We start from the raw sequence: 69266 nt of genomic DNA, 5'->3' as shown, positions 1-69266 counted from the left end.
TTGCTCAAGGATACTTCGGCATGTAGCTCAGTCCCGCCCCGGGGAGCGAGGGATTCGAACCAGGTCACTAGTCCTCAGCTCTACCCACTGAGCTACAGCCGCCCCTAAGTAAGTAAGTAATGTATTTATTAATGTAAATTGTCTTACTTCCATTCACTCAACCTCCGCTGCAACAGTATGAAACCCCCTGGGGAGGTCCGCCTCCCTCTTTGAAAACCTCTGAACTGGTGTTTTCAAGAAGTAGCCAAGCTCTTTGTGTAGCATATTTTTGTCCCCACAACCCTGCCATCCAACGCTCACTCAACAAGCAGCCACACAATGGCTTCATGCAAGAACATTACTGTCTCTTTCTTCTAAACCACTTCTTTTTTTTAAACTGTGAGGTTTGCTTCAGTCAAAATGTTTTTGGTCATCTCTTACACTAGTGAAGAATTTGACCTGATCTGTGAATATTGAAGCTGAACAACTTTTCCTTTCTAAAAAATATCTTGGCATGTTGTCATTATGACTGAGTCCATCAAAGTGAGAAAGTAAATTAAATGATGAATGATTACATATGGGCTGTAAAAGGATATTTTAGTCCATGCCTATTTAAACTTTTAAATCTCAAACTATGCAACAGGTACTGGAATTGTTAAAGCATTTTAACCCTGTGTCCACTCTCTGCGGCTTCCATCCTCTCCCTGTTAACCTCTTCTCCTCCTCATCTGCTCTGAGGCTTTCAACATTATATATCATATCATCATACATTGCGAAATGTGTAAATAAAGTTCACTTCTTTTTTTTTTTTAACTCTTTATTTATAGCTCATTTTCATCTTTTAGTACAGGAAGGTAAAACAAAAGACAAATACAAAACATTGAACAATTACCCATATTCAAGGTCCGGGGGTGATCAGTAAATCCAAGAGACAAAGTATCGTACCCAGTAAGCGCATACTGTCTCACTCATTGGCTAAATAGGCTTGCCATTTCTGTCACCGTTTTTCACCTAGATCTTTTTGGAGTCTGACTGAGTAGGTCATCTGCTCTAGTACATGTAGTTGTTTTACAATATTAACAAAAGAATCTGTAGTGGGGGCATTTTTCTGGAGCCAACATTTTGTGATGGCCTTTTTACTTGCAGCCAGCAAGACCCTAAGTAGGTACATATCAGCTCTACTCAACCCATCTGGCATATTCCCAAGATAGAGAGTTGTGAATAATACATTCATATTAAAACATAGAACCTTTGAAACATAGGCGGCGCTATTAAGAGGCTAGGGGAAGCTTAGCTTCCCTAAAATTGTCACAGAAAAAAAAAATCCACAAATAAAATCATGATTTTTATTTTATATTTCAAATTTTATTTTAAGACGCGGTTAAAGAGACATAAAAACGCACACTTTCAAGGTATTATTTATTATTATTATTTTCAAATTATTATATGAAAGATTTATTTGATAGGCTCAGTCTACCTGCGTCATTCCGTAGGTAAGTAGCGTAGAAGTTAACGGTTTCGCCTCGCTAGCGGACGGCATAAAGAGAAAGCAACCCGGGTAAAGCCACATTAGATAAAATGACCGACTGCACCCTTCAAACGAGACCCCTCAAGAGCTACCTCCCCCGCGACACCGGCCTCGGTGCAGACACCCACCGCCTCTCTGTAGACTCCGGCCGCCCTCCAGACACCTGTTGCGCCGGGTCTGCAACTGGATGAGGAAAACGATGGCCCAGCAGAAACTGTCCTGTCTTTCGCTTCTCTACCATTACATCAAGAGTGACATTACTAAGAGGGTTAAACCTGAGGAAATTGTTGACAAATACGACACAAACGGTGACTGTTGCTTAAGGTAAGAAAATTAATTGATTAGGCTACTACCGTAAAATACCAAATAATAGCTGGGGCGTTTATTTGTTTCAATCACTTAACAGACCAGGTGTTCATTTGGGACCAGGATTTCCAGCAATTCGGGACAGGCGTTTAATTCCTTCCTCTCAAAAGTCCGGGATGAAAATGTTACAAACTTCTCCAGCTTCTCTCTGAATTCTCTGGCATCCTTCTGCAAGTGAAGTTGTTGCGGCGGAGGAAACGATTCAGCCAACCAGCACTCACAGATTACTCCTCATCTCTGCTGTCACTCACGGTGGCGGACATTTGTTTCACCATCGTCCTGATCATTTTGCGGGACACTCTCTCGTGGCGTGCCCGTTTGCTGATAACTCATCCCCGCATGTTTATCTCGGGCTCCTCGCTCGCCTTCTTCCTCCCTGCACCAGGCAGCCTGGTCCTGTTGCTGTCCTCCTCGGACAGACGCTGAAGCTCACTTTGATTTTTTCGCCAATCTCTCACTCTCCTGGGGTGGATAGAGAAATCTCTTGAGGCTGCTTCTCCCGAGTTTTCCTCTGCATATTTTACGACAGAAAGTTGAAATTTCAAGTTGTACTTTTTATTTTTTTGCTGCACCGGAGCCATGGTGATCATCAATGTGATACTGACAGAAAGCAGCACAATACGTGAAAAAGGCGAAGAAGAAAAACGTGCAGCGTCAGCGGTCACATCCTCTTCCTTGATTTAAAAAAAAATAATAATTATTACCTATTTTAAAAAAATAAGTAATAATAATTAATAATTACTTCTGGGCTACAACAGCAAAATGAATAGAGAGTTAATGGAATTATTCAGCCGCAACATCTCAGTTTGATGGCCTATGTATCTGCCTGACTGAGTTTAAAGGTTTTTTTCTTTTTTTTTGTAGCTTCCCCATATGTCCTGCCCTAGCGCCGCCTATGCTTTGAAATTATTTTTGCCACTTCTCTCCAGAAAAACTGAATGAAGGGGCAAGACCAAAAGATATGGGCATGATCAGCAAAGACCTCTCCACATTCTCTCCAGCAGGCCAGTTGTGTACCAGTCTGTTCGGACTTCTGCTTGGGAGTGGGAAAACAAATTAAGCTTTTCCAACAAAAGTTTCTCCAAGTCCAGGAGTTGGTGGAGGATGACTGTGTTTCCCAAGCGTTCAGCCACATGTCCTCTGTTATCACAATGTTCAACTCTTTTTCCCATCATTGTTTTACATAGTCTGTAGAATCCTTCTTCAATGAGGTGATGCTGTGGTATAACTTGCGTATAAGTCCTTTAATATTCCCAGAGTTGTATGCATCCATAAATATATGAATAATCACTGGTGTCTCTGCTGGGTTACAACCTTTCAGCTTTTTACAAAAATTATCACAGAACTGTAAGTACCTGTAAAAGTCTTGCCCACCTAGTCCATACATTTGACACAAATTGTTAAAGCTGTTAAGCTCCCATTTTTTAACAATTTCGCATACAGCAGTAACACCATAAAAGATCCATTGTTTAAATCCATGATCTAGTAATGCTGGTGTGAATTTGGGATCATACGCTGGCCATCTAAGTAGTTTTATCTGTTTCTGGAGTTCAAATTTTTTAACCACCTCGCCCCATACCTTCAATGAGCAGTTCACCCATTGGCTCTCCGTATGTAATATTGTTTTCTCCATTCCCACACAACCAAGCAGTGATTGTATTGGTGTATCTGTTTATGATAACTCCATGGTTTTCCATTTAGCTACATAAGAAGAATTACACCAATATACAAGAGGTCTCAGTTGGGCTGCTAAATAGTAGTCCCTTAAAGATGGGAGGGCCTTACCGCCCCTCTCCTCCAGAAGCCGAAGGGTGGGAAATTTTACCCTTGGTCTCTGTTTATTCCAGATGAATCGTGAAATATGTTTGTTCCACTCTCTAAATTGTTTTGGAGGGATTTCCACTGGCAATGATAAAAAGAGATATAATGACCTAGGGAGGATATTAATTTTTATTGATCTAATTCTGCTACCAAAGTCAAGAGGCAACAGGCTCCACCCATCAAGGTCATCATATATTATTTTGTTAATACAGTTATAGTTAATATTGAATAATTGTGACATGTCTTTAGGCAAACTCACTCCCAGATATTTAATAAAGGGTGCATTCCAATTGAAACTATAAATTACATTGAGTTCTTCTGTAGGTGTGTAATTAAATGTCATAACCTGTGTTTTATGTATATTTAGGGCATATCCTGAATATTCCCCATATGTTTCCAGCATTTTCATTAATAGAGGCAGGCCTGAACTAGGATTTTTTATTGTGATCAATACATCGTCCGCGTACAGACTTATTTTATATTCCTCTCCTCCCGTGGAGATACCCTCTAATTCTGTCTCCTGACGTATTGCTTGGGCTAAAGGTTGGATTAATAAGTTAAATAGGTTGGGGCTGAGGGGGCAGCCCTGCCTGCAGCCACGTTGTAAAGTTATAGAATCAGACAGACTGCCATTAACTTTCATTCTTGCAGTGGGGAGGGCGTAAAGTGCCTGGATACAGTGTATAAAATCCTTACTAAAGTTAAATCTCTTCATAACTAAATACAGAAATTCCCACCCGACTGAATCAAAAGCTTTTTCGGCGTCTAAGCTGAGAATAATGGCACTAATTTGGTCTTTGTTAATCTGTTCGATGGTATGTAAGGCTCTTCTTATGTTGTCCTGTGTCTGTCTATTCTTTATGAAACCTGTTTGGTCCTCGTCTATTAGCAAGGGCATTACAGGTTCCATTCTTTTTGCAAGGATGGTGGCATACAATTTATAGTCTGAATTTAGAACACTAATAGGTCTATACCCTTTACAATCCACTCTGTCCTTACCTTCTTTGGGGATCACAGATATGAAGGCCTCTCTCCAGGAGGGAGGGAGGGAGCCTCCTTTTAGAATATAATTAAAGCTGGACTCCAAATAAGGGAGCAGGTGATCTTTCATTGACTTATACCATTCTGGAGGAAAGCCATCCATGCCAGGTGATTTGTTAGAGTTCAAACTTGAGATAGCTTTACTTATTTCCTCTTTTGTTATTGGTGAGATAAGTTTGTCATTAGCTTCTTTACCTAGTGTGGGAAGGTCTAAGGAGTTCAGAAATTCAGCCGCTGAGTGGTTATTAACCTGTTCTGACTGAGAGTATAAAGATTTATAATATCTTTCAAATGCTTTTTGTATGCCATCCAAATTGTTAGTAATTTTATTTGTAGTAGGGTCTCATATATATACATATATATATATGGATACACATATACACATATATATATATGTATATATACATACATACATATACATATGTATATATATACATACATATACATATGTATATATATACATACATATACATATGTATATATATACATACATATACATATGTATTTATATATATATACATATACATATATACATATATATATATATACATATTCATATATACATATACATATACATATATATTAGGGCTGTGAAACGATTGATTTTGTCCATAGTTAACTCGCGATTAATCGCAAATTAATCACAAATTTTTTTTGGCACATTTTTTTCTCTTCGAAATGTACCTTTAAGTGTTGAATAAACATTTTCATAAAGCAAGCATATTTGCCTAACCCTAACCCTTTCTTATGTTCTTAAAAGTATTAAGAACATAAAAAAATACATTAAGATACATTTAGAACAGAAAAAAATGTGCCAAAAAAATTTCGATTAATTTGCGATTAATAGTGAGTTAAATATGGACAACATGTGATTAATCGCAATTAAAAAAATTAATCGTGTGACAGCCCTAATATATATATATATATATATATATATAAACTACTCACAATAAGTCAGGGATATTGTGAGAGACTCAGTGGATTTCATACATACAGTGTTTGTTTCACTTCAGAGAGTTTTGGGATAGGGAGGCAATTGTATTGGGGTGATAGACACACCTCATTTTGTGTTTTCCACGTAATGGTCTCACTATGTACAGTGTGCCTTACATATTGGGGCCAATACCAAAAAACTAAAAGACAACCCTGTAGCGGCGCATTATGTAATAACGCCGCATTATGTAATAATGTAATAAATTTTCACTTCATTATGTAATAACGCCGCATTTCGTAATAATCTGCCACATTATGTAATAAAATTCTTGAACGCAATACGTAATAAACTTTGCCGCATTATGTAATAAGTTATTACATATTGGGTCAGTTATTACAAAATGCAGGTGTTGCACTTTTTTTACCAAGAAAATGTAATAAGTTGGTGCATTATGTAATAAAACACCAAATTGGATGTCTTAATTACAAAAAAAACATTATACCATCAGAACGACACTGACTTTAAGCATACCAGCATGAATCATAACTATGAATTAATTTAAAAAACTAGTAGGATGTTTTGTTTGTCAAATCTAAATCAAATATAACTGAATTCACAGAGAATGTGTTTGAAATCTCATAGAGACAAAAACTGCACTAAATGAGTGTTACTGACAAGAACATATCAGTTCACTGAAATGACATACACACATGCAATCTGGATTATGATATGCAAATATTATAGGTGATAGAAAGCAGACAAAACACGAAAACAAATATCTAACAGAAAAAACTTTATTCCAGCGCCATTGCAGTTACTCCATACAACAAGAACCTTGTAGGTGGCTTGATTCATGCATTCTTTGCAAAGATGAATCTGCCCAGTTCCAGCCTTGCTGACGCACCCTCAGCATCACCCACCCCCCACCAAATTTTCACGGTGGGTGCGAGGCACTGTGGCTTGTAGGCCTCTCCAGGTGTCTGTCTAACCATTAGATGACCAGGTGTTGGGCCTTATGGACTTGAGCCCTGCCTTTAGGATCCTGTTTTGAACCATTCTCGCTGTGCATTTCACCCCTGCTGCCATTTGCCATTATTTTTGTAGGGCACTTGATGTCATCCTACGGTTGCTGAGTGACATTCAAATTAGTTGATGGTCATGACAGTCAGTGGAGAGTCGTTTTCACCCTCTGCTGGTCTGTAGCTTTGTTGTCGCCAATGTCTGCTGCTTGACCATGTTATTATGAACCACCGTCTTAGAAATTTTAAGGATGTAAGCAACCTGACGCTCACTGTATCCCTCTGCCAGTAAAGCCAGAATTGAACCCTTCTTTTCCTCACTCATTCAGACTTGTCTTTTCAACTCTTTTGGCATGGTCAGTTCTTATTCTTTTCATTCAAATTACCTTTGAGGTGCTACTAGCACTGTGTTTGCCATCTAGCTCTCTAGTCCTATTGCAAGAGGATAGTGATGATACATGTAGAGATGCTGATTTCAGAAAAATTTGCAGTGGTCTCTTAATTTTTTCCGTATAGGCCTATATATACATATATATATATATGTGTGTATATATATATATATATATGTGTGTATATATATATATATATATATATATATATATGTGTGTATATATATATATATATATATATATATGTGTGTATATATATATATATATATATATATATGTGTATATATATATATATATATATATATATATGTGTATATATATATATATATATATATATATGTGTGTATATATATATATATATATATATATGTGTATATATATATATATATATATATATGTGTGTATATATATATATATATATATATATGTGTGTATATATATATATATATATATATATATATGTGTGTATATATATATATATATATATATATATATATGTGTGTATATATATATATATATATATATATATGTGTGTATATATATATATATATATATATATATATGTGTGTATATATATATATATATATATATATATATGTGTATATATATATATATATATATATATATATATATATATATATATATATATATATATATATATATATACACAATGTGTGTGTGAAAAAAAATGTGTGTGTGTGAATGGGTGAATGCGGCATGTATTGTACAGCACTTTGAGCTGTCATTACACTGGAAAAGCGCTATAAAAATGCAGACCATTTACCATGTAAAAAAGCAGACCATGAATTCACAGAGAATTGGTGATGGGAATGGCAGTTCTTTTTACTGTACTGAATCTCTAGAATCCGTTCATTAAAATGATTCGTTCAAAAGATTCAGTGCTCTCCAACTCCCTGAAATGATGAACAGTCAAACGCTCCGTCATTCAGTTCACGATTCAGCCCTGAGGTTCACGTTCACTTACAGAGGGACGGAGGTTACTGAACGTGAACCAACTCCTCTGACCTGAGTGAGTGAGTGACACAGCATCACTTTCAGCACAGTACGTGAACGAGAATCACGTCCTCAGCGACGCGAATCATGAGTGAGTGACAGCGCAACGGCATTCACGTCCTGGCGTCCCTCGTTCGCGAACGACCTGCTGAGGACGAAAATCACGTTCGCGCTGTCACTGAATCAGCGTGCAATGAACGACCTGCTGAGAATCACATTGCGAACATGAGTGACTTTTACTGTGCAGTAAAATCACTTAACATGATGCTACACGGATTTTAGCAACACAGCGCTAATTTTAGCAGTACGGTTACTGAACGTAAATCAACTCCTCTGCCCTGAGTGAGTGAGTGACACAGCACCACTTTCAGCACAGTACTTGAACGAGAATCACGTCCTCAGCCACAGTTCTCTGTGTGCAGTAGGTTCGCGAATCATGAACATATCACAGCGATCGACACAACACTACAGAGAATGTGTTTAAAGCTCATAGAAACAAAAACTGCGAGCGACATTTTTGTTTGCAAGAAGGAGAAATGTGAACACAGGCATGTGATTTTTTACTTTAAGCAGACATTTTGAAAGAAAGCAGAAGAAATTTAAATGCAAAGAACAAAATGTGAGCATGAGGAGAAAAAATCTGAGCACGCGAAGGAGCTGTGTCACTGAAAAGGAATGAAATCATGCTCTCAAACTGAAAATCTATGCTCTTGATTAATGACTTGATTTAACTTCCATACCTTAAACTTATTCTGAGGCCTTTTTTAAAAGATTTACAATGTAAAAGATCTGCAGATACCCCCCTTCCCTCCCACATGGCCACTCGCATGCTTTCGGCACACGTCCAAAAAGGGAACATGAAAAAACACTTACAGATACAGATAGTTAGGGAAGTATGAGAGACTGGTTTGAGAGTGCATTTTTTGGGGTCTCTCAGGTACCCTGCTCTGAGTGAGAGTGGTGAACATTGCATATTTGTAAGGATGTACATTTTTTTTTTTTTATGATAATTTCTCTACAAAGTATCATTTTTGTGTACCACACTAATCGTTTCTCATGTCTTTAAAAAAAAAATGGGACCCTAAATAATTCCATACTTACATTTATCAACATCTCTCATCGACAAACCAAGATAAACTCATGTGGCCATATTGTTAGAAAACAGAATATATGAAGAAATGGTTTATTTGAAACAACAAAGATGAAGGGCTCGAGGGATATTCATTCTTTATTTCAAACAATATCAAAACTTGCATGAATTCTTTGTAAGCACTGAATAGCCAAAAAGCAGGTTAAGAACAATGAAGACATTTCACAAGACAAGGAGGTTGATGGAGAAAAGTAAACCTTCATATCTTGACATCAATTCGGCTGAGGCTTAGGCTGATCAAATACACTGACAGGGACTAAGGTCAAAAACCCTTTACTGTTGGGAACAGATACAAATCACTAGTAAACACAGTGGGACCAGTGAACCTGGACACACTCTGACAGATGGACACACACATTTTTAAATGTGACATTATCCTCATGCAAAGACATTCATGATGAGATCGCAACAAGAGATTAGGCATTTATGTGCATCCATGTGCTGTCGGGATAACTGGATATACTGTACACGTTCACCACCAGGCTACCATGACGGCTACTATCCAAGCTCAGATAGGTGTATTGAGCACCAACTGGATTAAACCACACCGACTGCTCAGAGATGTGGAGTCGAGTCATTGTGAATTGGACGTGGGTCACCGTTTTGAGGTGACTCGAATAACTTCTCTGTGTTCATGTTTTTAATTTCCTTTTTCTGTCAGTCTGTCTGGCAATATTTCAGTGATGTGGAGGGAATATTCTTTATTAAGAAATAAATGTGAAAAAAAAGCTTTCATAAATGTATTTCAGGTTTTGTTTGATTACATGTATTTACTGAATACCAATAGTTATACAAATTCAATTACTTGTCAATCTTTCGGAAAATGTGGGTCCATAATATTGTTATTACACTGGAACAAATATGTTTCTTTTCTCTTCATTTCCCTCACCAGATACTGCATGTAGGACTGCAGTGTCCTGACACAACCTGTGACGTGACTTGACTTGCTTGAGTCTTGGACCAAATGACTTGAGTATCATCTCTACCTCTGCCTAATATCAATAGTCTGATTTAGTCTGCTGAAAACAGCATATTGCTCAAAGTCATTATTCACCTGTCGGCTTTAATCTTGTATTGAGGACAGCAAACAAATGAATTAATTCACTAATTTTATTTTAGTATGAATGCTTTGGATCCAACAATGGCTGGTTGTAAAATACATTTAGCTTAATTTCAATTCCTCTTCATTTGAAGAGGGATCATGTTCAAAATATTAAACATAAATATTGCCATTTGATGCATTTTACTAGCAGACATAAAAAATAAATAAAAAAAAAACTGAGTGAACTTGAAGTAAAAAACTTAAAATTATGCATTTGTTATGTTGCATATCATATATGCGGCATAACATGGCACAAGGTGCCACTGTTAATAGTGTCCATGTACACTGTTAACATATATAACATACAAGCTATTCCTCCTTAGCCAGGCTACTGTACTGGTCTGTTTTTTAGCGGCAACTGTTGTTTTAATGGCTTCAGTTTCAATTTTCCACATGTTCCACAAAGCAGAGTAGACAACACATTCTAAACTGCGATGACCCATTTAGCTACTAGCTACTGCTACTAGCATTCAACTGAACATTCTTTAGGCCTAGTGCTGAGACAATCCGGAGCCTAGGTGACACCAGAACCTAACCTGTTAGCTACTGTCTTGTTCAAGATGGTACACAAAACAGTAGAGTTGGGGATCTTCTGTTTTAGTCGACAATGCACACAACACTTTGGGGTCTCTACTACAAGGTAGTAGCTCTGACCTCAGGTTTTTAAGGTTAGCACCTGCCAATCACAACCAAATGACACACAGGCCAATAAGCTTTAGCACCTCCATGTTTGGTTCAATTTCTTAAAAAATAAATACATACAAAAAATTCAGCGTCTGTACAAAACAGATGTCATGTCATGTCATTTCAAAACTGTTCAAAGAAGAAGTTTAAGCTGAAGAGAGGAACCAAAGTGAGGTGTACTTAAGAAGGAAAACAGGACTAAATTAAAAATGTAATCCAGTCCGTTCCCACCTAAACTGAAAAAGCATCCTATGCCACTTGATATATTATACCCAAATCATTTTGTGTCGGCACCAACAACTGAACTATTAACACATTGTGGGAAAAAGCCTCTGCTTCAGCTGGGGGGAAATTGCTCACCACGATTTCATCATTTAAAGGGTCAATATACATGGATTTTAAAAACATTCAAAAATCAATTCAACACATTAAAAGTTGAAATAAATTCAAATTTAAACATTGATGTCTGTGTTTTGTGGTGCAGAGGCATCTACTGAAGTAAGCATGCTAACCAGCTGGCCCTGTCCCATCCTGTTCTGGACCCGCTAGCTGCACAGCTAATTGAGCTAACTAGCTAATGGCGGCTACAGTATGCGGCAATTACTATGATGACATGCTTCTCGCCATTTGTTTTGATTATGAATTATGAGCGTTGCACTATTGCTGTTACTTTGTTAGAAAAACTCAATTCCAATATTCTTCTATCATTTGCGAAGAAACTGCCTAAATTTGTGACTATTTGGTTGATACTTTGCATTTATATTTAAAAGTCAAACTGAAATAAAAATACATTTTTGGAGAGAAATCACTTTATCATTTGTTTTAGGACTTGTGTATGTATTTAGTCAAAATTGTAACCCACAAATAAGGGGCCAATTGCTACCATTTGCTTTATATTAGGACAAAATGTCCCATCTAGTGGGGACCAGTACTGATAATGGAATACAGCACAGTTGGTTTACCCAAATACTCAATGTGATAAGAAATGGCACAGAAGGCCGAAATAACTGATCACTGATACAGTAGGTAATGCTATGTTGACATGTACAAAAAGGGGAAAACAAAGGCTTTGTATCAACATCCAAATCCTATACAATATGACACTATCTGGTCAGTGGTACACCATGGAAGTTGACAGTCACCTAGCAACACCATACTAAAATGTAAATCAACAGCTGGAAAACACCCTCCCAGAGACTTCATCCAAAAATCGTTGTCTTTAAAAAAAAAATTTAAAAAAAAATGTGCACAAAAGCTGTAGTATCATAATAGTTTATACTCTACTATGCTAAATATAAGAGAAATGAAAGTCAGACAGAGAAACCAACTTTGACCCACTATTTGTCAAAAAGAGAACTGAAACTACACACCTACGACTAGAGGACAAGGAAAGCACTACACTGACAGGATATGAGGCACCAATAGCCAATAATAGTGAGCGTGCAGAGGCATAGAAATACCAAAACAGCTTTAGTTTAGCACACGCACACACACGCACACACACACACACACACACACGCACGCCTAGGTGCAAATATATTAAAGGCTGAGGGTGCAGAGTGTGTGTCCATACCAGCTGGCAACAAATTTCAATGGGTAATGGGTGAGGAGAAGACATGGGGTCCATATCTTCATCCCAACACACTGGAGGATGACAGGGGACCTCAGAGCTGAAGGACTCACAATATTTAACAGTGTTTCTAAAATAAGCCCCACAGAATATGTCCATCTTCAGGAAGTGAAATATTCATCAGTATTCATAACATCGTCCTCTTCAGTTCACCTTGTCCTTTTTTTCCCACTGGATCAACATTCAACCATTTGGTAACATAATTTTCCCTTTAAATTGTTGATTTTTTTTTATTTCATAAGCCAAACCCTATGTTTACGCCAACAAACAATTAATTGCACTCTCTCTGCATAATTCCAGCCTGATCTTCATTTTCAGTTTAATTTTGTCCCTACTTTCTCATGACCAAAGTTAAAGCTCATAGATCCTTGTCCAGTGTTCAAGCACAGGCTCAGTTTAATTCCAAATGTTTTGTCTCCATCCCTCCTCATCATCCTCAGTCCCATTAATTGGCAGGTCAAAGTTCAAAGGCAGGGAAACAGGACGCTTCAGGGTTTGCAATCTCCGAAAGGTAGTAGATGGCCCCTGCCATACCTGAGAGAAGGAACAAATCCATTATCGTCAGCTGCAGATTTATCCATCAGTCAAGTTTAAACTTTTCTGATGCTTCACGGCTCTGATGATCTTATGCAAAAAAAAACAGTTCAAAAACAGGAACGTTTGTAAATCCATTCCCACACACTAGCCCCATTCACACAAGAGAAGCCGCATAAAAGCCACAGCCTGATTCGCGGTATAGCGTATTTCACTCCTCAGCCACATTTCGGCAATATATATCGTCGAAATGTTCTTTGATAATTTAATTTGACAGTCAGTTCTTGATTACATGCAGACGTTGATACAACTACTAGGCTACTTCAATACATATATCACTGATTCGAATGTGGAGACCGCAATAATTTAAGTTTCATTTTGTCAAATGTGAGGACAGTGCAAATGTGGAGGCTTTTTCTTGACACGGGAAATGATGGTTATTTATATTTATTTTTATTTAATTTATCATCATTTGTTGTAACAAGCAGAGTAGAAAAAAAAAACTGTCTTCCAATTCAGTGCATTAGAAATATCGATATCGGTACTCAGTATTGGCAATAACACAAATATACTCGTACTCGGTATAAAAAAAAAAAAAAATGGTATCGGTGCAACCCTAATAGTTCCAGTTACTACGTTACTTTCGTTTGGTCATGTAACATTGCTTTGTGGGACATTTCTCTGTATTAACTTGAATGAAGGACCTGTGTAGTTAACTACGAACGATCGACATGCCCTCGTTACGCGAAGCCGGCTCATCCGTTCACACTAGTTCTGTTCTCCAATAATACGACCCTGATACTACCTCCAGAGGCGGATCAGGGCTGGAGCGAAATTTCACCCCTCGCCGCCTCCGAGAACTTCACACTAAGACGGAGGCAGGGAATTGGCGTACTAAAGCTGCACCCAAAAGCCAGAGTGAATGGGGCTACTGACTCCAAAGAGGGCCTCTCTTGTTTTTAGTGTTTAGCAGCCACTGTAGTTTCTCCTGCATGCTTGGAAGGGAAGAGTATGATGAGGGGTATTCAATAGGTTGCAAACTGCAAACTCTATGCTATATGCCACTAAATCCTACTGGTCCTTTAAGTGTGTTCAGTCAGATTTATTTGACCATTGCTGACCAGTTTCTAGCTCTCGAGTTCTACAGTGCATTCTTTATAAGTAGAGATTTACATGTTAGTATGTTTAAACAGGATGTACTTCATAAGGCACTTCTTGGGAAGGAAAAAAAGAATAGTAGTCAATTAAAAGCCGGCCTCCAATAATGGCTTGGTCCATCATTGGTCTAGTCATTGTTTGCTTTTAAGTGACTGGGCAGGGTCCACACTCAATCCCTGTGAGTGTATGACATTCATTCCAGGTGCATGCTCTATCAGAGTGATGAAACAAGATAACAAAAGTAATGGCTGTTTCGTCCATCTCACAGCATAGGATATAGGCTACACATTCAGAAAAAAGGAATACTTTTAACTCAACCCTAACCCTAACCCAAATACTATTAGGATTTAATTTTAGCCAATTTTAATACTTTGTTTTACCAGCCATTAAGACCATAGAGACCAACATATATTGGACTTTAAACAGATTTTCTGTTGAACTGTTTTTTACCAGATCACAAAAACCCTGTTTCTAGTGTCAAATTATTGTACTCCACAAGAGATGTGTCTGCATTGGTGGGAATCTGAGACTTTCGACTGCATGCAGTCCACTTTAACTGCATGACATTGGTAGATGATGATATTCATGTCAAATTGCAGTTTGACAGATGTTGAAATTTATGCAAACACTGTGTGGATGTGATATTTTGTGTTTATGGAGAAAGTTGGGGTGGTAGAGGGAGCTGTGACAGCAAACGTGTTAGATGAGTGGCGAGACATGCCATGTCAAAACGACTGCCTGCATCAACGTAATTATAGCTTGTAGCCAAGCAGCTAGTGAAAATACAAAAAAATAAAAACATTAATTATTTTGAAGACCAACAAATAAGTAGTATTTTGTATCTCAATTAGCCTGCAGTTTAAAGGCCACAATTAGACCCTCTGTTTCTGGGCACTCAGTGGTTGATTTCTACTTCAATTCCTTACTGGTAGAATTAGGAAACTGTGTAATTGGCCGTTGATGAAAGTGGAGGTAGCAGCGGATTAATGTTGCTATGAAATGTTTTTACATTGATTCAATGTATGTGGTCCTTGTAAGGGAAGACAAATGTCATTGCAGTTTTAAGTCAATGCGGTGGAAAGCTGAACAATAAATATTTGATACCTTCAAAAAGAGAGTAGGGTCTGTCTGGAATGCGACAGCCGTGGGTTCCATAGGCCAGACACCACTCAGCAAACTGGACAAAGGTAATAATAATTTGTTTACAGACATCTACGCAGCATTCATTTGTACATGCTCGAGACGATGGAACAAAAAAAATAGGAATTTAGAAACATATACATCAAGTCATGACTTAATTATGTAATTGTAGACAATAATCACAATAAAATCTTCACCAAATTTGACTTCTTACTTTTTCAATGTAATATTTTCAAAATGTGTTGTCAAGTCGGTACGAATTAAAAAATGTTTTTGCTGTTTGTATTTTTGCAGAAGTAGCCTGACTCTTGTTCTTACCTTGCAGGCACGGTACAGATATTTCTTTTCTTGGGTAAGCTTGTAAAGGGACAGGAAAGCGTAGCCATTGCCAGCTGTGCCGTGGCAGATACCATAGCCTTTTCTGAGCAGGCCCCGATGCCAGATCACATCGGCACATTCTGCCGCATCCTTCAAGTACTTCTCCTCTTTAAAGACCTGGGAAGACATAAATGAAGCCAAATAACAGTCAAACCTGAAACAGCAGAGAAGCTAATGACAACCACTGTTAACAACTGAGGCAATCAATTATGTAGTCAGATAAATGGAATAATTGCACTTCAAATTCAGGACAGACATCAGTATCTGAAAATTCGTTGAAAAACTACTGCTTGTTTTCTTTTGTAATATTGGCCACTTTAGACTATGTACACCAATGCATAAAAAGTTTTATAATATACATTTTTGATGTGGCAAATGACTATTTTAGCTGGGAATGGCTGATTTGTAATGGGAAATCTAGATAAGCGGACCTTTTTCAACAACCATCACTTCTATGGTCCGGTGGCACATTAGGGCATTAGAAAACTCTTGTGCAATCATGTCAGCACAGCTGAAAACTGTTTTGTTGATTAAAGAAGCAATATTTTCTTGAGTATCTGAAGTATCATCATTTAGAGATACAATTATAGTCTCAAAATAGCCAGAAAAATTACTTTCTTCTGAAACTCATCAGTCTATTCTTGTTCTGAGAAATGAAGGTTTTCCATTAGAGAAAATGGCTAAGAAATTAAAAATGTCATACAACATTCTCTGGCTGGCTGGTTTAAAGCAAAATAGAAAGCTACATAGGAGGCCCTAATGCACAACTGAGCAAGAGGGCAAATACATTAGACCTCACAGGTTCTCAACTGGCAGCTTTATTAATTGGTACCAGCAAAACACCAAGGTCAACAGGGAAGAGGTGACTCTAGGATGCCGGCCTTCTAGGCAGAGTGGATAAAAAAAGATATAGGAGACTCGCCAATAAAAGGAAAAGATTAAAGTGGGCAGAGGAACACAGACATGGGACAGAGGATGACGAGAAAAAAGTGGACATGGACAGTCAAACTGAAGTTTGAGTTGTTTGGATCGCATAGAAGGTTCCAGGTTTCGTTGAAGGCTGATATACTGTTCTTGTATGTGGCTGTTTTCTATTGAGATGAATTCATTGAGAAGGTTTGTCCAGTGGTTGACATGAAGTGATTGCTTTGATTTCCAGTTTAGAAAGACTGTTTTCTTGGCGATAGTTAGAGATATGAGTAGCAGGTTTCTGTATTTGGTTGGGATGTCGGTATGTGCGGTGTCTCCTAGTAGGCAGAGGGATGGGGATGATGGGATTCTGCAACCCAATATGCTGGTAAGTGTTGTTGTGAGTGTCCAGAAGGAGTGAACTTGTTGGCATGTCCAGGTGGCGTGGAAGTAATCATCAGTGTGACCCAAGGTGCATTGTGAACAGAGGTCTGTGTCAGATAAGCTCATTTTTTGCATTTTCTGTTGGGTGATGTGAGCTCTATGGATGGTTTTATACTGTATAATTTGTAAATTTGTGTTATTTGTCATAGAGAAGACATTTTGCAGACTTGTGTCCAGAATTCCAGATTGGTAGTGATGGCCAGATCATTTCCCATTTTGAGGTCGGGCTTGTTATGGAGTCATCAGAGTTTGATAAAGGTTTGTAGAATTTAGAGATTAATTGTTTTGAGTCTGTGATTGTCACGCTTTCTTTGCCTATTTTTGAGTGGATTGTTGGTTACGTTGATTTTACTTTTAATGATGGATTTAAGTTGTTGGTACTGAAAGAGCTGGTGAGATACAATTGCATTGGAATTTTTCTAGATATATCCATGAGTTGTTGTGTTTGTGTTGTTAAGTCCATTTGACCATTTATTGTAATTGATTTGCTAAAAAAATAAATAGAGAAATTTGGTGCTTCTAGTCTGCCTTGAAATTTTTCTTCTGTAATGTTGAGAGTGAGATTTTGGCTTTTTATAGTTCCAATAGAAGTGGCTGGTTAAGGAGTTGAGAGATTTGAACCACTTGTCTGTTGGGGTGGTGGGAGGCATAGAGAAGATATAATTAATTTGGGGCAGGGTTTTCATTTTAACTGTAGCAATCCGTCCTATTAGTGAGAGAGAGAGAGGTGTCCATCCTTGTTGTGCTGCTCCTGCTTGCATGGCAACCACCAACCTCAATATATGAATGTGTGTATGAATACTGTAATTCGCTTTGGACAAAAAGTGTCTGCTAAATGCCCTTAATGTAGTAGTCTGGTCTGCAGAAAAGACTGCTACTTCATACTCCAATATGAAAAATTCCCACTGGGCAACAAATGACTGCTTTTATATTTCTGCATCAAAATATAAATTCCAAAGACACAAAATATCAGCACAAAATCTCAGCTAGAACAAAATCTGATTTAACTAAAAAAACAACAAGTGTGAGTCATAAACCTTTTTATAATTTCATTCATACAACTGTGACGATCCCTCCTCCCAGGCACTAGGTGTCCCCGTTCCTTGTGGGCTGTGCTTTGCAGGTGCTGAGTGGAGGGTCGTCAGCTGCATGAGCTACACCTGGGCCAGTGTGCGCTGCCTACAAAGACTGGCCTGATTCTGCGGACGTTTCTCTGGGGTAACTGATCCCCGATCACCAGCAGACCTGATGGCAGCATGTTTTCTGGGTTTCTTTTGATTTACATCTTGGTTGACACACGCTCATACATGCTCACACGACTGATACTGATCTTTATACATTTTGCCTTGGGTGATTTATGTTTCTGGTGCCAATAAATGCCCATTGCTAGTAGCCAGCTCGTGTTGTCTTGCTATTTTGGCGCAGCCTTGGAGCCGGGGTTGTGACACAACATACAAAAATCTCTGACATCTTTTCTCCAGGAACAAATAAAACAGCTAAGAGTTGGGCCCACATAAATGACAGGATGTTCCCACATGCCCAGAACTCATTAGTGGGTAATACATCTAATCCTGAGCTGACAGATGTCCAGTCAAGTATAAAACAGTTGAGACAAACTGAGACACAGTGTATTTCTTCTGATTATATGCGGTTATAAAAGCTATACTCCCACAGCAGTGTGAGGTCTTCACTGGCTTCAAACTAACATAAGCAACAAGACTAACAACAAATTATATCCCACAGTTCAAGACCATTCACCAACAGTGGTCTGGAGGAGAAACACAGCTGCCACCAATGTAACAGAGTATCGGGTTCACCCAACAGAGCTGGTTCAATAAGAAGATAATAAAGAGGAAACAGAGACGTAACATTGAGCAGCAACAAACTTCCTTTCATTTTTTCTTTCCCACAACTCTTGCCACACAGCAATTCAGGGGACACATTTTGTTTTCGTGCTCGGGTAGTGGGCTTTTTAAATCACGTTATGATAATACAGGGCTCAGAGGCAAGTGACTTTCAGCCATCAACGATGGACGATGGCATCGTCTATTGGCCCAGACCTCCTCAAAATGAACTACATGAACATAAACAACATAGTATGGTTAGTCTTTACATAATAACCTCAGGTTTGATCAAAATATACACTATATTGCCAAAAGTATTCACTCACCCATTCAAATAATTGAAATCAGGTGTTCCAATCACTTCCATGGCCAAAGGTGTATAAAAGCAAGCTCCTAGGCATGCAGACTGTTTCTACAAACATTTGTGAAAGAATGGGTCGCTCTCAGGAGCTCAGTGAATTCCAGCGTGGTACTGTGATAGGATGCCACATGAGCAACAAGTCCAGTTGTGAAATTTCCTCGCTCCTAAATATTCCACAGTCAACCGTCAGTGGTATTATAACAAAGTGGACGCAATTGGGAATGACAGCAACTCAGCCACAAAGTGGTAGGCCACGTAAAATGACGGAGCGGGGTCAGGGGATGCTGAGGCGCATAGTGTGCAGAGGTTGCCAACTTTCTGCAGAGTCAATCTACAGACCTCCAAACTTCGTGGCCTCCAGATTAGTTTAAGAACAGTGCGTAGAGAGCTTCATGGAATGGGTTTCCATGGCCGAGCTGCTGCATCCAAGCCATACATCAGCAAGGGCAGTGCAAAGAGTCGGATGCAGTGGTGTAAAGTGCTTCTCCATCTGGCAATCTGATGGAAAAGTCTGGGTTTAGCGGTTACCAGGAGAACGGTACTTGTCTGACTGCATTGTGCCAAGTGTAAAGTTTGGTGGAGGGGGATTATGGTGTGGGGTTGTTTTTCAGGAGCTGGGCTTGGCCTCTTAGTTCCCGAAGTGAAAGGAACACTGAATGCTTCAGCATACCAAGAGATGTTGGACAATTCCATACTCCCAACAATTTGGCAATGGCCACTTCCTGTTCCAACATGACTGTGCACCAGTGCACAAAGCAAGGTCCATATAGACATGGATGAGAGAGTTTGGTGTGGATGAACTTGACTGGCCTTCCTGAGTCTTGACCTCAAAATTCTCATAAACACACTCCTAAACCTTGTGGAAAACCTTCCCAGAAGAGTTGAAGCTGTTATAGCTGCAAAGGGTGGACTGACGTCATATTAACCCCTATGGATTAAGAATGGGATGTCACTTAAGTTCATATGCGAGTCAAGGCAGGTGAGCAAATACTTTTGGCAATATAGTGTATCCTCATTTTGCCTAATGAGATGTGAAAATATTCAGTTTTCTACACAGCATTTTAATCTGCTGCGGTTAGCGACTCTGTCACCCGTCTACCACTCAATCAGTACGTTTACATGACACTCGAGAAAACTGAATTACTGGGTTAGTCCGACTATGATCGGATTTTAAAGATGCATGTATACACCTCAGTCCAGTGGTTCTCAATTATTTTTTGTCATGCCCCCCAGAGGACAGAATTTTTTTCATGTCCCCCCCAAATTGAAATACTATTGAGAACCTGATAATATTTATTTATCTGTATTAACCACTGTATGAGTTGCAGCATTCTGCATACAATCACTTGATTATCAAAATGGTTTCATGCTGTGCTGCCAGAGTTTTTGGGCATAAAACACAAACAGGTCTTTCCTCATTTCCGAACGTGTTCACGGTAAACCCAAGGGCTATGTAGGCATCGTCATATTTCCTGCTCCATATTTCCCGACCGAAGACTTCCTGTTTGCTTGGTACAAAATTCAGCTGAATTGCTGCGTCGTGCTCCGGCATCTGCCAGATACAGAAGTCCTGCGTATCTGTTCCGGAGGGCTCCGGACTGCCGGAGCTGGACGGAGCACATACGCAGCGCAGCGGACCTGTTGGAAATTAACACATAGACTAAAGTGAAACCTATCAGCTCAACTGGCATGGCGGAGACGTAACGCAGCGGACACGTATCCAGTGTAAATAGACCTTCGCGTCCCACCCTGCCTCTCACGCCCCCCCCTGACACCTCAACGAGCCCCCCAGGGGGGCACGCCACACAATTTGAGAATTACTGCCTTAGTCTAACAAAAATCGGACCGGTTCGGAAATCTCATAGTCGGATTAAAACACCTACATCATTCGATTGATAGTCGGGCCGCCACTCCTAAATGAATGTAGAGGAAACACTGCATCATGCATGGTGAACCCTCCTGGCCTGTAACCTGTCTGCCTGAATGTATCTGCACTGCAGAATGCACTCAACATTTATCACACAGACTATGGACCTTTACGTCTGAGGGGAATAGTGCAGTAAGCTTTTAGTCCCATAAATACTATTCATTTATCGTAAAAGTGTTATGATTAAAAGTACATAACTGCGTCCTCTATCTTACATTGCTTATAGTTTTATTATCTTTTCTTTTTTTATTATCAAACGATGAAAACACAGAACAGTTACGAAAGATGTTTTATTGTAAGAAACATTTGTAAACATTGGTTGACATGAATGAAATAATAACAAGAAAATAAATATCTGAAGTAAAACAGTTTGACTTTATATCAACTTCAATATCAATATGAAAATAATAACGTAGAAAGTATCTAGTTGCCATGGGTGTAAACATTCAGTGCTGACTTTATATTGAATTGTGTTCAGCCAATATAGCCTACAGAAGCTTTGTAAGATGGTGCTGGGGCTCTCTGGGGTGGAGAGTGAGACTTGTGCAGCGTGTCTGTGTGGTCCGAGAGGTCTTCAGGGATTATTAGTTTCAGCACCTCGTTCACATATGGGGCAGGGTCCTGGAAAACCTTCTCGAAATCAGGTCCAACAGAGCATCACCACAGTCTGCAGTGCATAAACAAAAATGTATGTTTACAGGAAAATTGCAGTAGAACCAAAAAGCCTTGTGCTGCAGTGTTGTAAAGTGCCTCTCATTTCTCCTAATTACTTCTTATTCATACATTCATTATTTATTTTGAAAACCATCTTAAATTATTCAGATTTTAAGTGTTTGTGTTTGTTTTCATCCTTTTGTGTGACGTCTGTGTGTCCATGTTTATTTTAATTTGTGAGGTTCAAATAAAAGATTGTAAAACTTACAGAATGTTGCCTCTGTCTTCACTGGTTTGGTTCTGTACTTTTCCTTCCTGGACTTTGGAAAGCTCAGTTTGAAAAGAGGATCTCCTGATGATGTGGTGGCTTGTCCTCTATTAGCATTCTCATTGTAATGCAGTGTAGCCAGATAGATTCTTGAACAGTAAAAAGACAATAAAACATGAAAACAATTGCAAGAAATGGGCAAATGTTCTCAAGTAATCACAGTTTAAATTACCTGTACAGCATTCCCAGATATGGATAGGAGTAACACATGACAGCACTGTTACAGATAGTATAATTCAAGCACTAAAGGCTGCAACGCGTTGCGTTACTCTGATCTGACCACTTTTTTTCCAGTAACGAGTAATCTAACGCGTTAACATTTCCAAACCAGTAATCAGATTACAGTTATTTCTTCAAGTCACTGTGCGCTACAATTATTTTGGTCATTTTCCTTAGTAAAAATATATATTTTTCCTTTCTTCTTGCGTCTCGGGGAGTGATGTCACATACGTCTCAAGTCACGTTTTAGCCATGAGGATAACTCACGTGTAACACCACGCAGCAACACGAAAATGGAGGGAGGAGAGAGATGCACGTTTTCTAGCTGGAAATATGGTCATTATTCTGAGTTATTAAAAACAAAAAAGCACGAATACTTGGTCAAGGGCCCAGCCCGGCCGAGGATAATAGCGGGGTTGGGCTCAGGCTCGGCAGAGAATCTAAACTCTATGTAGCAGTCAACAGTACACTGGTCTTGCCCTGGCCTATGCCAACATATTCCAGTTTAGAAAACATTTTCAAATGCATTATTTCACAAAATCCTGACAACTTAGACCCGGTGGAGGGTGTGTGTATGTACTGCTTGACCAACCTGGTCTCTGGGTTTACATGTGGAGACCGTGTTGATCGCGAACTAGAGGCTTGTGGTTAGCATTAGCTTGGAAGCTTGCGATTAGCGTTAGCTTGTACTATGTGACACTGCTTGGTTAGTTCGTGTAAAATTGCTAAATAAACACAGGGAATATTTGTTCATGCAGACATTTCCCTAGGACATGTATTACATAGTGTGCAAGAGCAGACACGTACTACACACAATGAGTCTGCTGTAGCACTAACTTGTGTGGTCAGAGAAGCTAACGTTAGCGGTTAGCTGCTAACATTACCTTGTTCTCAATGGCAAAACACACTGTACATCACTCAAGAGTTCACCCTTATCTACAGACACACAGCTAATTATTTGTATACTTACATGTCCCTACTCTGCAGGTATTCCACGCAGAGTTGGAAGTTCCCCACCGTTTAGAAAAAGTCTCTGGACTACTCCTGCCTTGTACTGACCGAGGTTGGAGAAACAGTCAGTCTGGAGGTGGTTAGCACACACGAACAGTTTTTGCTAACTGTAGCTGGACGTTGCCTTCAAAAATGAATAAATCCATGCCAGTCTTCTGTCCTCTGCGGCTGGGACACGATGGAGTGTTGTGTGCTCCTCTTTACAGCCAACAACAGAGTACTTCGGGTTGGGCTCCGACATGGTGCTTTCATAACATAATGGCGGATCTCCGAGAAGGTAACGCTGTAGTTGGTGGGTGGAGCCACCTTAGGTATGCGGTGAAGGGAGGGGATAGTGTGTGGTAATATGCAAATGATCGGTCGACGACGTAGACAACCGAAGCCAAATTTGACTGGCTCATCTGGAAACTGCAGGAGGACACTGTCAGAAACCTGTATCTCACTCAAAAAAGCATGGATGGTCTTTTTTCAAAGTTTCTAGGCGTGTGGCAGCACCATAGACCCAAAATAACACACAAAATACCAGAAAAAGTCAGTTTTTCATAATATGGGACCTTTATGATAAAAAATATGTTTCTGTGTATTTAATCTTGGATGGAATCATAATGATTGGTAATTATCAGAACCTCAGTAACGAGATGAGAAAAATAAATAATAACCCTACAGTGACCCGTTTCAAATGGAATACGTCACCATTTCAAAGCGCATTTAAGGTGAGCTATTTAATCAAGTAGTTGGTATAATGACAAGCTCTGTGTTGCATAGCAACATGCAGCCATGAACACGTTCCAGTTTCTAGTGATGCTATCAGCATTGCTTGTGTAGCAACCAATAGCCAACAGTTTTTAACCTATCACTATGAAAAAAGATTTCAAATTATTGTTTATTGAAACAATGATTTCATTAACATGTTTTAGAACAAACCCATCATGCGCTGTAAATCATTGTTCGGTGGAGAACAAAAATTACAACAGCAATGCAGCCACTGAAATGCACCTCCTGTGAAAACAAATGAAGATCTGTTGTGTGTTCTGTTAGTAGTGAAACAGTGATAAGCAAGTGTGTCTCTCATTGTGCTTTGTTCTCTGTGTGGTGCCAAAAAGTCGCTGCATTAGTGAGAGAAATGCCAATGCCAGAAAAACAGCACATTAGCTGCCAAGTAGCTCCCTAATGGGCCAAGAAAAGAAGAAATTTGCCCACAATGCATTACTGCAGTATGTGTGTATGTGTGTATAAACAGCCAGGCATTGAATGAAAGCCAGCTGGTTTTTAGTCAGGAGGGAAGTATTCATATCCCTCTTTGTCATCATCTTCAGTTTAATTCAACAATGAGAGGATAAAGGGTGCATTTAATCAAATAATTAACCACTTTTAAAACTCTTCTCTTGAAAATGGCACCATATTGTATAACACAATATAATGTACATGCAGTGCTGAGCCATGCCACAAGGTGCCAGTGTTGTTCTGGTTTTTCAGATAGACAGGGCGGTTTCATAAAACTTTGTTCTGGTGAGTTCAGAAGGACACATACATTGTTGAACTGTTGTTACAAAAAATACACCACAACATAAAAAAGACTCACCTTATGAGCCATGATAAGCATATGGATGACACCGGGGGCTCCATGGCACCAGTGAACCAGCCGGTCACTCTCGTTACTCAGCGATGATGGGAAGTTCCCCGAACGAAACTTCTTGTGGCGGATGTAGTCGATGCTGGGACGGACCAACTCTGAAAGAATGTCTGAGTCGACCTTTGCCCCTGGCTTGAGAGACACAGAAATGGTTCAGTGTCAATTCTACTGGTTGACTGTGTGTCAGTTAAAGCTGTAGTCTGTAACAATTTTTTGGTTATATTTGCTAAAATTGTCAATATGATCTGACAGTAGAATAAGATACAGGTCAGCTGTTTAAAAATCCACAGTCTGTGGCTCCACCCAGTGGCCCTAATTTAATTTGCAAGAATCCACTGCTCCTGGTAATGTTATTGTTGAATGGCTTAAATGGGCAACCCAAGCTGCCAAACTTAAAGGTTTATCTGTGTGTCGGAAGATTTCATATATCTGGTCTATAGATAGCGAAGCAGGGATAAAAAGCCTTATATGAGCCATGAGTAAAAAACACAAGTTCACCTGACCAACCACAGCAAGCCGGGCCTGGAAAACAACTCAGTCATGTCTATTAGACATCGCTGGATCAAGCGCACATCAACTCGCAATTGTATTCAAGATTCAATACTTTATTCCCATATCAACATAACTGAATGATGAATCTCAGCTAGCTCACCCAAACCCAAACTTGTAAAATAAAATACACTGAATACATTAAAAGAGTGTGAACTGATAAGGGGGAAAAAAACAGATAAAATAAAATAAATATATAAATACAATAAAATGGTATGGACAGAAACACACACACTAGCACCCATTACAGGGACTACCCACCCCACCAAGAACCCACTAGATAAAGCGCATCAAGTGCATAGTAAAGTAAAAACATTTGCCACCTGCCCAATAACTAAACGGGTGGTTTACACCAGTGGTCCCCAACCACCGAGCCACGGACCGGTACCGGTCTGTGGGTCGTTTGGTATCGAGCCGCAGAGAAATAATAAATACGTTATTTTATTTCCGTTATATTGACGATCATACTCGGAAAGTTGTTTTATTTTGAAAAACGGATTCTCTTTTACCAACATCCGTCTCTTCCTCTTGGCGCGCTTGACACGTACCTGTTTCAGTCACGGACCGGTATACCCTAAAAAATCAAGCTAGCTGAAATTAGTGTAAAACAAACGTCTTCGGAGAGCTACTTTGCAAAGAAAAAAGGAAAAGGCCCAAAGATGAGACGGAAGGAGAGGGAGATGGACAACTGTATTGAAGTTGGCTGTTAAAGTGGCTGAACTGCAGCTGCGGGGACGGTGAATGGACAATGCTATAATTTTATTATCGCGGAATCACACATGCACCCCGGTCCGGTGATGAAAAAAAGGTTGGGGTCCACTGGTTTACACACAAAGGACGACAATTTAAATATGCATCTTTTAGTACTTAAGAGTAAAGCCTTTAAAGACAATAAAATACATCTACCAAATTATTTCCATCAGCAATTAGAGATTGATTAACCACATTGGCATGAAAACATTTGCAGAAGCTACAGAACTAAAAGGATTAATGTCTTTGAGAAAGGCAGACTGTCCCTTGTTGCCTTCACTGCATCGTTACTACAGGGAATTTAGAATTCATGTTAAACAAGTTGGGATTTGTTTAATAATGTAGGGAAGGGTGTGTGTAATCTTCTCATAAACACAAGAATGACACCAGAAGTCTTTATAAATTTGTGCATCTGTCAAATATTTCAAGATCTGCCTTACCCACAAACTGAAGATTTGACCAAGAGCTAAAGCGCAAATTAATCATAGGCCATATGACAGCACCGACAACCAACCAGTGGAACATTTCAACCTCTTCTGATTTCTTACCTGCATGAGCATGTAATAAATGCCAGCCATGCCGTGGGCAGCACCAATGTATTGCTTCTTGTGCCATTCATAGAGCAGAGGGCAGCGATCTGTCTTTTTCTGCTCTGCTGACATATTCTTTCCTGATTCCACGATGGCCATCACCACCTGACAAGTGGAAACAGAAAAAGATTTGGAGGAAGTCAATGACAGGTCTTACTGTGTCCAGAGAGGCAGAATGTTAGTTCATCTTCTGGGGACTGAACTTCTTCAACTTACCAGCCTTAAGAGGCCAATGGACTCTTCAGAATGAGTCTTGTGCATTGTGTGAAGACACCAGCTTACAGAGCACACATTAAATCAGACAACACCCAAAAGGTTTAGAGTACAGGTGGGAATGATAATTATTTTTGCTCGATAAAAGCCGTAGCTGTTTAAAAAAAACAAGGAGATTAGTGAAAGGTTTGTTAGCGCAAGATAATCAACTTGTTTGTATTGGATATTAATATGAAAATTTGAACCCTTTATTGACACTGTTTTAGCTTTTTTTTTTACTGTGTTAAATTGTATCTCTACAATAGCATACACCTCTCTGACAGTCAGACGATACTGCACATATTTAAGAATACAATGCAGTAGTTACTGTAGAATGAGTGCATTGTTTTCATTAGAATCTAAATGTCTTCACCTGTACATACTATATTTGTTTCTTATTCCTGTTAAGAGTAAAACACTCAATCAACTTAATTTATTCAACCGTCTTCTCAAAATAACAATTCTGTGGTTTTCCATTTGAGATCCTCATCCAAAAAGGACAGGACCCTCCATTTTGCCAGTATAGTGATGTGATATCAGAATGTACTAGCTGTAGTTTTCAATTGTTTTTATAGAATAGATTTAAGCTGAGAAAACACTGTTAAGGAAAAGGATCAGACACACAGGGCCTCACCTTTCAGTTGTACAAGAGTTATACAGCATGACAACCACATACTGTGGACATCACTTCAAATGCAATAGTGTCCCTGCTAGTGTCAGTGGCTCTCTCTACCTAACCTCACATACCAGTAGATGTTGTCTTCCACCAATCTGGGTGTGTATGACATGGCACATTCATTGCACATACAACCTTTTGAGAGAAAAATACAAGCAAAACACAGACTCGACCGTGATCAACTCGTACTTCTACAAACCTCATTACAGACAAGACTAGGTCAAAAAGTAGTATCTGGCTGGATGGTGTCTGGTCAATTGATATCGTAGAGTTTACGATATGAATTCCTGGTTATAAAAGGTGCAGAAAACCGGCAGAATATTCCCTTGTCTGCGTGCTTCAACTTGTGGACGTAATAATAACTCTGCTCATTCCAGAGTTACATTCATAGGTTCTACGGCCTGCCTGCAGTCCAGACTTTTCTACCTTTGAAAAAATGTAGTGCATTGATAAGCAAAAAATAACACAGCTGAGGCCCTGGAGAGTTGAGCCACTTTACTCATATCAAGCAAGAATGGGAAACTCTAAAAACAATTAGTGTCCCAGTCCCAACTTTTTTGGAACATTCTTTTGAACATTAACTATTTTGCACAAAGGAACTGTATTCAATGAAATATAGGGTTTATATAAAATAAATATAAAAGCAGGGCTTTATGTAGTCCCACCAAATGCAGTAAATAAACTGTATCATTATTTCCTCTTTCCCCCTTGATATTTTCTACTTTTGTGGGTAAAATTATTTTATAGCTTCTTTGCTGCTGATAAGACGGATACCCTTTCCAAAGATGTTTACATATTTGAATGACTATGTCAATATTGTTCAAAAGAAAATTTAAACAGATATTAACTTAAGTTATGTAGATATTCAAAACTGTATACATTTTCTTTGTGATGTGTCTATGCTAAAATATTTACAACACTGCTTTGTCGAACACAGAAACATGATCAGCCAGGATTATTTTATGACTAGGCAATTTGCAGCATCATACCTTCAATGTATGTGCATAAATGGTTCTGTTAAGAGATTTCCTTCTTCACAGGTTTTATGGTCATGTACAGTGCAGAAATATCTCTTCCTAAAGTCCCAAATAATCTGTTTTTGACTCAGACTCTGGCATGTCTCTACAAGTACTTTAGATTCTCTTGATCTGAGCTCAGCTTTTAATACTGTTCCAGCTAATGCTCTTTCTTTTGCCTGTACTTTTACCACTTTATATTGTTTCTAAGTGTCCTTAGAGCCAGTACCTCATAGGTTTGCATTCATTTCTCTACAGAAATTCAAACAGAGGACATGTTATCCAGTCTACACAAAGATGCTGAAGTCTAGATCCTTATATTTCCAAGCATTGCAAGGTGAACTGTGTGAAATGTGTCACTCGAACTCAAGGTTTTTTTAAAATAAAAATGTTTTGTAGGGCTGAGCAATATGGCCTTAAGATAATATCAAAATTACAAGACTGTATCATACAAGATATATTGTACATCTTGATACTCTCTTCTCCTCTTGGGAGATCATCTCTTCAAAGCAATCCATAAATGCTAAGACTGGGCAAAAAAATCTACTATATATTGGGTCTTGCACAAAATATTAACACAACTAGTGCAGTGCCCGTAACAAAAGTGTATTCCTTTAAAAAAGTGGGAGGTTAAGCAGCTTTTTCATGGATGGCCAAATGAGGCTGTTTGAAGGTGGGACGTCAGGGATATTTAGGTTTGTTGTGAAATCCGATATTCCAGGGTATAATTGGCTGTTTTTGACTATTTTTGATTTTGCCATTATATTTCACCTTAAAAACTATTTACTTGGTGTCATTATTTTTAGCACAACCTCACGTGTGACTGTCCAGTTATTTTTTTTATTTTGACAAACTGTATTAACACAATGGACCTAAAATCACAAAAACCCCATAAAATCCGAGTAGAAAAAGTTAGATTTTTTTACTGTGAAAACCACAAATGAACATATTTACAACAAACCATTTTTTTTTTTTTTACTTATAATGCAAATATAAATTGTTTGCTAAATTTGTGCATACATTAAAAAAATTTACAAAGTTATATGTAACTATTTACATTTAAATGCAGGCAATGCTCAGGTCTGCCTGAGCTCCTTGAGAGCTGCACTGCCTGCTCCACATTCAGCATCTTCTCATTGTTCTATCATTAAACGAAAAACCGACTCCACTACACACTAAACACACCACACCAAACACTACATAACACACTAACTACACACTCCAAACACGCTAAATGTAACAAATCTCTCAACTCTCAATATCGCTGTCTGACCGTCGTTGCCTGTCAATCATCCACCTAGGTCCCTCCCACAACTTCCTGTTCCTCAACAACCAAACTTGCTGCTTGGACACTTTCGTGACGAAAGCCCGTTTTTACTGTTTCTTCCTGCACCAGACACAGAGCAAACCTGACGGCAATGTTCGCGAAAAAGCGTGGCGGACATTATTTACCCTAGGTCCGGTTTTGGACGTGCCGATGCGGCCGGTCCGTCGCCTCGGGAGGTGGGCTAGCGGCTAGCAGCTAGCTAGCGGCTAGCTACACATGAACATCCACAGATTCCGATTCCACTTTGTTGTCCGCGCGTCCCCGGATCTCCTCAGACCCGAACAGACTCGGTCCGGACTCGTTTAATCTCATTAATCCACAACAAGGCAGTTTAGATGCACAGAACAGAACGGACCGAACCGCCGGCAAAATCCCGGTCCAGCTCGCGCCGCTGCAGGTATAAATCCGCTTGTTTCTTCAGGTACGTCGTGGGCTTGAGCTCTGCAGTGATTGGCTCTGGTGCACACGTGGCCACGGTGTGCAGTGATTGGCTCTGGTGCGCACGTGACTGTGGTGGCTCTGGTGGACTATGCTCGGCGGAATTTGTAAAGCATTTATGAAATAATTTATTCACGGTATCATTGCAGTCCAAACAAATGCTTAGATGCACACCACTGAACCACGCAGCAGCCATGTTGAAAGTCTCGGGTCAGTGTGATCCTTATCCGCAGAGATATTTGACCAACAGACACATACACACACACACACACACAGACAGACAGAGATTCCGTGCATTTATAGATAGAGTAATTTTAAAAAGTTTAAGTAGTCTGGTATATTCAGAAAATGATATCACTTGACTGTATGCAGCCATTCGAACCACGAGAAGACAACATTTATGACATATGGCCATGTTACTTTGTCCAAAATCTAAGATCTAGCCCCATATCACGATAACAATATAATATCAATATAATGCCCAGACACCATAAATACACCACAAATATAGCCTGGTGTACAGTAAGGGTTAGGGTCAAATGACATGGACAATAGCCAAGTATCTGCACTCCTCGGATCATCAGAGCTTGTTTTTGGAATTTTGGAGTTACATTAAGTTTATTCTCCACATGGATGATTCATGTGTAGACATGTTTGTGCAGAGTTCATGTTGAGCAGTAACTGTAAGGTGCAAGAAATACTATGAATAAGTTAATATATGAACGGTAAAATAAAGGCACATAGCCAACTCCGAGCATGGTAGACCCCACTTACATTGAAATCTAATTAGCACTAACTGAGCCCTGCACACATGCGTCACTGCCTCCCATAATGAAGAGGCAATATGGAAAAGTAACAGGAGGCCAAGCAAGCCCCGAGAAGAACAAATTAGCTGAGCAGGTCAACTACAGAATTCTATAATGGGGAAGCCAGAGATCAAATCTTTTCCTCTATAGCCAACAATATAAACATGCTCTGTAGATATGCTCATTTCTTTAATAAAACCTGCTAACATCATGTTTCTGTTCAGGTTTGAGCCTTTTTTGGTGCACTAAGCTTTGGGTTTGTTTGGGTTCGGGCAGATCTTACTGTGAAACATTTTAAATTGTATATTGCAGCCTGTATTATGCTATTAAACATAAACACTACGGCACTCTACCTTCTAAAAACTATATTCATATGCTTCTGAATGATTTTGCCTTCTATGTTTTGGAGGTGTTATGTTCTTGGAGTTGTAAAAAAGGTTATCAGAGTTAAAAGTCGGTGTACACAGCTGTGGCCTATAATCATGAAGACTTGGGTTCAAATCCTGGATGTGTTATGGTTTAAGGTATAGGAATGATAATGGTCCCGTTTTTTGTGTTACTGCTGACTTTTTCAATAATATATCAGAATACTATCTGTCCATACTCCAAATCAGTGTTTTAAATTCAGATGGTTATCATGAAAATAGTTAAGGGAATAAACGCAGTAGATTGTAAAAGACTGGGAGGAAAGAGGAAATACATGGTCTGATATCCCTGTCCACTATGTCCAGTCCGGACAGACAACTCCATAACAGGCAACCCTGTTGGCTGCTATGTCTAGCGATTACTGTTGCGTGTTCATGTGGTGATGTACAGAGAAAGGTAGTGGGTCCAATCCCGAAGATCAGAACTATTTTTTTCGTGGAGTTCTTATGATGAAGTGAGCAGTCTGGAAGGCTGCTCTGTAGTATGGTGGTATGGAAGCAGATAATTCTATAACAGATGCAGCAGAACAACTGGCAACATTTTATGTTGGCCTTGCTACCAAGATATATCTTGAGACATAACATTACTATGGAATGTTGCTAACTTCAGCTTTAGTTTAAGATCTTACACCTCAGTTACATTTAACTCTGTAAATTTGTTGGAGTCTACAATTCTTCAGAGAATTAGCAACCCTTGACCTCAACAAGGATAATTTCCTTTGAATGAATAGTGCTTTAACAAAGTTGACTTTGTTTCACCATTATCATATAGCTATTAATTTTACACAGCCACAATAGAAACAATACCTCTTCACCATGCATCACCCAAGCAGCTTTGTTAAAACTTTTAGAAACAAATGTGTCAAGATGTTTAAAACAGGAGGCAGTGTTGCTAATGCCTTTATCCATAGGAGACCAAAAAATTCCTTGTGGATGCATGTATTGAAATTCCTAATTAATGGTTAAGGGCCTGGTAGTGGGCTTATGTTTGGCTTGTGGCTGGCCCTTCTAGTCATATGACAGGGTTGTCTTGAAGTAGGGTTTTACAAACAATACTATGAGTTTCTGGCAAACTGCTGTGAAGCAGAATTGATTAGATTAAAGGGTGTGCAGTGTATACATGTGGGTGTGTGTGGGCGGTGTGTACGGGTGTATGTCTAGGGGCTGGGGAATCTGAGACAGCAGTTTATGCAGTCCCCATGCAAGACAGTGTGAGTGAAAAAGGAAAGGAAAACTGTTCTGCTGCAGCAGCAGCAGCAGGACAGCCTCCATCATGACAGAGCAGATTTACCGTCAGCTTGTTGAGTGTGACTTCCCTTCACTCCTATACATCTATTCATCTATATTCCCATTTCTTTTCAAAGAAGGCACCATCCACCAATCCTCCACATCTCTCCTTCTCTCACACACACATATTCAATAAGCAATCAGCTGTCTCTCTTAAGGCCCCCACACACCGCCCAGACGTCCAACTGCCTTATCCGACCACTCTCCGACCACTCCGTTGCCTCTTGTCTGACCCGTTCGGCAGAAAAGTTGCATTGAACACACCGCTTCGACGTGCTGCCTCCGCCACAGTAGCGTTTACATTCTGCGCTTGCACGAGATGCAATAAGCGGGTGGCGCTTGTGTTGTGAGTTGTAAACGAGAACCTTATGCACGCAACTCTCTTTACTTTCGATCAAAACGAAACTTAACTATTTCCGATAAAAAACAGCTGCATACTAAACATGCAGCAAGGCATTACCAAACTTACACAAATTAATTCGTCCTGAACGGACGTAACAACTAGTCTGGTGCCACTACTGCAAAACATGAAAACGGGGAATGACGGAACGGAGTGCATAGAAAAACAAAGCGCACACAGTATTCCGCCCCTCCCACACACCGCGCTGATTCGCCAGCACACCGCCAATCAGAACGGCCATTCAGCTGGCACACAACCAATCAGAGAATCCAATGGCTCAGACGTCCGACGGCCCTCCTCCTCAGACTTCGCATGCTCAGTCGGATCCGACAACGTCCGCGCAGCTCCGAAAGCTTCCAACAGAGCCGAACACACCAAACATATTTGTTCCCGACCTCGTCTGAGTCTCTCCAAATGCTTCAGACGTCCAACGGTTGGGCTGGTGTGTTCCTGCCTTTATAGGGAGAAAATGTAATTAAGTGGAGATTAATCTGTTTGCAGTATAAATTGGTCTCTGCAAACAAACTTAAGCCTGTGGGATTTAACACTAAGACGATTGAGCAGGCCAAATCTGATTTATGAGCTGTGGATATGACGGCCCTGAATTAACTTCGGTGTTAAACTTATTCATTTGTATGTGGAATGTGATGCAGTGTCAAAACAAACTCTAAGACTGAGTACAAGAACAACAGGGACATACATCCTCAGAGTTACTTGAAGGTTTGTTTGTCAGCACTGTCAATATATGCTGACATAAGCAGTCACTGGAGCCCAAAAAACAGAATGCTATGATGTGACCATATACTGTATAGCTTTAGAGTCCACCATATTGGACCAACATCAGCAACTCTGATGCAATTCAACCAATATTGATCAAATCAAAACATTTTACTATTGAACGTGATTCAAAATGTCACAGTTTTGTAACAGTGAAGTCTCAGTGACACAGTGTGTCTGTTCTCACTCTTAAAAAGTGTAATTATGGTCAATTCTTTTTCTAGGTAGTGGTAAGTTAAAAGTCGGCCTTTCAGTCCAATTTAAATCAATGCCAACCAAGCAGGAAAAGTAGTATTGCACTAGAAGGGCATGTACTGTAAACCCCTCAAGGGCATAATACCTGCATATGAAATGTTCTCGATTTATTTATTTCATTCTATATAACATATTCCATATAACATAATATAGGATTACCTTCATATTGACCACCCCTACCAACATTAGATCCGCATATGGCCGTGGTACACAATAAGAGTTTAATGTAATCAGCAGTTTAACATTTTGGACACTACATGACCATTTTGTTAGTCCACTACTCATACTTTTAATCTCATTTTAGCATTGGAGTGTCTCAGTAAAGCAAATGCAGAGGCAAAAACACAGCAGGTCCAAGGCAGTTTAACACAGTATACTGCCTGAGGAATGTAGGCTGACAGATTGCCATCTGCTCAAACACACACACGCACGCACGCGCAAACTATCAGTCGGAGAAGATTAATGCTCTGTACCAACCCCAGCAGAGAATGGAGTAATAGGCTGAACAGACATACACACTAAAATACCCCAGTGAGAAGAAGAATGAAACAACCTAGATAGAAAATCCTGTTATGAAGAAGCCTCACAATACTTCAGAGTAGGGCTGCACAAAATAGTTTAAAAAAATCGCGATCTCGATTCACACATACACGTGATCTCATTTCCACACACAGCGATCCTGAAGCATTTTATATCTCGAGCTGGATCACAAACAAATGCTCCTATTTTCCTCCCGGATTTTTTGAAGCGCCCCCAAACGCAGCACTTGATTCAGTGGAGGAAGCCCGCCTGCAGTTGAGTGTTTGGAAGGAGTGAGTGAGAAGCCATTTTTAGACAGAGCACCAAGCCGCCAATCTGCCTGTCCTTTTGGCGGCTAGGTCCGCGGTTTTAGACAGAGGGCGGCAAATTGAGGGTCTGTTTTGGTCCGCCGATTTGCCGCCTCGGAGGGTACACTTATTTCCACCTCACCTGTTAGATGAGCGACTGGACAGCTGCTGAGATCCGGGAAATGCTAGCGTCTCCTTGATCTCTAGCTTGTTGTTGTAGCGCAAGCTAGGAACGGTCGCTACTTTCAAATTAAAAGCCCCCCGCTAAGAACCCAGTTCTAAACTCCAATGGGGTGCAATGTAAAGCTCTTATTTTGAAGACAAATTCGTTGTCATTGTTCACAGCCCAACTTCGGGCTTCACGTCATGTCACATGTTTACGCCGACCCCAGAGGCGGCTTTTGGAAAAGGAGGAATATTACGCCTCCGTTTTAGAAAGCCGATCACAGCAGCTATCACATATCACCTAGCCAAAGATACGGCCCCAATAAACACTGTACAACATGAGGGATAAAAAAAATTTTTTTTTCTACTTTTGTAAAATTTCATTTCAATTTCATTTCTCATCAATGATAGAACTTCAACAAAACAAAAAAAAAAATTGTGGTATGGCAGAGGCATAGTAGTATGCCTCTGCCATACTACAATGTTTTTTTTTTTTTTTTGTTCAAGTTCATCAGTGCAATAAACATTTTGTGAAAAAAATCGTGCCAGAGAATCGTGATCTCAATTCTAAGCAAAAAAATCATGACTCACATTTTTTCCAGAATCGTGCAGCCCTACTTCAGAGTGAACAACACCAAGGTAAGTGTCCAAAGACAAAGAGCACCTGGAGCACAGCCACTGTTTTGCATAGCGCTGCTGTGCTGTGTGTGCTGCTGACAGCTATATGAGTACAAATGATGAGGACATGAACAGCAGTTCAGTGCTGCAGGAAACTAGAGCTTTAATGCTTCACACTTTTATTCCTTCATTAGTTAAAATCACACCTCTATCCAACACATCTGCGTCTGTGTAGCTAGTCACTAATGTCTTCTTCCTTCTGTTTGTGTGTGTGTGTGTGTGTGTGTGTGTGTGTGCGTGCGTGTGTATATATACAAAATATGTGTTTTGACCTGGCACTTAACCAAAGGGGACAGCTGGTCGTACAGCTTCTGCAGTGAGTGTGTGCAAGAAGAAATAAATAATAGAGTGGTGGGATTATTATCCACTGTGTGTGTACGTATCTGTGTATGTTTGCATGTGTGCTCCTGCAGCTGAGTGGCGGTGATTATGTGACGTGATTCTGAGCAAAAAACTTTAACTGTGTGTTTTTTCCTTCCACTATTGTGTGGTTGTAGTTACTGTCTCTGGGAACTTGTATTGAAGTGACAGAGTCAGACAGCGTCCTGTTTTCTAATGGTGATTATGTAATAATGTAAATTATGAGTGAAAATTGTAACATTTTGCAGGATGCATGGTGGGTCAGGATCTCAACCACAACACATTTTAACAGCATCCATATGATTATAAACATTTGGCAGACATGCTTATTAACAGGTGGAAACTGGGGGAATCATGTTAAAAAACACACTGATGTCAACATCATGATGTGTATCAACATGCCTCTTTTGCTTTAAGCCAGCACTGCTTGAAAAAAAAAGGCAGCATAAAGGTGAGCTTTCATTTGCGACAATAATGTGGAATCTGTGTGAAAAGGGGTAATAAAAGTCCATTCTAAAATGTGCAGTTTTATCACACAACACAATGTCACAGTGGTTCCCCATGAATTAAATGTTCCTTTCGATACTGTAAGCCGTCTTCAATATTATTTCCAAGAATTTGGCAGTACTTTCAGCCGGCTCACTGACACAGACTACGTATAATCTGCTAGGCGGCCTGTAAATTTTCCCTTGAGGATCAAGTTTTATTCTAAGCTGTAATATTCCATCATACTTAATACTCTTACAATTTCTATTCAACTAAATATGCAAGGTAACTTGTAACTAAGTTGTTAATTTAATTCAGTGAGGTAAAACGTACAATATAGTTACTTTCCACCACTATAGTACAGCAATTCAAAAGACAAACAGTGACAACTGTAGCCTTAATGAAAATGCTGTCTTTAGTCTTTGGTCACTAAAACTAGACCAAAACTATCAATGATAAAGCATCTAAAATGTGGATATTACCAACAAACGTTCTCAATAAAGACTAAACCTGAATCACAATCAGGTGAAATAATGAACCCTTTGGTTGTACATGGTGGCTGATATCTGGTCAATGTAGTTAATAATACCCACAGTTGGCTATCAATATGTGGTTAGGTGACCTCCAACATTGATTGTGAGTGATAGCTTGTGGTTTCAATGCAGTAGCTTTACACGTCAGGCTGAAAGAAATGTTATGGATGTGTGTTCAGAGAGCTCTCTGTGATGTCATTTACATATGACAAATATGAGATTAAGAAAATTTAAATTCAGGAAAGAAAATATGCATGCAGGTGTTTGTATGTCTCACCTTTGTAATGGTGCCCTCATCCACCGTGTTAACTCCGATCTCTTTGTTAATGTAGAGTAGAGCATAAAGGTAGCCGGCCCGGCCGTAAAGCAGCTCATCTGGCATATCAGAGTCTGGACTCAGCACTGAGCGCTGCAGCTGTAGAAGCCTGACACACACACAAAGGCTCTGGTGTTAGTGTTAGTGCTGACAGGGTTATGGTTCCCATTTAGAACTGACAAATACAACTCAAAAGATCAGAACTCTGTTTCCCACACATAGACTATACTTGAGAAGCCCTCCACAAATATATTCTAGGATTTGTCTATAGATAGTCCACAATTTTTTTAAGAGGAAATATCCCATAAAAATGACCACAACCAACAATTAAGATATTCTGCGTGTGTACTCAAAGCCTGACTGATTCAAGTTATTCCTCTGTGCCGTAGAGATCCACTATGAGGCTTGGCCTTATCATGTTTAGCTCAAAAATGACTGCTAAATGATGGTTCATTAAAAACACCTGTGCAATAAGCTTGATGCGATAGTCATTGTTACTGGTGTTATATGGTGTTCATCCAAGTCAATCAGCTCCTCAACTATCAAGACCAGGAGAAATTGCTGAGAGCAGCCAGAAACCTGAAAGAAGTGCGGTATTAAAATCCTCGAGTCTGCGTCTATCCTGATTAATCAGCAGAGACCCGCCAAGGGCAGCGTCCGTTTGATGGCGTAAAGGCCCGGTTCCGAGTCTTAAACGTCCGCTATGGGATGATGTACCCGGCGCACCTGGTGATGACGTGATGACATATGACAGACAGCATACGGTCTTCAGATCTGTCTCAGAGACAGAGAAGTATCTTCACAGTATCCGGCCCGCTCCATGAGAGTCACCGATACACGACCCCGAAGTTGTCTACAGCACACCACATTTACTCTGCCCTCTTTGTTTTTTTTTTCTTGGTAATTCTTACTAAATACTAAAAAGGTATGTTGAACTACATACAGGTGATTAATAACGGGGCGTAATTGGAGACAGTGCAAACACTTTTCTCTTGCTCTCTCTGTCTCTCTTTATCTTCGCACACTCCACCGGTGGATCACCAAATGGAAATTCTATGTGAAAATTTAGTTTTCCACACATCAAGGGCCAAGTGAAGGCACTTTCAAAATAAGGAACAAGCGTTAGGATTTAAATAGGAGTGAACTCCTTATTGCTCTTTTACTTAGTGTATTATTTTTCTAAATTATTTTTTTCTATCTTCTTTCAAATTTCGTTGAGTTCACGGCCTTTTTGTTATTTCTTAGCAAGCCTATAAAGGATGTGTCGTGTACATTGCTCCTCTTAATATGGATCAAGCATTTTACATAGCAGGAGTCTGTTATTTTAGTCTATTATGGGTTTATTATGGGTTGGTTTTTTTTAGGAAGTGCATAAGGGGGTTCTTACGGGAATTGGGATCTCAGCATGTGATCTTTTACAAAAATGGCTAAGACAAGGAACCTAACGCAGGAAACACGCCTGAAGATTCAGATTCTCAGCCAGGAAGGGTACAGCTGCTGCCAGATAGCCAGGAAGCGCAGATGCAGTCCTTCAGCAGTTGGATACACTCTGCAGAAATACAGACAAACCAACAGCTTGGAAGACAGACCAAGATCTGGGCGTCCAAGGGTTTCTTCAGCAAGAAATGACCGCATCCTGAATCGCATGTGCAGGGAAAACCGCCAAATGACATCACAGGAGCTTCAGCAGCAGTGGTCGAACCAAACCGGTGTCCAGTGTTCCACCCGCAAGGTTCTACAAGGTTGTCAAGAAACCCCTGATCAATGAGAGACAAAGGTTAGCCCAGCGTCGTTGGGCCCAAGCACACAAGAACTGGACAGCCAGGAATTGGAAGAAGATTCTGTGGTCAGATTAGTCCAGTTTCCAGCTTTATCTTCCTCCTGCTAATGTGAGGGTACGCAGAAGGCCAGGCGAAGCATTATCTCAAGCAGGTACAGTACCTACTGTCAAGCATGGTGGGGGCAGTATCATGGTTTGGGGATGCATGAGTGCTGCTGGAGTTGGTCATCTCACTGTCTGTTGTGGCACACTGAACTCTGCCAAGTATTGTGCAATTCTCGAAACCCACATGCTCCCATCTGCACGTGCAATGTTCCGTCAAGGTCAAAACTGGATATTTCAACAAGATAATGGACCTTGCCACGCATCCAGGACCAGTAGAACTTGGCTGCAGGAGCACAGTAGCCAGGTCTTAGACTGGCCAGCTCAATCCCCGGACATGAGCCCCATTGAAAATCTGTGGTGGATTATCCAAAAGGTCTGTTTCAAAGCATAAACCGAAGAGTTTAGATGAATTAAAAGCACTAATTCAAGAAGAATGGGACAAGATTACCCCTCAACAGTGTGAAAGGCTTGTGGGGAACATGCCAGCCAGGATTAGAGCTCTACTGCGTGCTAATGGCAGGGCTACTAAATATTAATTTGATAATGTAATGAACACATTCTCTGTTATTTGTTAACTTTGATACCGACAATGTTGAGGAACTGACATATTAAAACTGTCAAGAATTTAGTTTTGTTAGTTTTTCTTGTAAATAATAAACAGTAAAAATATCATTTGTATTTGTTTGTGTCTGTCTAATGCAGCTGCACCTTTTGAAACACAAAAAAGATTTTTCCACAAATATTTCTTGATAATATTTGAGATTGTGTAAAATTTTAAGGGTGTCCGAAAACTTTTTTCCACCATTGTATACTGAACCAAGGAAATTATAACAAACCAATTTCACAACCCTTTAAACTATGTAGATCCACCCACCAGGGTGCATTTTCTGGCAATAAAACTACTGACAGTAAAAGTTCTTTATTACTACTAAACAAAGACAAAAGAGAGCATCCGACAGTTCATACACAGTTTGCTTTAACAGATGGATTCACTCATTTAGGAATTAAAATAACCCCTGACATTGAAAATATTATATCAGCTAATTACGATCCCTTGGTAAAAGGAGTAATAGAAATGTTAGATAAATGCAGCATTTTGCCCATTTCTATGGTAGAGCGCACCAATATTATCAAAATGACGATTTTACCCTTACTAGTGCAGTGCCCGTAGGAAATATGTATTCCTATAGAAAAGTGGGAGGTTAAGTAGCTTTTTCATGGATGGCCAAATGAGGCTGTGTTTGAAGGTGGGACGTCAGGGATATTTAGGTTTGTTGTGAAATCCGATATTCCAGGGTATAATTGGCCGTTTTTGACTATTTTTGATTTTGCCATTATATTTACTTGGTGTCATTACTTTCAGCACAACCTCACATGTGTGACTGTACAGTTATTTTTTTATTTTGACATACTGTATTAACACAATGGACCTAAAATCACACAAAAAACATAAAATCAGAGTAGAAAAGTTAGATTTTTTTACTGTGAAAACCACAAATATGTTTAACAAACCATTTTTTATTACTTATAATGCAAATATAAATTGTTGTTTGCTAAATATGTGCATACATTTTAAGAATTTACAAAGTTATATGTAACTATTTACATTTAAATGCAGGCAGTGCTCAGGTCTGCCTGAGCTCCTTCCAGCTGAATGAAGAGCTGCACTGCCTGCTCCACATTCAGCTTCTCCTCATTATTCTGACTCATTAAACAAAAAACCGACTCCACTACACACTAACACACTACACCAAACACTACATAACACACTAACTACACACTCCAAACACGCTAAATGTCACAAATCTCTCAACTCTCAATATCGCTGTCTACACACCGACCGTCGTTGCATGTCAATCATCCGCCTTCGGTCCCTCCCACAACTTCCTGTTCCTCAACAACCAAACTTGCTGCTTGGACACTTTCGTGACAAAAGCCCGTTTTTACCGTTTCTTCCCGCACCAGACACAAAGCAAACGTGACGGCAATGTTCGCGAAAAAGCGCGGTGGACATTTTGTTTTTGTTTTGTTTTTTAAAGTTTATTTATCCAGGAAAATCCCATTGAGATTAAAAACCTCTTTTTCAAGGGAGTCCTGACCAAGAAGCAGCAAAAATTACACAGTCACACTCAACATACAGACGCCAATTACTGTTGTAAAAACGGTTACAAATAAATTAAAATTATAAAAAACAGTTAAAGGTAAAGGAGGTCGTTTCAAATGCTCTCAGCTTGGATTTAAAAGCATTCAAGGAAATCAGTTCAGTTATTTTCCAGTCTTTTTGCAGCATGTTCCATGTCGAAGGAGCAGAGTAGACGAAAGCCCTTTTTCCCAGTTCTGTCCGAAAAACATGGAACAGACAGCAATAACTGATCGTTTGAACGTAAACCGTAAGAATCAACACTTCTCCGTGTTAATAGGTTACAGATGTAGGAGGGCAGTAGCCCAAGCATGACCTTGTAAATAAAAGTGCACCAGTGTCTCTGTCTCCTGGTGGACAAAGAAGGCCATCCCACTCGGGAGTACAGTTCACAATGATGGGTCCGTGCTCCACAGTTAGCAATGAACCTCAGAGAAGCATGATAAACAGCGTCAATCTTACTTAGACATTTAGCTGAGGCATTCATATACACCAAGTCTCCGTAATCTAGAATAGATAAAAAAAAGTTGCAGTGACAAGCTGGTTTTTCACCTCAAAAGAAAAACAAAATTTGCTTCAGAAGAAAAAACCCAATTTAAGTTTCAGTTTCTTCACCAGATTGTCAATATGGGGCTTGAAGGTGAGAGAGTCATCAAGCAAGACACCAAGGTATTTGTACATACGAACCACCTCTATGACATTTCCCTCAAGAGTGGACACTGTGGGGATAGTTTGAAGTACTTTCTTAGTGTTAGAAAATAACATTAGTTTAGTCTTGTCAGTATTGAGGACTAGTTTTAGCTGCAGAAGTGTGCGCTGGATCACATCAAAAGCTTTCTGCAGAGATTCAACAGCTTTAGCAGGGGTTGATCCAAAACAGTAAATAACTGTGTCATCTGCATAAAAATGCATGTTAGCATCTGAAATATTTTTTCCAAAATCATTAATGTACATAATGAACCGGAGGGGTCCCAACATTGAACCCTGTGGCACCCCCTTGTGGACACTCACAAATTCAGAGCACAGACCATCATATTTAATACACTGAGTCCTGTCACTCAAATAATTTGTGAACCAGGAAACTACATGAGCTGACAGACCCAAACAAAGAAGCCTATGCTTTAAAATAGCATGGTCCACAGTGTCAAAAGCTTTAGACAGATCAATAAAAGTGAGGCACAGTACTGGCTTTTTATCAAAAGCAACAAGTATATCATTGATCACTTTTGTAGCCGCAGTAATGGTACTGTGCTTTCTCTTGAAACCTGATTGCAGTTTTGAGAGAAGATCATTTGAGGTTAGAAACTCTTTTAATTGATCACACACAAGAGATTCGAGAATTTTTGACAAGACACACAAATTTGATGATGGCCTGTAGTTAGTTAAAGCTGCTGAATTACCTCCTTTTAGTATGGGAGTAACAAAAGCTGACTTCAAAACGGATGGGATTTCTTTGTTTTTGATTGATAGATTAAAAAGGATTGTTAGAGGCTGTGCTAAAAAGTCAGCTGCAATTTTTAAAAAGTAGGGCTCTATCAAGTCAGGTCCAGGGTGTTTTCTGTGATCTAACATTTTGAGGGCTTTATGTACTTGCTGCACAGTAAAAGGTACAAAATTAAAAGGTTCTCCTGAAAACCCTGGGGAATCTGTGTAGGGAGGCACATTATTTACCCTAAGTCCGGTTTTGGACGTGCCAGTGCATCCGGTCCGTGTAAGTGGGACCGGACTCGTTTAGTCTTATTAATCCACAACAGACAGTTTAGATGCACAGAACAGTACGGGACCGAACCGCCGGCAAAATCCCGGTCCAGCTGGCACCGCTGCAGGTATAAATCTGCTTGTTTCTTCAGGTATGTTGTAGGTTTGAGCTCTGCAGTGATTGGCTCTGGTGTGCACATGGGTACGGTGTGCAGTGATTGGCTCTGGTGCGCACGTGACTGTGGTGGCTCCGGTGGACAATGCTCGTGGAATTTGTAAAGCATTTGTGAAATAATTTATTAAGGGTATCACTGCAGTCCAAACAAATGCGACGTCGCACACCGTTGAACCACTGCAGCAGCCATGTTGAAACTCTCAGGTCAGTCTGATCCTGATCCGTAGAGATATTTGAGGCACGCACACACACACACACACACACACACACACACACACACACACACACACACACACACACACAGACACAGACAGACAGACAGACAGAGATTCCTTGCTTTTACTGAGTGATTTCTATATTTGTTTTAGTCAATCCCCCTTCCCCTGGCAACATCCTTTTTCTCCACACTTAGAAAAAGCTTTACATACTTTACATAAAACCAAAAATGCCTTAGGCTTTGTCTCAGCTTACCCTATTTGCGGTATAATTGGGGAGGGCTTAAACTACCCAATAAAAAACTTTTTACAGGGCAGCTCAACAGGTTGAAATAGAGACATATAAAACAACACTTCCACTACATATCTCTCCCGTCACGAGCAAAGGAACCTAAGAAAAACACACACAACCCTTTTCTTAGAGATACAATAACTATCTGCTATGAGGCACATGCCCTGATGAATCAAACTATTACTTTTTCATATTTTACTCTAATTTGGGGCAATGCTGATTTCAAACCAGGGTGGCAGGATATGGGTTTCAAACCCTGGATGGATATTGGGCTCAAAAAAGGAGATTTGTTCAGTGAAGGCATCCTGATGTCATTCCAACAACTAGTGCAAAAAAATATAATCTCCCAGAAAACGTTTTTTTTTAATACCTAAAAGTATATAAATATATTGACAAATTAAAACTACTGCACACATTTCTGACATTAAAAAGTATACAGTAAAATCATCTATATGGCAGGGGACAATTGTCCGCATTTTATAACATGCTCTTAACAGGTTTAAAAGAAAACTCATGGTTGAGGAGTAGGAGGAGGCGTGCCTTTTGGCTCAAACTCAAACCATAAACACTTGATGCAGATATGAATGGTTGTTTAGGACATACATTACACTAGTCAAACTGCACCATTTCAACCCCCAATATCCCCAACAGTTCTATTAAAATGTAGCAATGAAACGGCACCTTATTTCACTGTATGTGGGAGTGTCAAGAGCTCCAAATATACTGGAGAGAAGTCCTTGACCTGATTTCTAAAGTGACAGAAGTTGCTGTGCCTATGAAGGCTGAACTGTGTCTTCTACCCTGAAGATTGACACATAAATGCAAAAAACCGGAAACTAATCAATTTTTGTCTTTCACAAGCCAAACGAGTAATAGCATTAAGATGGAAGGGTTGTGAGAGACCAAACTCCAAACAAAGCTGTGCCTATGTTTGTGATAATTCCTGGTTGTGATGGTCAGTGCTCGGATTCTGACTATTTTGGTCTGGTTATTGGTCCCTGTTTCCGGGGTGTTGCCCTATTTTAATGATTTAATCATAATTTGTGTGAATTTCCACTGATTTAATTTGAATAATTATTATGAACAACTATTCATTTCTAATAACCACACCTGCTCTACCATCAATTCCCAACATGGTTAACCTGACTCTGCTCTGGTCGCCAGGACACCTGCATGCCCCAAGCAGAGGTACACATTGTCTTCCCCCGTAATGAATGAGCTTGGGACTAACACAGACAGAGCAGGTGGGTCAGATAGTTTTGAGAGATCAGATGGTAGACTAAAACAATGGTCACTGAGGTAAAAACAGCCTAAAGGGATATAATAAAACAGCAGCATTATACATCAAAACCAATTGTATATTACACAAGGGGAATAAATATAAAATGGTCCATATCGAAAAAGCCAGTACAAGAGTCAGAGAAATTACTACATCGATTAACATCTGCAAAATAAACCCCAACTCTCATAAAAACAATTATCAAAACAATATTACTGCTAGAAAAACACATTCCATGTTACACTCTGTCTGTCTGTATGTGTCTGTGTGTGTTAGAGGAACCCAGCCCTTGCTTGTTCTCAATCACACTTGTTTCGAAAGAGAAAGTCCTATAGTGACAGAAATGTCAAACTCTATTTGTGTCTACCACTGCCTCTTATCGAAACATCACATATGCAGTTTGCTAAACATGCAACCGTATCATAAAATATGTTTGCAGCATAAAAAAAAAAAATTATTTGCTACTTATTTCAGAAGGTGATATGTAGCCAACTTCAGATGCAACATGCTAAACAATCACATCCATGCAAACACTCACAGTCCCAGACGCTCACCTGGACAGACAGTCTTTGCTGTCAGCAGTGTTGTTCAGCTTGTGGTGGACCACTGCACCCACTGCAAGCGGCCCTGCGTCACCACAAAGGAATGTCACTTTACGACCATTCAGGATCCTCATGGTCCTCTTCACATAGTCCAGTGCCCTCTGCAGGTGAGAGTCCTCATGGGACACCCGGTGCAGCTGGAGGTACAGCAAGGCAATACCTATAGTGCAGACAGTAGACCTGGGATTAGTCATAGGGTGGATCTGACACATGTTATTGGTATGTCATCATGGTTTCAATGTCCTGGAGACAGACCTGCCCAGCCAGTGTAGGTAGAAAAATCATGGGGGTCAGCCGTTTTCAGGCCCTCCTCTATCTGCTGGAGGAGATCTTTAATCTTATTCTGGACCTTCTTCTGGAAAGCTGCACTCACCTGTAGTGCAGGGATATAGAGCTAATTTGTAAACCCCAAACAGTGTCTCAAATAGGCATGGAACAATATGACAATTTTATGTCATATTCATGTTGTTCAAAATAATTCAGATTCCAACATTTTCCAATATCATAAAACTTAAAATGTTTAAGACTGCACTAAACCTCACTGGGATAACTTTAACCTGACATTCTGATAGGAAACAAATATTCTTATTGCTCACAGATGACACATTTATATTTCATTTTTTATAAACATCAAAAAATATTTAAAAAAAGGGAAAGTGAATCATAAAAGATATTCCTTCACAAATAAAGGAAAAAAACATGGCGGTAACTTCATTTCCATGTTGTTTTTTTCAGTGATGAATCCACATTATTTACACACATCTGATCTAACTTGTTTTTGTGGCAGATGCAATGTGCTAGACAAGCCTTCAGCCATGGTGACAAGCTTAGATTTAAGAATTAAAGGTCCCATATTATACTGTTTTTCATCAATTTCACACAGCTGTCAGAGGTCCAACAAATCTGTATTCGATATGTATTGCCCCAAACACATCCATGGTCCTGAACTCCAGCTGTCTAAAAGTCGCTCTGCTGAGGTCTGTTCACAGCACTCTGTTTCTGTGCCTGCACCTTTAAATGCTAATGAGCAGCGTCTGTCAACGCCTACTTGGGGAGCCTTGCCTGCTACGTCACTCTCAGGGAGAGGAAGCCCCTTATGCTAACGGTAGTATGCGCTAATGTTTACGGTGGATGTAACACTATGGCTCGCGGAGATTTTTTCGTTCAACCGAACCAGTTTGACCCAGAATCGGACCCAGAAGGAGAGGCTCCTGAAGACGTACAGACTCTGCGGCTGCGGTTTCAGAATGGTTAGTTTGGCTGAATAATATTAGTTTGTTTGTATGTGTTGTTACAGCTACTGCCATGTAGCTAATGGCTAACAGCTAGCGAAAGCTGTGTTTGTCTCCAACACAGTCTCCAAACTGTTATACACTGTTTGCATCGTCTCTGTCTCCAGTCTGCACGTTTCCAGACTTTTTACTGTGACAACAAAGCTCCCTCGTTATATTATTAACATCAAACTCGCCTCAAACGCCATTGCATAGCAGACCGCAGTGGAGCTAACTAGTTAGCCAATTTCCAGCTGACTTCATCATATTCATCGGCAACTAACGTTACTATCAAACCGCGGCGACACTTATCGCTGGCTCCGGTGCAGTTGCTGGGTCCGGTATGGTTGAGACTGATCCTTTTAGGAGGGTCAGTGTCGAGGCAAGCTTTGTACTGACACTCATTACTGAAGCAGTCCAATGTAAAGTGGTTAGCACACACATACAGGCTAACACGAACCGCAGCCGGCACCTTGTCATTAAAAATGAAACACAACCACGGTCTCCTCTGTTCTTCTGTAGCTGGGACAGAATATAGGCACTTACGTTCATTTATACACCAACAACAGAGCAATTGCGTGTCTAGCTCTGAGCAACAACGTTGTGAAACACTGCTGTCTCTCCGCTGGACACACCGAACTTCACCTCGGGGATGAACGCCCCCCTCTCTGATATCTCCTATCACCGCGCAGAGGAGGTCTGCCTATGATAATGACTCCTTTTGTTATGTAACGAAAGGAGCAGAATCTGAACAGCCTGTAGGAGCGCCGTGTTACCAGTGGGTGGGGCTGCAGAGACCATGCAGGAATCACTTGTTTTCCTCATTCTGGGAGTTGGCAGGCTCAGAGAGGACCAGCTTATATGTAGAGAGCAGAGAAAACGTGTTTTTCATGATATGGGACCTTTAAAGTTGGAATTAAAGCCAAAAATTCAGGAAACCAACACTTCTACTTTACTGCCACCGTATGTCAGTGAGCTAGACAGCTCTCTCGAGTCACTCATGTGAGGATATTCACTTTTACTCGATTCACAACTATTCTAATGAAAATTCACCATCAACTAACTGCAAGTGTTTTTTTAAATTGCAATCTGAAACAAAACCTTTTATTATCCCATCTCTAGCCTCAACTGATTTCTTAGTGCTCAAAATCTCTTTATAATCACCAATTTTGACCAATGATACAGAAGCCAGTGTGACAAATTAGGCTCTGGAAATTTGTGATTTGTGAAATGTAATTTTAAATAGAATTAAAAGAGGAATCAAAATCCGACTGCTCAAACCAGCTCCAATGGAGTTGAAAGATGCATTTAAGCCAGACACCGAAAAGATGGAAATGTATCCATCTCGCCAGGGGACCTTTAGTAATTTGTAATAATTGCAGAGGACATCTGGGATCTTAATCTTGTGCAAATCCGCAATCTCCGTAATTTGTAAAGTAAAAAATCTACTGCATATTACCTACCATATGTCACCAACCACAGATGACCTGTGATAATGGGACAAATAATAATTAGCACTGCTAGTGCAGTGTTTCCCCTAGGATGGAGTTGTAGCAGTGGAGGTGAGTGTTCTCCCACGTGCAAAGGCAAAGTGCACCCTGCCGGGAGGTTTCCTTGTGTCTGCCGGCACCAGAGAGGCTCTTTAGGCTTGAGTACATAACAGTACATTTGTGCACAGTAATGAGCAGGGGAAATGTCTGTCTAGATTTACATACGAGTTTCTCAAGCTTTAGGAAAATATACTTTTATTGAACACAATAAAGTGTAATCTTTAAAACAATTTCACAAAAAAATATTAACCAACCATATACAGTAAAATCACATAACACAAACACTAGAACAATCCAAAAGGTCTGTGCCTCTGAAGTAATCTGTCAGTAACTTGAGATTGACAGCTTTCGTGTGTCACAGTGGCCCTCGCGCATAGTAATGCTGCGTTTGAGACAGTAGGAATTTTCCAACCTCCTACTAGAAAAAGTACACTGGACCACCACTCAAAGTCGAAGTCCTTACTTGTGAACTCAGCAAACTCTAAGTTTCTGGTTGCACCTTCTCCAAACCTGACGCTAACGTTACCTCCGTTGTGCTGTATGCTGAGAGACAGCGCATGTCGGAAATACAAGTAAAAACCAGACTTTGCTTAAGTTATCCTGTGTGAATATGCTACATAAAACACAAACATCCAATGGTAATTTCGAAAAGCCCATGAGGTCCCCTGATAATACTAGTCCTGTGTATAGAAATCACTGAGCTGTCTTTTCTGTCTTTCCTCACTGTCTGATTTTCTTAGTACATGATCTGCCTCCTCTGTCCTTGTGTCCACTGTCCTTGTCCCGGAATTTCCCAGCTTGGGATCAATAAAGTCTATCTATCTGTCTGTCTGTCTGTCTATCTATCAAAAAGAAGCTGAAGTTACATTAAAACCATTATCCACTGTTTCCTGTTTGATTTAAGCAACAAGGAAAGACAGCTCAGTGATTTCTATACTATCAAATACAAGGCACACTCAGCTGCTATAACATTTATCTGACCCTCCATCAGTTTGACCACTGAATTATCTGTGGGGCTGAGAGAGCATTGATCTGTACAGGTGAGGGAGTGGTGAGTATCCGTCATCATGACAATGAAACTAACTCTGTCTGAAATGGCTTTTCAAACAAATGCCTGTGAGGAGCATCAGGAGCCAGACAAATTCCCAAACACAGATACCAGACTTTTAACGGACTGCTATTTCACCTGCTGCCCTCTACAGCTGGCACCATACTGCTACTAATGACTTCATCTGACGAGCAACAAAGCATGTTTAATCTGAAGAAGTGGGTGAACCCATAAACTGCAGGCTGACATCTGCCATGCTAATTCCAGAGGTTATTAAAAGCCAGAAAGTAGTGGTGGAAAGTCTAATAATCAGTCAGTAGGTTGTGACCCAGACTCTTCATTATTAGGATTCATTAAGGAAACAGGCTATGTTAATCAGGTTATTTTGCACAAAGCTCAAGGCTCTATTTACCCTTTACAGATTTCTCAGTGTAGGTCAGACCATGCTTCAATGCCTGGTTTGATCCTGGATACAGATTTAATCAATTCTCTACAGGCTCCTTCCATATTCACTCTACAGTGAAAACTGTATGGAACGAGGAGGTGGGGAGCACGCTGAATAAAAGCAGCAAGAGAGATTGTCTCTCTGAGTGTCTTTCAATAGCCACCTCTTCAAACCCACACAGGAGTCTGCGACTGCACGAAATACACAAGAGCTATTTGTTGGTAGTCAAGGCCCATTTACTCCTCTCCACTGGCCTGAGAAATTAACAGGATCGGTTTAAAGAACAGGTTTCTCATTTCAAGTCAATCTCTGCTGCTGCGAGAGAAAACCATTCATGTACAGACTTGGTTTTCCCAAGCTAGTACCACTCGGCATTTGCAGTCACCATTTTACTCAAGGCATGATGGGGTATAAGGCAAACTGAGACCTGCAGCTAACAATTATTGACATCAGTAATGAATAAATTGGTGTGTCTGATAAATGTTTGGTGTTTACACAAATTATATCAACAAAGAATTACCATTAATTAATTTGCTGTCAGTAACCTATCCAATCATATCCATCCACTAAACCATTCCCCAAAACATTGCTTGTACAATCATAGCTTAGCAATCACAACAAGGCACAGCAGGACTGTGAAGTTTTGGATTTCTGCAGCTGAAGTGAAAAACAAGCAAAAGTGTAAGGAATGGATCAATCAGTGATTTTGTCTGCTCTATCATAAACTGCAAACACTCCAAAAACCCCAGCATTGTTACCCAAGAGTGTGTTACACTGGAAAGCCCTCATCTAAAAAAGCCTTTTAAATAAATTGAAATATCAAGCTGTTATTTCCGGGCCACATCGCCCATCCCTACAACACTGATTCTTTATTTCACACATTTTACAAGGAAGTCTGGGGAATTTTTCTTGCTCTGGCTGCTCTAACCTATAGCCTATAGCATGTTGGTGTTCAAATTTACCATATGCTGTAGTGCAAAACTACAAAATTGTTGTAAATAGTTCATGAGTATTTGTTTTATGTTATCCTGGCAATTCCAGTTTATATAAAAAAGATTCATGTGGCACACCATTTACTTTGATGCTGTTATACTGGGCTTCCAGCATCCCCAACTGTGACTGAATTCCAGCATACCTGGCTGTCATATCAAGATTCTTTCAAGAATTTCTAGCAATAGCAATTAGGTCAATGATCAATAATTGGACTAAAATACTCTATATCCTACAAGAAACACTACCATCTATCTACTACCATGTTTTATGCATTCTGTTTTAAATCAGTGTCTTTTCAGTCAGAAAATCCTTTTATTTCATAGTCCAGTCATAACAGAACAGACAGCTGTATCTAGGCAAAAACCCAAACAGCCAACCAGTGTCCACCCTCTCTCCTCAAACAGGGAGGATTATGACCAAGCCTGTCTGTTCTCTCCACTGAGACACTGCTCAAGTCATCCATGGAAGAAGGGATCAATGGTAGAGGAAAAGAACAAAGCAGCAGTGACAGACAGGATTGTTTCAAAAGAATAAATGTACTGTTTTGCATAACAATGATATGTTTACAAACAGCAAGGAGGAGAATAAGAGAACAACTATAGATGAAACACAAAGCTGAAAGCATAAAGCCCCACCTGCAGTCCTTTTGTGTCGATATTTTGAAGACAAAAAAAATCATGTTTTAAAACAGGTTGTGAACTACAACCTCCGCTCCTGTAGGTGTCGCAGTGCGACTGGTTGCCTCGAATTGGCGGGTGCCGTTTCTGGCAGAGTGAGAAATGGAAGCAGCATGTCTACTGACGATATTAGAATGGCACCCTAAAAATACAAAGCCAATGTATGGGTGCACTTCGGTTTCAAAAACAAACCAGGGAAATGTGCGAGCTCTGTCACGCTGACGTAAAGTTTTCAGGTGACACAACCAACTTGCAAACTCACCTTGTCAGACGCCATGTAGATACAATAGCATCATCTATTTTCATCTACCTCATCTCGAGCTCTAAAGATTACGGAGTCAGTGGTAGGGCTGGGCGATATATCGAATATACTCGATGTATCGCGGCTTGTTCTCCGTGAGATGTAGAAAATGACTATATCGTGAATATTCGAGTATACATTCAATTGTCACGCAGTTGCTTTTAGTCGCGGGCAGTGAACGACAAGATTTCTCACTCTCTCATCTCTCCGCACAGAGAGATAAAACAAGCGCACCTAATTACGTACATCACATTGTGTCGTGCGTGCAACGTCATACGCCCGGCAGCATGTAGCAGCAGCGATCTCAGGTAGCGGCAGCAGCAGGTGCTATGAAAAATGGAGGAAGAGCTAATTCCAAAGAAAAACAACGCAGGATCCATCGTCTGGCGGTGGTTTGGTTACAAGAGGGAGGACGTTGAACAAGTAACCGTAATATGTAAAGTATGCCGCAAAAGCGTCGCCACAAAAGGTGGTAGTACAACAAATTTATATCACCATTTGAGATCCCACCCGCTAGAAAACGAAGAGTGCTTAAAACTCCGCGCATCTCCGGCCAGTGCCATATCAAAGAAAGTGCCGAAGCAAACAGCACTGACGCAGTTGAGTCTGGCGTCTTCTTTTTCCAGAACAACACCATACGACAAAAATAGTCAAAAACAGAAGGAGATAACGTCCGCAGTAACCCACCACATAGCTAAAGACATGGCCCCAGTGAGTGTGGTTGAAAAGCCCGGATTCAGAAAGCTCATCAACACACTTGACCCAAGATATAATCTACCTAGTCGCAGATATTTTGCAGGGACAGCTCTACCTGAGTTGTACATTCAAGTGAGAGAAGAGCTGGCCAATCAACTTACCAATGTGACCCACTTCTCCACAACTGCCAATATATGGAGCAGCCGAACGTGTGAGCCATACCTCAGCTTAACGGTCCACTACATCGGCAACTGGGAGTTGAAAAGTAAGTGTCTTCAGACGAGTTTTCTTCCAGAGGACCACACAGGCGAGATCATCGCACAAGGCCTGAAAGATGCTCTCATGTCATGGAACTTGAATGCAGCGCGTCTGGTGTGCATTACCACGGACAACGGCGCTAACATCATAAAAGCTGTGAGCCTGAACCAATGGACACGTCTACAGTGTTTTGGACATCGCCTACATCTTGCAATTGGTGAGTGTTTCCCCCAGTGATTAAATAGTAATCGTCATTACGCAGAGAACTTTATAATATTTTATCTATGCAATTAAATTGTGTGTGTATGTGTGTCTGTGAGTCAGTGTGTCTGTGTGAGCACGTGTGAAAGTCAGTGAGTGAGTCCGTGTGTGTGTGAGCGTGTGTATGAGTCAGTGAGTGACTTTGTGTGTGTGAGATAGGGCTGAACGATATGGACAAAATTTCATATCTCGATATTCTCACCAGATATCTCGATATCGATACGATACGATACGATATGACTACGGATTCGGTGAAAACCAAGCATTTTTCAGAAAAATAAAGAGATTATTTTAAGCCATATACAAATGGTTGATAGAGAAATCTTTACCAAATAATCACAAACTCACTACAGAGACAAATATATTTGAAGTAACAACAGTAAAGGGAGAAAATCAAACGAACTATGTGCATTTTTACAAGATGAACGATGACATCCTAATCTGGAGAGAAAGAGTGAGAGTGAAGATCGAGACTCAGCAGATTCAGGTTATCTCTGGTAAAGTACCAGTGGAATTTAGAAAGACTAAGAAGTCAGAGAATTAACGGATCAAAACAGAGTAGATGGCAGCTATCCGGTCTCAAATCCACAGAGTGAGCGGCCGCAGCGTCCGCTCCTGCTGCCCCAGCCAGCCCCCCCCCCCACACACACACACACACACACACACACACCTGCCGCCTGCAGCCGTGTGAGAGGACAGAGAGCCGACACTGCTGCAGGGGAGCCACAGACTGCGATGACTCTGAGCAGCAGGACTATTACAATATAATATATTTCTCGCCTTTCCCCTGATGATCTGAATAAGTCGCTAAATTTGTCGCTAGTCGCTTTTAAGAAATAAAGTCACTAAGAGGGTCTGAAAAGTCGCTAAACTAGCTAGAAAGTCGCCAAGTTGTGTGTGCGTCTCAGTCTCCGTCTCCCTCACTCCCGCCCTCGTATGTTTGTCATTGGTTGGCTTCAGCTGTCGATCCACAGCAAGCATGAAATAAGGTTTGTGGTTGGCTGGCCTTAGCGGTGCATTCAAGGGCAATCGTAAAAAGGATGTTTGTTGTGACTGCCAGAGCTGTAGTTGCAGGGCGAGCGGGGTAATCTATATCGTTTATATCGTTGCTTTTTCGATATGAATATCTTGAATGTTCATATCTAGATATAGATATGATAACGATATATCGTTCAGCCCTAGTGTGAGATGCATTATTCAAAAAAGTACCTTACTGTGCATCTTGGCTTAGGCACCCAAGAGTTTTTATATAAATTGTTTTACATGTTAATACATTCTTTTTCTGCATTAGTGTCAGTAGAGTAGACTGCTCTTTACAGTGAATTTTTTATATTTTGAAACTTGTATTTTTTGTAAGCATCTTCACTTTTACACATTACTGTATAAAATAATTACCAAAGTTAGGTTTGGTGTTAGGCTAAGTGGATTTTTTCACAATTACTGTAACATTTCAAATGTTTGTTTTCCTTCTCAGAGAGAAGCATGAAAGACGCCTGTATTGACCGTACTGTTGCTGTGTGCGAGAAGGTGGTCAGCAGCTTCTCTTTTAGTTGGAAGAGGAGGAGAGACCTGGCCACAGCGCAGCAAGAGCTGAATCTCCCTGAACACCAGCTGATCAGTGAGTCTCCAACCAAGTGGGGATCCAGAGAGAAGATGATTGAGCGGGTGCTGGAGCAGGAGCAAGCTATTTCTCAAGTTTTAGCAGCAGACAAGAAAACCCGGCATCTCCTTCTCACCTGGCAAGATCTGGAAGTCCTCGAGTCAGTGCACAAGGCTCTCAAACCCCTCCTGGAATTCACTGACGCTCTATCCGGTGAGAGCTATGTCACAGTGTCCTATGTCAAGCCTGTGCTCCATCTCTTCCAGACCAGCCTCTTGGCACATCAGGAGGATGATTCTCCACTGACTCAATCTATCAAAGCCTCCATCCTGGATTACCTGAGGGAGAAGTATTCGGACCCTTCCACTGACGACCTGCTGGACATGGCAAGCTTAGTGGATCCCAGGTTCAAGACAACATACTGCACGAAAGAAAAGGTGGAGGACAGAGCGTAGGAGCTCGGAGAGCAGACCAGAGCGCTGCTGTCGGCGCTGCAGCCCCGGCTCGGAGCAACAGGCTGTTCTACTGTTGTGCTAACTGTGGCTAATGCTCCGTGCTCGGCGCCCCGGTACTACTACCACACTCCATACGCATAGAGACCTGAGCTCAGGAGCTCCAGGACAGAACCAGATACACAGAGACTTGGACACATCAGGAGAGAGCTTGAAGAAAAGTCCGCGAGGTAGTTGGACTCTGTGTTGCCCAGAGACGGCCGGCACACGGGCCCTAACATGGTGTATTATGGCTGGACCGTCCAGCCCCGCCTTCCTGCAGGCTGCTGCCATTACCTCCTCAAATGATATGCAAACCACGCTCTACTTGCCCCACCCCTCAGGCCCCTCCCTCTCGACGCCAAAACAGTGACAGAAAGTTGAAACTGAAAATCAGTGACACTGAAAAAAAACTGACATTGTAAAAAAAATCTGTCACTGAAAAAAAACTGACATGAAGAAAAAATCTGAAGATTGTCATTGAAAAATAAAAAAAAAACCAAATAAAATAAAATGATAAGATTTTCGGATTTGAATTATTTGAATTACTTTCTTTTTTCAGTGCCAATACTTGTTTCAATGCCAATACAACTGTTTTCAATACAAGTGTTACAATGACAATGTTTCTTTTTTCAGTACTGGTTTTGTTTTCAATGCCAATTTTTTTTTTGGATGCCAAATTTTAAAGTCACCGTTCTGGCTCCATACTGGGACCCTATTTGTACTGTTGCTGAAGTTTGGTGCTGTTCTGAGCATTATATGTGGCTATGAGTGGCTTTTTGATGGCAGTTTCTTGGTGGAGGCATAGGCTGTAGTGTATTGTTATCGTGCGGTAATTTCTGAGGTTGCTAAAACTATATAAGCTAGTGGTGGGAAAACTTGATCTCTTGAGGGGGGTCTTACTCAGTGTCACAGTGTGTTAGACCATGGATTAAATTCACGCCGGAATATCCCTTTAACTAAGTGGAACATCGCAATTCACAATATGCATCGTATCGCAATGTATCGTGATAATTGTATCGTGATGCGTATCATATCATGAAGTCCTTGACACCCCTAGTTATTATGGTGATATTGAGGTGTGCTCTAATATTACAAAGAAATCAATTGAAGTTAGCAAGCTAACCAGCTAGCCCCAAGTCAGCAGCCCCATTCACACTGCCGTTTGAATGTGGGAATCCTGCGCCTATTCTCCGCCGCCTCCTCTGTGTGAAAGTCTCAGAGGTGGTGAGGGGTAATTTTGCTCTGCTGCTGATCCGCCCAGGAGGCAGTACCAGTAGCGCAGCATTGGCTAACTGAACCAGTGTGAATGGATAAGCCGGCTGCATGTATTGAGGGCGTTCCGATCGGACGGTCTGATATCTACACAGGTCCCTCACTCAAATAAATACAGAGAAATGTCCCACAAAGCGACATTACATGACCAAATAACAGTAACGTAGTAACTGGAACTGTTAGGGTTGCACCGATACCATTTTTTTTGTATACAGAATACAAGTATATTTGTGTTATTGGCGATACTGAGTACCGATATCGATATTTCTCATAACTATTACGTTACAGATGTACTGAATTGGAAGACAATTTTTTTTTCTACTCTGCTTGTTACAACAAATGATAATAAATTAAATAAAAATAAATATAAATAATCATCATTTCCTGTGTCAAGAAAAAGCCTCCACATTGGCACTGTCCTCACATTTGACAAAGTGAAACTTAAATTATTGCGGTCTCCACATTCGAATCAGTGATATTGAAGTAGCCTAGTAGTTGTATCAACGTCTGCATGTAATCAAGAACTGACTGTCAAATTAAATTATCAAAGAACATTTCGACGATATATATTGCTGAAATGTGGCTGAGGAGTGAAATACGCTATACCGCGAATCACCTGCGCGATCTGATTGGCGAAATGAAGCGATTATCAGGCTGCTATTTTTTTCCCTCAGTTAATGTGAGTTCTCGTAATTCTTTGTTCTGTTTTTTTGTTTAAAAGGCTTCCATAGTTCCTCTACGTGATGCATGTTTCCTCAAACAGGGAGAAGAGATGGGTAAGTGTTTTTAATTATGGTTTATTAGAAAAAAAACATTCACAGGAAGAGCAGCTCTCTCTTTTCCTGTTTACAACGTCTTCCCTGACAACCAGCAACTTTGATACAGAGACTGAGGGTTAGACACGTTTACTCAAACAGGAGCCCAAACATGTATCAAGTATGTTTTGCACAGAGAAAACCTGAACAAAGAGGCAGATCAGAGGACAGCTATGTCTTCTCTTCCCATTTTCAACATCTGTTGTTGGGCTCATGGTCGCCAGTTAACATTGTCCCGTGTTAATCGGAATTACACAGCGGTTTGTCTTTGCACTTCACCCTCTGAGAACAACCACTGGCGGAGAGTTGGTGAACCGCTGCTGCGGTGATAATGCGGCAACTCTGTGTGAAAAGGGCTACTCTGTAGAGTGACAGTCCACAGTAAACCACCCCAACACCCCGCCCCCAGTGCGCAGTTACACTCTGATTATATGCTGCCCCTACTTATCTGGAGCATGTATTTGACAACTGGCCAATTCTTACATATTGAACCGTTAAATTTCTTTAAGGGAACTAACAAGGGACGGTACAAATGTCTACAGGTCATGGTTTATGATGCAGTTTGTGGAGCAGGTGTCTGATGAGTGCTGATGACCTCTATTTAGGTCACTGTAATGAGACAAGTGGCAGGCCTACTACTCAACAATGGCACTTCGAACATAACATACCTGCTACTGGAAGTGCTACACACCAATTGCCATTTAGATTGTTGCATTTAGGTTCAGACAGAAATGATAAGCAGTACCGTTGATCAACTTTAACAAGACAACATGTTTCACGAGTTGTCCTGAAGCACATATAGCATGAACGTTGCTATAAGTTAAAGCTCAGTTTACACTGTCACTCAATGATAAACCCAAATATATCACTGCAGATAGTGTGACGTTACGACACAACGCTACTACGACAGAGGTGCAAGTTAAGCTAACGTTAGCTCACGTCAGTGGATGTTATCCTAAAAAATGTCACAAAAGCAAAAGAGCTCACCTTCCCTTCGGCATCAAACGGCTCGTTGTAATCTACGTCTGCTCCGGAGTTGGAGGTGAGGACTCCCTGGTCCCAGTTAGGGTAGGGGTTTGGAAAGGATCGCTCCTCCATCTCTGCCTCTGTAGCCGAGATCAGCTTCAGCCGCTTGGACACGTTATCTCCCATCGCTACGGCGGCTCGGCAGGGATAAAAACCCTATGGCACACTGCACGGTCATTAGAAAGGAAAATAAGCAAGCGCGTTTAAGAAATTGCAATATTTGAATTAAAATCGTAGCAGAGTGACACAAACCAATAACACGAGAATGGAATATGGTCATTAAAATGTGTTTTATGTGTTTAGTCTGTCGCAGTGAATTGGCAAATGTATACCAAGGCTATTCCTCCAAGACAAAATGTTTGAATGGATTTCAAACATATTAAGGAAAAAAAGACAACCTTGCTATAGAATAAAATAATCATAAATCAGCAAACGTGACAAAATAGTATACAGCCCCATTTCATTTTTTAGACAGTATAACATCATAATGTAGTTTATTTTTAGGCTGCCATTGACAAAAATGTACCTTTTTCATTTCTCATTTATCTTTGTTGTTTCAAAGGCTATTCATGTCTTTATGAGAAGAAGCACAGTGAACCCACAATAGATATCAGTCCAGGTTTTTGTTACTGTTATTCAAACAATAAATCATTTTTGATTTAGTTTGGTCATTTCACTATTCAGACTTCATTGTCAACGAAGAAAAAAAAGTTTGCCCATATAAAACTTTTAAATTAATGATGAGAGTACATGTAGAAGAGCTGAGGCTGTTGGCCATTACTGAGCATTAAGTTCAACACCTGATGGTACAAACTTTAGCAAATGAATGTCACCTTGAGTAGGCTGAGCTGTCCACATAGGCCCCAACAACAGTTAATAAGCTATATGAAATGTAAAAATATGCAAAGCATTTAAAAGCTATTTCAAGAATGCTGAATTTCTGCACCTCCTTTGGTATTGGTTGCACATAGCCCAAAACAAAATGTGAGGGTAAAGTAAGAACAATGAAATGCAGTTCACTGGAAATATAGTACATTTGTTGCCGCACTTGCTGGAAAAGGCAGCCCCAGCTACAATTCATAAAACACTGCAGGTGATGACAGGTGGAGCCAGAATTGGTCTTACGAAAGAGGCAATATGGTCAGCAGGCTATCCAATCAGCAGTGTATGGTCCTCGGTCTTCTCAGAGCTTGTTTGTCTGTGCTTAATCCTGCTCGGTGGTTGCAGCAGCCTCCAGACTCCCAGCAGCGTCTCTCTGCATCCCAGTGTCCAGCCTTTGCTGTTCCCTGGTGAATGAAAAGTGGAAGCCGCAGTCAGAGCGTGCAGGCGGTACAGTCAGCCATGTGTCACCGCATCACTGTGTTTCTGTCGGTCTCTCCCTTCTCTGCACCCTCCCTGCTCCTCACTGAGCGCACCGAACCATCAGAGTGCTGCTGATGCTGCTTGGCAAATCACAGGTCCCACCCCTCCACCTCCGCTGCGGCTTGTAACACAGACCCTGTGCGATCTGTGCAGACCACAGTCTGAGGGAGTGTTCCTAACCCCCCTCCTGTAATAGCCAGTACCCGGCAGCACCCGGCAGTCCAGTGCAGGCAGCTGACTTCTAATGTGAATGGTGACAGATGGTGTTGGTGTGTGATGCTGCCTGGATTAGGTAATATAGCAAACAAATCCATCCCCCACCCCTTCCACACATAGCACCCCCTCCCCCTGTCGCCTCTTTCATCCACCCTCCTCTCACTTTCTCTCCCTGCTTCAACAGCCATCATTTTAACATTTCCAGCACAGATATCCTGTAAAGCATTATGACCAGCAAACATTGAGATCCATCCATTATTAAACACTCTGAGAGTGAAACCTGGATATTACTTAATGCAATTCCCTAGACTTCTCCAGTTTTATAAAGAAACACATTTTAGCTTCTTCTCATTAACAGTTTCCTAGAGTACTTTACATAAATGCTTTCCTGATCCACTTCTTTCAAACAGACCGAGTGCTATAACAGTTAGTGATATGAGAGCACTAATGGCATTTGTTTCAGCTTTTTCCCATCTACACTTGCCCTCACAGTAAATCTCCAGAGTTGCAGTAATCAAGTCCAGTATACATAACCTCTACAGCAGGGGCGCTGCCTTCCAGCAAAGCTCTCAGTCTCTAATCTGCTCTCCCAATCAGTGCGTTTACATGCACAGTTTAGTCAGATTACAGCCATAGTTCGACTATACTACTCAATCAGACAACTGAAATTATCCGAGTATACATGCCGGTGAGAAAATCGGATTATTGGGCCGGAGCATGTCATACCCCGGTACGCTAGGTGGCGCTGTACCCATTTCAACTAGTGGTAACAGAGACACCTCCGGCTGACCTCTTTACCTCACCAGCTGCCTCGGCATTCAAGAAAGATGGCGTATGAAGAGCGAAACGAAGCTACATCTGTGTACATTACATATATGGTGTACATGATAATTATACAAACTAGGTGCACAATGGCGCTCTTCCTTGTGGTGATTTCTTGAGGAAAGACGCCACCGCCGCCGTCCGTCTACTTCCGGCTCACGGCCCCGGGGAAAAATCTCGCGCCTGTGCAGAACGCAAAATCCGATCCGGACCGCTGGAACGTATACATGCAGGAGTAATGCGACTATCAATCGAATAATCTGGGTGCTTTAATTCGACTATGAGAAATCCGATCCGGTCCGATTTTAGTCATACTAAGGTGTATACATGCATCTTAAAGATCCGATCATAGTCAGGCTAACACAGTAATTCGGTTTTCTTGAGTGTCATGTAAACGCACTGACTGTCACACCATTGTCCCTCAGAGGAGCTGCACAGGCTCTCACGTGTTGTAGTTTTAGCTAAGCTTCCTTTTTGCAGTCAACAATCCTCCCCTCTTCTCTGCACCTCCACACTTGCACAACTCCTCTCTTTTTATTGAGGCATCTCTCTTTGCTCTTTCTTTGTGTTTTTCATTGCTTGACCTGTTTGCTAGTATAAGCCGTCACTGGGAACATTGGAATTGCCTTCCATGTTCCATGATTGCTGCTGTACGTATTGGAACACGAGGATCCTGCTCTCTGTGTGCTCACAAGCAAGCAGGACCTTCTCTTTATGGAGTTCTCAGTCCTGATTGGATAAAGAGGGCAGGGATACCGAAACATTCTTTCTCCTTTACTGCATGTCATGACTGTAGATTCGTGTTCCTTGTGTTATGATCAGTTATCATGATTTTGTGTCTTGTGTTTTCTTGTATCTGATTTCCATGTCTTTGTATGGTGTCGTGCTGTGTCTTTTATGTTTTGTTTTTCCATGCCCTCATGTGTCCTTTAAGTTCTCCTGTGTATTTTCCTATGTTCCTCCCTCTGGCTCCCTCTGTCTGTTGTATTGTTCCCTTCATGTTTTCTCATGTGCTCCTCCCCTTCATTACCACACCTGGCCTCCACCCTCCTCTTTCCATAGTCTTCCCTTTAACCCTGCCTGACAGAATGACCGGACCTAATAAAATGGACCCAGCAGATTTCAGCAAACAACTCCTTGACATTGAAGAAAAGCTGTGGGGGGTTCTTGATGTCAAGACGGACATAAGGGAGATGCTAACGATAATAGCTGAATTTAACTGGACTATGTTTGATAGGCCGTGGTTGTGGACAGTTCCATGCGCTGTGAAGTTAATTTCTGAAGTTGCTGACCTCAGGAGAACTTTGCTGGTCAAACTAAACGGTAGCAACTTTCAGCTAGCTCCCAGTGTTCCAGCCAAAACCCATGCCTCAGCTCCAGCCTCAGCCAAAATGTCTCCTTTCTGGGGAACCCGGCTGGCCTACAAGGTGCCCCCACCGAGAAAGCGACGAGCCCGTCCACATCCTGGCTCCCTGACGGCAGGCTCTGGGGTACCAGCCCATGCCTCAGCCACAGCCAAGTTACCAGCCCATGCCTCAGCCACAGCCAAGCTACCAGCCCAGACCTCAGCTCCGGCCTCAGCCCATGCCTCAGCCACAGCCCAGCCACCAACCCAAGTCCACGCCTCAGCCCCAGTCTTTGTCGCCGGCCTCCAGTGGGTCTCAGCCCACGTCTTTGTCGCCCGGTGGCCTCCAGAGACCGCCAGCCTGCGCCTGCGCCTACGCCTTCGCCGCCGGCCTCCAGAGACCACCAGCCTGCGCCTGTGTCTTTGCCGCCAGCCTCCAGTGGGTCCCAGCCCCAGTCTTTGTCGCCGGCCTCCAGTGGGTCCCAGCCCACGTCTTTGTTGCCAGCCTCCAGTGGGTTCCAGCCCACGTCTTCATCGCCAGTCTCCAGTGGGTTCCAGCCCACGTCTTCGTCGCCGGTCTCCAGTGGGTCCCAGCCCACGTCCCCGCCGTCGGCCTCCCGAGTATCTCAGCCTTCGCCCCCGCCATCGACCTCCTGAGTATCTCAGCCTTTGCCCCTGCCGTCGGCCTCCTGAGTGCCTCAGCATTGGCCTCTGCCGTCAACCTCCAGAAGGTCTCAACCTTGGCCTCCCTCCTCCCATCGTTGTTTGGACTTTGTTTTTCCATGCCCTCATGTGTCCTTTAAGTTCTCCTGTGTATTTTCCTATGTTCCTCCCTCTGGCTCCCTCTGTCTGTTGTATTGTTCCCTTCATGTTTTCTCATGTGCTCCTCCCCTTCATTACCATACCTGGCCTCCTCCCTCCTCTCTCTCCTCACCTGTTCCTCGTCTGTTCATCAGTGTCTGTGTATTTAGTCTGTGTGTTCCCTTCACTCCTTGTCTGGTCATTGTATTCTGTCTGTTTGCCTTTGTCTGCGTCCATGTGTCTGCTCCTGTCTCTGGTATGTGTTTTTGGATTTTGAGTTTCGCTTTTGCCTTTGATTTGTCTAGTTTTTGGTTGCTACTATGCCTCTCATCCCCGTTTTGTCTGCTTTTGGTTTTTGTACTCAGCTTTAAAAATAAAGCTCGCTTTTTGTTTTTTCCCCTGATCTTGCCTCCTGTTTAACTGTGTTTGGGTCCAACTCCTTCATCCTGAGTATTCCCCTTAAACCAACCGGACACTGCATGAGCAGGGGGAAGGAGAGATGTGTTACTGAACAAAAACTCCACAACAGTGATTACTGAGGCAAAGAAACACACCCCTGTCTACATAAGTGGAGCTGAGGTGGAGCAGGTGAACAGTTATAGGTTCCTTGGAATCACTATCACTGAGAACCTACCTCAGTCATCATACATAACCACCTTGGTTTAAAAAAAACACAGAAAAGGCTCTACTTCTTACGGAAACTTAGGAAGGCCAGATTCTGAAGCCAGATTCTGGTCAACTTTTTTCAAAGGAGCAACAGAAAGCATCCTGACTGGAAAAATCACAAACTGGCATGGTTCATCAGGGCCCATGACAGGAAAGCTCTATAGCTGATGAAACCACCCAGAACATCACTGGTACCATCTACAAAGCATCAGTGAAAAAAAGGATACTAAAAGACAACAACCACCCAGCCACAGTCTGCTTACTCTACTACCATCTGACAATATATACAGAAGTATCTGTTGCCATACCACCAGACTACAGAGCAGTTTAATTCCCCAGACTGTGAGACTCCTGAACTCATCCTCTGCACTCAGTTTTTCTGTTATGTAGCATAAAGGAACTAAACTAAACGACCCCTATGTTGTCCTTGTCTGTTGTTTGTTGGTTAGTTGGTCAGCAGGATTACAACCAAGGCAGTGGCGTCACTGCAATAATAGGAAGAGACCCCAGAGACCATGAAATGCAGTCTGCCCAGGAAACGAGTTAACTCAGCCCTCAAAAGCCTAACAAGTCCTCCAAACTAAACACCAAAATGTGTCACTCATTAGTGTTCATGGGTTTCATGTACTGTATGATTTGTCAAGGGTTTTTTAACCCAGTTGGGACTAAAAAAAACTACTTGATTAAAGAGGAACACCACTGATTTTACACATCAAAGTCTTAAGGTTTATAGAGCTTTTTGCATCTCCAGAGGGAGCTGTGCAAAGTCTCTCTGGTTGAGGCTTGAAGCTCCAGGCTACATTAGCTGCTACTAACATAACATAACACAACTCAACACTCAAATCTCAAAGGACATCTTTGGTCCTAACTTTTCAGTTGTGATCCTGTCATTTGTCTTCTGTGAGTACAGTTCTTGTAAAGGGTTAGAAAATGTCAATACAGGTATTGAAAACATGGTATAAAAGAAGTGTTTAAATAGTCAAAGAGAGTCCTGCAGTTCAGGATCTGATCAAGGTCTAATTCATGGTTAAAAGTGGTTAAAAGTGGATAAAAACAGACATGTGGTTTAAAAATGGACACCCCTATACATGTTTTTATTTTATTATGTCTCAAATAGTGATTAAATGACAATTTCATTGTACTCTATTTGTTAGCACAATATTCAGAGAGGTCACTAGATGACGCATAGCGCTGGGGAGGAACTTGAAACCCTTTAGAGGCATGCGCTGCAGAATAAATCCTGCAGTCAAGCTGAATGCAAGCTAATTTTTTTTCCCTTTTTGTTTCTACATATAGGTCAGTTAATATTCCTCAAAACTGTTTTGAACCCTCGGTGATGACGTGTTATATGTAGAATCGAGTTAACAATACCCAGTACAAGAGAAGTGCTATGAGACATGCAAAAAGGGATTGTTTTGTTTGTTACCCAGTCAAACGATACATGAGTGGTTAATGTAGATATTCTTTGGCTCTGTGTAACTGTTTTCCTGTATATTTGCGTAAATACAGTATGAGACTTAATAAATATTTTAGTTAATAAGAGTAAAGATGTGGAAATGTGACAAAATGAGAGAGAATTGGTTTAGTGTTGTTCAATGCATATGGACATTATTTTTTTTTGTTTCATGATGATGTTGTTTTCAATGTGTGGAAATAGTCCTCCCAACTGCGGGGATGCATTTACGTGCTATGGTTACATGTATATTCTGAAGATACTGCAATGTCTGGCATACTTGAAAATACTGTAACTCACCTGATGTGACACTGAGCATTTATGTTCATTACCTCAGGAAGTGATTTGATAAATATGTCCTTTTAGTGACTTTTATTAGTTAACTTCATAACTACAACCAAAATTACCATAACAGCTGTAAAGGTCGAAGGATTTTGGCGCTCATTACAGTGTAGAGGTTGGCAACAATCACTGTTGTACAATATTAAACAGACAGCATGAAGGTTCAAAAGTATTTTATCAAACTCAAAGATGAAAACACACAACAAGGAAACAATGGTGGTCCTTGCATCGTGTGTGTGTGTGTGTGTGTGTGTGTGTGTGTGTGTGTGTGTGTGTGTGTGTGTGTGTGTGTGTGTGTGTGTGAGAGAACTGTTTGTGAAGCTGCGTTCTGGCAACCGCCTATGAAGTGTCATTGCCAGGATTGAGCTTCTGAGGAGGAGCTTCTTCCCTTTAGGCCATTCGGACAATAAACTCTCATAAGACAACATAACACACACTCGGCACACACCATATATCACACATACACACCCTGCTACTTTGCTTTTTGCACAGCAAACAGAGTGGTTGCAATTTCATTTCACTGCTGCTGTACTTGTATAATTGCATGTGATAATTCAATCTTTGAATCCTTAAACTGGAATCTTAAGAGACAAACACTCCACGGACCTTGTTACATGCTCCCTCTCTGATGACCAGGATGTGTCACGTGGCTGGTGATTGGCCTCTTGCCTTGCCAGGTGATAGCAGTCTGGCTGATTGGGGAAAATCCTATAAGAGGAGGTATGGCACAAGGATCTCTCTCTCGCTCATTCTCTAACTTCTATCCACCAGACAAGGGGTGCCATCAATGAGCCGGGAGGCTGGCTGAGGTATCATGTTTTTGATTTGTGTTTCTCTGATGGGTACGGTAGTCAAGTTTTTGAGGCTTCATTTCAATTAGACTTAGTTGTTCTGTTGTGTTAGGGTCAGTGTTGGGGCTCATTACTCAAAAAAGTAATATATTACACATTACATATTACTCTCAAAAATAGTAATGCCTTACATTACATGATTACTACCTGAAGAAAGTAATTAGTTACATTACTAGTTACATGTTACATTCATGTTGCTCCACAGTTTCTTAGCAACAAGCTTTGTGTGTGTGCATGCTGTCTCTGTAGGTGCTTCGTTAAGTTTGAGGTAGTGTTAGCAGAGGTGGAGAGAAGTTTCCAACATGGACAAAGTGTGCACCTTAGAGTCAAGTTATTTTCCTTACATTCAACAAATTCAAAGTAATGTTTGTATCTCCAACTGTCAAAAGTGGCTTTACGCAGCGGGGGGTCTTCAGGCAAGCAGCCAGTGCAGAATTATGGCAGAACTTCACATTGCTCATTACCTTGCTTCACTGAAGGCTAATTCATCAACCTGTCTTACCAGGCACAACACACACAGCAGTCACACACATCACGCCAACATTTACTCACATAACAGCACTGCGAGCACGTTTCTTCAGTGTTGTCTAAATGCATTTATGGATGCATGTGTTTATGCACCAGGAGTCTTGGAGTTGACCCTAATAAATGAGCAGAAGCATTTTATTAACCTTCACAGAAAAGAGAGAACCTCATCTCTGAGAGCCGTTTCCCTCCAAACACAGTGAAGCAGAGATAGAGGTAGGGATATGTTCAGAGTGCTTTAACAACAACTCTCCCAAAAGAAAACTAGTGCAGTTCATTTAAATTCATTTGTTTGTTAAGGCAAGGCGAGTTTGTGTGTGTTTATAGCACCATTCAAAAACAAGGCCGCTCAAAGTGCTTTTCATAAGACAGACATCTACCAAAAGATGGCACCGCGTGTGTGGCAACCTGTTGCAATAGTTCTCGCTCACTTTTGACCTTTTCCTCTTTTTATTTTTCTTTCAGCACTTTTCCACTGTTTTAATTACCTCTGTTTGACACGCTCTCTCCAGCAGTATTGAGACCAGGGTTGCTTTTTCCACCGTGTCTGTGGAACCTGTAACCAGCCCTCAGTAGAAACGCGGTGCCGCCGCACGGGTTCCCCCATGTCCCCTGTGAGCTGAGGAGGAGGAGGAGACGCAGGTGCCGTGCCAGAGCTGCTCGCCGTAGCAGGAGGACACGCTACAGACCCGCCCTCACGTCTGTCATCAACAGCTACCAACCAGTTGCTCTCAGCTAATGAAGACCCTGAAGCAGCTGGTCCTTTTCCATCTCTGCCTTTTGGTCTCCACCAGAGGAGACCAAAGAGCTGGAGGTGGATTTCCATTTCACCCCTTGCCGCCTCCGAGACATTCACACAGAGGGGGAGGTGGAGAATTGGCACAGGATCCCCGCATCTAAATGGCAGTGTGAATGGGGCTTATGACTCTCTAGAAGAAATGATTCAAGTCCTGTTGTGTAGTTTGTTGTGGTGATGTGTTTATTTAAAGAATACCGGTAACCTGGTGAACCAGCAGGCACAGAGCGGATCTGAGCCGGTGAGTGGACCAAGAGCAAACAAAACTGCAGCATTTTATACAGTAAGAACAAGGGTTCAAACCATAAGACAACAGAAGACATGCAAAGGTGGGGTGGGGGTCACACATTTAACATGGTGATCAAACCGGGTGTAGACATCCTTTGATTAACTGGTTGGTCTTTCGCAAATGTGTATCTGCAGGATTTAGGAGACATGAATCACCATTTAGGTCTGGAGGTCAAAGGGCTCTTCCCAGACGTCACTCTAAATGTGTATTTTCTTCCTCAGCTCTGTGGTGGAATCAGCCATCTTCTATGGAGTAGTTTGCTGGAGCAGCAGCATCTCAGCAGTAGGTTGGAAGAGACTTGATAAACTTATCAAGAAGGTCAGCTGCATCCTGGGATGCCCTCTTGACCCAGTGCAGGTGGTGGTAGAGAGCAAGATGATGGAGAAGCTGTCGTCACTGCTGGTGCAGGAGTCCCACCCCCTGCAGGTCACCCTCTCAGCACTGGGCAGCTCCTTCAGCAACAGTCTCATACACTCCAAGTGTGTGAAGGAGAGGTATCACAGGTCCTTCCTTCCTGCTGCTGTCAGACTTTACAACCAGCACTGCTCCCAGTATACCTCACTGTGCACTGTGCAATACAAACTCGATACATAACTCATTTCTCATTTTGGTTTGCACTAACTGGCCTTTTTTTTTCAATACCCATATTAATTATTTGTAAATAACAATACACTGCCACACTGCTTGTAATTACA

At 41.0% G+C, this 69266-nt stretch overlaps 1 protein-coding gene and 1 long non-coding RNA gene across 2 annotated transcripts; both read right to left on the bottom strand.

The window, feature by feature from the left end:
- Positions 1 to 9295: 9295 nt before the first annotated feature.
- Positions 9296 to 60740, bottom strand: lancl2 (LanC lantibiotic synthetase component C-like 2 (bacterial)). Its single transcript, XM_030397845.1, has 10 exons — positions 60229 to 60740; positions 59065 to 59269; positions 46652 to 46769; positions 46349 to 46556; positions 38072 to 38219; positions 27045 to 27191; positions 25147 to 25329; positions 15808 to 15984; positions 15454 to 15526; positions 9296 to 13191 (listed from the first exon to the last, which is right to left on the bottom strand). Exons 2-10 carry the CDS (start codon positions 59227 to 59229, stop codon positions 13115 to 13117), a joined length of 1296 nt encoding a protein of 431 aa, XP_030253705.1. The 5' UTR covers positions 59230 to 59269; positions 60229 to 60740; the 3' UTR covers positions 9296 to 13114.
- On the bottom strand, positions 21963 to 24036 carry LOC115569762 (uncharacterized). Its single transcript, XR_003981622.1, has 3 exons — positions 23524 to 24036; positions 22275 to 22423; positions 21963 to 22019 (listed from the first exon to the last, which is right to left on the bottom strand). It is a non-coding gene; the product is annotated as an uncharacterized LOC115569762 (long non-coding RNA).
- Positions 60741 to 69266: the final 8526 nt, after the last annotated feature.

This window comes from Sparus aurata, chromosome 19, assembly GCF_900880675.1.
Source record: "Sparus aurata chromosome 19, fSpaAur1.1, whole genome shotgun sequence".
NCBI lineage: Eukaryota > Metazoa > Chordata > Actinopteri > Spariformes > Sparidae > Sparus > Sparus aurata.
Note: the sequence above shows the minus strand (reverse complement) of the source record. Positions and strands in the feature narration are given on the sequence as shown.

What these genes read in the sequence shown, in the direction of transcription:
- lancl2 (XM_030397845.1), bottom strand. Translation starts at nt 59,229, where the DNA reads ATGGGAGATAACGTGTCCAAGCGGCTGAAGCTGATCTCGGCTACAGAG. An exon ending in TACCTACACTGGCTGGGCAG is followed by an intron (nt 46,557 to 46,651) that starts GTCTGTCTCCAG and finishes TCTGCACTATAG; the next exon opens with GTATTGCCTTGCTGTACCTC. An exon ending in ACCCTACTCTCTTTTTGAAG is followed by an intron (nt 13,192 to 15,453) that starts GTATCAAATATT and finishes TCCTTCTCTCAG; the next exon opens with GTATGGCAGGGGCCATCTAC.